Source organism: Lactuca virosa, chromosome 2, assembly GCF_052849685.1.
Source record: "Lactuca virosa cultivar CGN04683 chromosome 2, Lactuca_virosa_CGN04683_v6, whole genome shotgun sequence".
In the NCBI taxonomy this organism is placed as follows: domain Eukaryota; kingdom Viridiplantae; phylum Streptophyta; class Magnoliopsida; order Asterales; family Asteraceae; genus Lactuca; species Lactuca virosa.
The window spans coordinates 224,560,996-224,633,084 of record NC_136427.1 but is presented as its reverse complement, the minus strand read 5'-3'; the positions used below and the strand labels follow the sequence as shown (position 1 = coordinate 224,633,084).

At 35.6% G+C, this 72,089-nt stretch overlaps 6 protein-coding genes across 7 annotated transcripts; 2 read left to right on the top strand and 4 right to left on the bottom strand.

Moving 5' to 3' along the window:
* The first annotated feature begins 17,379 nt into the window (after positions 1-17,379).
* On the top strand, positions 17,380-18,033 carry LOC145158251 (uncharacterized). The gene has a single exon (XM_079077173.1). It carries the CDS (start codon positions 17,380-17,382, stop codon positions 18,031-18,033), a length of 654 nt encoding a protein of 217 aa, XP_078933299.1.
* Positions 18,034-18,329: 296 nt separating this feature from the next.
* LOC145160301 (protein DWD HYPERSENSITIVE TO UV-B 1-like) lies at positions 18,330-23,104 on the bottom strand. Its single transcript, XM_079079440.1, has 10 exons — positions 22,922-23,104; positions 21,746-21,812; positions 21,364-21,617; positions 20,854-21,199; positions 20,153-20,761; positions 19,633-20,073; positions 19,340-19,534; positions 19,196-19,252; positions 18,793-18,855; positions 18,330-18,693 (listed from the first exon to the last, which is right to left on the bottom strand). The coding sequence occupies exons 1-10, from the start codon at positions 22,981-22,983 to the stop codon at positions 18,625-18,627; spliced, it is 2,163 nt and encodes a 720-aa protein (XP_078935566.1). The 5' UTR covers positions 22,984-23,104; the 3' UTR covers positions 18,330-18,624.
* A 23,860-nt stretch (positions 23,105-46,964) lies between these two features.
* Positions 46,965-48,125, bottom strand: AGP18 (arabinogalactan protein 18). Its single transcript, XM_079079439.1, has 2 exons — positions 47,554-48,125; positions 46,965-47,175 (listed from the first exon to the last, which is right to left on the bottom strand). The coding sequence occupies exons 1-2, from the start codon at positions 48,055-48,057 to the stop codon at positions 47,095-47,097; spliced, it is 585 nt and encodes a 194-aa protein (XP_078935565.1). The 5' UTR covers positions 48,058-48,125; the 3' UTR covers positions 46,965-47,094.
* Positions 48,126-49,705: 1,580 nt separating this feature from the next.
* On the bottom strand, positions 49,706-50,375 carry LOC145158250 (uncharacterized). Its single transcript, XM_079077172.1, has 2 exons — positions 50,185-50,375; positions 49,706-50,072 (listed from the first exon to the last, which is right to left on the bottom strand). Exons 1-2 carry the CDS (start codon positions 50,373-50,375, stop codon positions 49,706-49,708), a joined length of 558 nt encoding a protein of 185 aa, XP_078933298.1.
* A 2,043-nt stretch (positions 50,376-52,418) lies between these two features.
* Positions 52,419-53,414, top strand: LOC145158249 (uncharacterized). The gene is made up of 3 exons (XM_079077171.1): positions 52,419-52,687; positions 52,798-52,892; positions 53,110-53,414. The coding sequence occupies exons 1-3, from the start codon at positions 52,419-52,421 to the stop codon at positions 53,412-53,414; spliced, it is 669 nt and encodes a 222-aa protein (XP_078933297.1).
* Positions 53,415-56,919: 3,505 nt separating this feature from the next.
* SRFR1 (Tetratricopeptide repeat (TPR)-like superfamily protein) lies at positions 56,920-62,941 on the bottom strand. 2 transcript variants are annotated; one of them, XM_079079438.1, is made up of 24 exons: positions 62,700-62,934; positions 62,467-62,576; positions 61,257-61,828; positions 61,120-61,164; positions 60,853-60,954; positions 60,687-60,767; positions 60,517-60,583; positions 60,332-60,432; positions 60,131-60,238; positions 59,977-60,047; positions 59,825-59,881; positions 59,643-59,751; positions 59,481-59,561; positions 59,314-59,400; positions 59,038-59,232; positions 58,643-58,950; positions 58,465-58,551; positions 58,297-58,396; positions 58,122-58,213; positions 58,004-58,042; positions 57,836-57,926; positions 57,652-57,749; positions 57,269-57,562; positions 56,920-57,172 (listed from the first exon to the last, which is right to left on the bottom strand). In XM_079079438.1, exons 1-23 carry the CDS (start codon positions 62,819-62,821, stop codon positions 57,274-57,276), a joined length of 3,012 nt encoding a protein of 1,003 aa, XP_078935564.1. In that variant the 5' UTR covers positions 62,822-62,934; the 3' UTR covers positions 56,920-57,172; positions 57,269-57,273. The 2 variants fall into 2 exon arrangements, 1 of the variants encoding a protein (XP_078935564.1); XR_013738091.1 differs by lacking the exons at positions 56,920-57,172; positions 57,269-57,562 and having other exon boundaries at positions 57,702-57,749; positions 58,115-58,213; positions 62,700-62,941.
* Positions 62,942-72,089: the final 9,148 nt, after the last annotated feature.

Here is a 72,089-nt window from a genome sequence, read left to right as displayed (position 1 = left end):
AGATATCTTGAGAACAGAGGAGTATATGATCCCTTATCTGAAGGACGCGTCACTGACTAGGTCAGAGTTCGACAGCGGCTTTTGAAAGCTTACGATTGTTAAGTCGGATCCTGAAGTCACATTGGCAGCTATAGTTATTAGACTTATCCAAGTGGGATACTGTTGGATTTGGTGTCTAAGCCCATAACTATAACTGGTATGTACTTGACCCGATTGTAGCATGGTCCTTTTGGGTTGCCTTCACCAGTGCAATTTGATAGGATGGACTTTTGAGAATAAGGTTATTTATGGTTTATTAATATATTACGAGTATAATATATTAATATGATATTATTTAATTAGTATTGATCAAGAATTAATTTGGAATTAATTTTGTGGTCAAAAGAGACTAATTAAATATATGGGGATTGATTATGTAAATCAGTGATTCTTGTAGTGTGGGCCAATGATCCATGATTATTTAGATGGGCTAATCCAATGAGATAATCCATGGATATTCCATGGAGGTTAAATCCATGGAGCATGAGAATGTATAAAGTCATGGGTCTTTAGGGTTTACAAAGTGTAACCCTAGCATGTGCAACACTATAAATAGAACCCTCATAACTAAAATCGGTTACACCTTCTCTTTGAGATAAGTAGCTTATCCTCTCAAGCCTCCTTTTGCATATTGGTGTTTGTGAACCATTAGAGGCATCACACTTGGGTGCTCAAGCTTTCAAAGGTCAAGAACTACTAGTCCTTCTAAAGGTATGTCATCTATCTAGATGTGTTATTCATTTGGCAATTTGTATGCTAGTTAGGACAATGCTTTGAAAAAATTGAAAATATGCATGTATAATAGAGAAAACATAGATCCAAATCATTTAGGGTTGCATGTGCACCATAGGAGTGTTATAGTGCTCAAAACCCAACATTAATAGACCCGAACATCTCTGGTATGGCCTCTCTAATAGCTGCGACCACCTCCTCATGAATGATCCTACGGATCTCCTCGTCACCGGTACCACTGCTCTCGGGGTTGTTGCGGGTAATCACCATAGTGTCTCTGAAACGTAAACACGAAAATCATCAGAGACTAGCTCAAGCACTCACGCCATTACCCACCCCTACATGTTCCTTAGTATCCTAAGGTTCTTACTTGGGTTGCATACAGATCTGATGCTTTCAGTAGTACGGGCCCAATACTACCTTCCACACCAACCTGTAGTCGCCCCAAGTCCTCCTCCTAGGATCCTAATTCACAAGTACCCTATCCCTCACGGATATCAAACTACTACCTCAGTAGGCTACTTAAATGCTCATCTAGGTATCTCTCCTAGATTACTTCTCGACTCAAGACTCTCTCTCTCTAAGAGGTTCCCGCCAGGTACTACTACTCAGCATATACACAGAGCAAATAGCAGATAATATCAATCAATAGCATCCCCTAGGCTAACGCATCATGAATCAGGCAACTCTAGCCCTAATTTATGAAATACCTAGCCTACCCTCTAACATGCAGCTCTAATATCTCATAAGTATCTCATAATATAAACAAATCATGGTATTTTGGGAAATCACCGTTCGGGCTCTGGCTGATTGTACACACTGCTCTGTCTCGCTTTTCTCTTAAAAGCTCTTACTCGTATTAGAAAATCATTTCTTTTTAGAAAAATTTCTCAAATCCTCAGTTTGAGTCCAGACATACCCGAGAGTAAATCTGAATCCCTCAAACCAAGGCTCTGATACCAACTTGTAACACTCTAAATTTTCAAATAAATTTTTCATTTTCAAATCACATAAAACCCAATATCACATTTCTCAAAACCACAAAATGTATAAGTTTTCAAACACAAATCAACATTTGTTTGATAATATCCCAGAATCCTCAAAACAACATAATCTCAAACTGGTGTGTACAATCAAGCCGGCGCCTTCCCGCGATCCTGAGAGGTACCTGAAACACATATCACACAACACGGTAAGCACAAAGCTTAGTGACTTCCCCAAAATACCACATACACAAATAATAAGCCACTCATGGCTATAGCTCGGTGTGGACCCTCCAGTCATGTGTCTCAGTGACGACCCTCCGGTCTCACAGTTCGGGTTGGACCCTCCAGTCATGTATCTCAGTGAAGACCCTCCGGTTTCACAACTCGGTTTGGACCCTCCGGTCCTAACTCAGTAAGGCACAAAATAATATAGCATAAATCACAAAGACAAAATGCACAATATCACATAACTCAGTATAAGAACATAGAACTCTCCGGTCGATAACTCAAATAAGACCCTCCGGTCACACAGTATTACCACTCAGGTAAGTATAGTGAGAAGACTCACCTCGTAAGTAAGCAAGTAGGTCTCGTACTCAAAGATCGGTCTAGGCTCCACCTACATATCATAATCATCTCTAATTAACACTTTGTAATATCAACTCTAAGGATATTAAGCTAACCCCTTTACTAACTATTGGAAAGGGTGAAAAGACCATTTTACCCCTCCACGGCCTCCATATCCATAACTTGACCAAACCCTAAAAGTCAACGGAAGTCAACACTCGAGTCAACAGTCCATGTTGACCCAACTCGTCGAGTGCATCTATGCGACTCGTCGAGTCCCTCCTGTTCTCAGAAAAATCAGGATAACTCCAACTCAACTCGCCGAGTTGTCTCTTCAACTCGTCGAGTTTGCACGTGTCCAGACTATAGGGGAAAACCCTAAGCGACTCATCGAGTTGGCTCATCAACTCGTCGAGTCCCTACAATCCATTTCTCATTCAGACGATTTTAAGCAGAACTAAAGTCGCATACTCTAGATCTAGCCCCCCAAGGCTGAAATACCACGTAAAGCTGCAAGCTTTACGTCCATGCATGGCACCTAGGGCTCAAAATGCCAAAACAAAGCTCTATAGATTGTTTAATGCATGAAACTTGGCCAATAGCTTGATAAAGCTTGAATCTTTAGGCCCAAGGGACCTCATACTGTCCAGATCTGAAGTTTCAACTTCATGTCATGCCCAAATGACTTAAAGACTCAAAGAGGATATGTAAATGGCCACAAACTCCCTAGAGAAGAGATCTAACCAAACAATGATCAAGGTGATAGCTTTTTACCTCCAAATAGCAGCTAGCACTGAAAGAACACTGGATCCAAGGGCTTCTTCTCGATCCAAGCCTTTTGTTCTTCTATCTCCTTCCAAGAATGCACCAAATCACACACTTTTAGCCTCTCTCTCTCTCTTTCTCTCTCTCTCTCTCTCTCTCTCTCTCTCTCTCTCTCTCTCTCCCTCTCTCTCTCTCTTTCTCTCTCTCTCTCTCTCTCCCTCTCTCTCTCTCTCTCTCTCACACACACACACAGATGATACCAGCTCGTTTAGGGTTTCTCTCAGAGTGCTCAAGTGACAAAGGAGGCGGAATGAAATGCTTAAGGTCCTTTAAATAGGGCACAAACCCTGAAAATTAGGGTTTTCACACTCAACTCCTACTCGTCGAGTTGGGGTCTCCAACTCGTCGAGTAGACTCTAAAAATCATGCGGGTATCTCCACCTTACTCGGCGAGTTAGGGCCTCCAACTCGTCGAGCCGCCCTGAAAAAATGAATTTAACTTAATTAAATATTATACCTGAGAGTCGGGATGTTACATAAACCATAAACTGATCCAAAATAACGAGACTTTATCGTGATTTTCCTTCTAAATAAAGTCAAATAATGCATAGATATCTAATGAATTGCAAGGTCTCCCATTATAAGTAAACTCATAATTACGACTAGAAACCATTTTCAAATTAACAAAGTTTATAAAGAAAGTAACAATGTTTCCAAAATAAGTTCCATGCCATGCACAAATAATAATATAGTAGAGACATTGCATACAAATGATTATCTACAAACCAGAGAAACAAAATCATGTATAAGGTGTACTTCATGTAAACATACCTTGAAATTCTTGTAACTTCTTATACATCTCTTCCCTTCTAGAATAGTTTAAGAGCTTAAGCGTCACCTATAAGTTGCAATGAATTTTTAAAAACCCTTAAATGCTTCATTTAATCACTTATTAACTTTTTAATTCCAAAAGTAAAATTTTATTGTTTTAATATCTTCCTTAAGTTCATAGTACAATATAGGTGAAAACGGGGTCTGGTTTAGATAATGTATGCATATGTATGAGCAAAACCAATTTGGTCAAGAATGTGACTAGATTGAGTCTGATTACCAAAGGAAAGTGACTCGACCAAGTCACCTACAACACAACTCTAAATCATGTAGAAACATGTTAGTTGTTGTATATACCAAGAGCCAAACGGTCGGTGTTGGTCCTAGTCACGGTCCGATCTTGATGTCAGTTTTCAGTTATTTTTTCAAAATGGAACAAGTTTCGTGATTTGCAACGAAAATATGTATTTTTACAGTCTAAAATAAACTAAAAATACGAAATTACATGTTGGAAAATAATCAAGTAATTCTAAATTCATACGACCGAGTTATTTGTATTCCAAAAAGCGGGACAAAATATAAAAATTGTTAAAACAGATAAAACTCAGCATTGATATGCTCTCTTCTGGGAACTGTAGTTAATTAATTATGTAACCAAAATAGGTGTTTTTATATTCTTAAATGAATTACAAACACCAAATTACATGCTGGAAAAAGATCAAGTAATTTCGACTTCATACGAATGAGTTATGCATATTTTAAAAAGCACAACATAATATATAAGTTGTTGAAATAGGAAAAAAGTGTTAGGAAAATATAACCCAAAAATGTACGAAAGAACAAAACCATAAAATCCTTGACCGATGCATGTGTTTAACACAGTTTCCTTAAAACAAATTCGCAAAATATGGGTGTTTGTTTCCGAGGATACAACAGTAGAAAGCAATTCTTCTAGATTGCCCGAACCGTCACTTGGCCCGGATTATACCTTGGTTGCAGCAAGAGAGAAGAGATGAATCAGAAGTGTAAGAGAGGAAGAGATTGATTTCGTTTCATCCGGTGTGTTGAATCAGTCACATATGCATTGTATATATACTACCCAATGTAACCGATGCAATTAAAACGAAATCGTAACTGTCACAATTAAATAAGAAAATTAATCAAGAAATCTATGATTAATTGCTCTTAATTCGGTTTTGTAACTGTTAACCAAAAGGAAAAAAGGTCCTTGAACTTTTCTGGTCGACCTGTGGTGCATTCGTGCCCGAAGCCAATTTGGCTCGCATTTGCACCCCCATGCGTGCACGCGCAAGAGAGAGCATTGGTTCTAATAAGTCTTACAAAGGTAGCTAGTCTTTGTAATTATAAACCAATTTCCTTTTCATTCTCCCACCAATGTGGGATGAGTTTTAAACCCACTTAACTCTTTTATTTTCTCTTCCAATTGCCCTACTTTGACAAGTAATTTCTCATTCATTTTTAATCCGTTTTGGACGTGTGATATATCGAAACGTAGATATCACGGAGGAGAACACAAATATATAATCAATAACTCGTTTTGATTATATTTATAGTCCAAAATTTGTGCTCAAAAATGGAGAAAATCCATTTTTGGAAATTAATTAAATTAATTTTCCAACAAAAAGTACCGGTCGGGTTTCGGTATTTTAATCGGGTTTTGTTGGAACGTACTGGTCTTAGAACTAGGACCGAATATTGACAATTTAAGGAACCGCTAACCGAACCGTTCGAGTTAATCTGGTCCGATTCTGGTCTGATTACGGTTATCTCGATGCTTCTGCTTACCCTATATTGAAGTAAATATGGTATTTCAAATTAAATGCAATGATTTTATTGTGTTGTCTTAAACTTATTGTTTCTCTACCCAAAAAAAAAAAAAAAAACTTATTAAGATCTAATCTTTAATAGATACTAGAAAAAATACTAGGCACCACTACATTCATATTTGTTTTTGGAGGGTAATGGACTTTGAACCATGTTATTTTTCGTAGACGTTTGACAAATAAACTTGTTTGACATGTTCATAATATGACAATATCACTAAAATATAACAAGACAACATTACTTTCATATTTTTCTTTGGGTTAATGACATAAAATGGTGACAAACTTTGGTTTTTGTTAACATTTAGGTTATGATGTTTTTCTGTATACGTTTGACCAATAAACTTGTTTCACATATTTATAATAGGGTAATATCACCAGTGTAATTATCAGTGATATTACCTTATCTAAACAAATCAAACAAGTTTACTGATCAAACGTATACAAAAAAACATGATCACCTAAATGAAGCCAAGCATTGTGAAAATAAATAGTTTCACTACAAAACTCACGACACCTAGTCAAACTTAATTATAAATACTATTCCAGACATCTTCTTCATATTCGAACACATTTTTGTGGTAATATTGGGTTCTTTATGCTAAGTGTACGCAGTCATAAGAACAACTGATATGACATGGAATCAGGTCATCGGGTCTTGATGTCGGATTTGGATCGTAGATCTGGAGTAGGCGTCTTAGCGAGTTCCCAAACATTTACAGCGTGTTTCTCTTATTGCATTCTAAAAAATAGCATATTTCATTTACCATTACATTAAAAACCTGCATTACCTTTACCTACTATAGCCTGTAATGCATATACTACAATGTGTAATGCCTCACTCTTTTTCACTACTACTACACTAGAATACAAATTTATGTGGAATGTGCAATGGCGGAGCTAAGCTTTGGTTAGTGGGGTGTATGGCCCCACTTGAAAGTGGACCCCACCTGTTAATTTTTTTAAAGAAATGGTCCCCCCCTCCTTGAGATTAGGTCGGCGTCGTCTTGACTTTGTTTAAAATTTTCAACAACCTTTTGTTTTATTCTCTACATGCTTTCTCTCTCTTCTAAAATCCCCCAATCCCCAACATATCAAGAACCTCCATTTTCCCTCTGATTTTAACCTAGCTAGTCGCCGGTTCCTTAAGAAGAAGTTGTTGGAAACTCGGAGGGTCAAAGACAACAGACAAGCCCCAACAACCGGGAGTTCGTGAGTCCATCGTCCTTGGTATGATTTGTTTTTTTATTTGTTTGGTTAAATATGTCGATTCTTTAAGATTGATTCTGTTAGATTGTTATTAAATATGTTGATTCTTTGTGATTTTGGGAAATGTTGAAGTTTGTTAGTTTTTTGTGGGTGTTCACACAGAAAGAAGAAAAAGTTATAAAAGGTTCTTTGGATTGTATTATATTGTAATAAAAGTTCTTTGGGATTGTTAAAAATATTGATTTTTTTTTATTATTTATGAGAATATTTTAGTTATACAAAAAATTAGGATACACGATTATAAATATCAAAATATATTAACTATAAGGAAAAATGGACTCATATTAGTATATATGGAAAGGAAACAGGTGAAGTAATATCAAATAGATTATATATATAAATGATTGTAATTGAGGTTATCTGTTTAAACATATTAACTCATATATGGCAAAAAAATTGTTATTTACATTCGGTTTAAATATTTTGAACTACAATTCTAATAATTTATGTTTTAAATTTGCTATATACAGATCAACGATTATTTAACAAAGAAAATGTTAAGATATTTGAAAAGAAAATCATCAACAAAAGAAGCATCTTCATCCGGAAATGTTTCTAATGAAATTCTCCAACCTAGCTCTATTCCATTAGTCCCAATTGAAAATGATATAATTGACATTCCTTGGGATCCAGCTGATAGAAAAAAGTTTTCACATTATCACCCTAATCAAAGAGATGAAATAAGGAGAAAATGTTTTATTAGAGGACCTTCTCAACCGTGTGTTCTTAAGTTTCCACCAAGGGTGATAGGAAAGAGGACAAGATATTTTAATCCGGCTTGGTTTGATGATTACGGAAATTGGTTGGAGTATAGTGTGAAAAAAGATGAAACATTTTGTTTGTGTTGTTATTAATTTAAAGATGGATCAAGTAAAAACGTTGGGGTGATGCTTTTGTGACGGAAGGCTTTACTAGTTGGAATAAACCATAAAGATTTAGAACTCACAAGGGAGATAATGTTAATGGTTCCCATTACATTGCCCTTAAAAATGTGAAGATTTAATGAGACAAAATCAATCAATTACTACTGCTCTTCACAAGCAAAATGAGGTTGCTAAGATTGAACATTGAATCCGATTAACTAATTCCTATGATGCTTGTAGACATTTTTTGAAATGTGCATTGCCTTTTTGTGATCACGATGAGTTTGAAATGTCTCTTTTTAGAGGAAATTTCTTGGAAACATTGAATTTAATTCAACAACAAAATGAGAGTGTATGTAAAGTGACATTACAAAATGCTCCGAGGAAAAATCAAATGGTGGCTCCATGTATTCAAAAAGATATTTCTCATTGTTTCGCACATAAAGTACTTAAATCAATTTTTGAAGAAATTGGTGATGATATTTTTGCTTTATTAGTTGACGAGTCCAATGATATATCCAAAAAAGAACAAATGGTGGTATTTTTGCGATATGTTACATGTGGGATTGTTAAAGAAATGTTTATTAGACTTGTTCATGTGAAAGAGGCATCGGCGTTGTCGTTAAAATCTGCTATTGACTCTTTATTTTCTGAATCTGGATTGAGTTTGACGAGGATCAGGGGTCAAGGGTATGATGGAGCAAGCAATATGAGTGGACAGTTTAAGGGGTTAAAATCTTTAATCATGAGAGAAATGCCTCTGCTTATTATGTTCATTGTTTTGCTCACCAACTTCAACTAGTTGTTGTGGCGGTTGCCAAAAAAACATCACGACGCTGGAGACTTTTTTGATATGGTATTTGTTCTAATGAATGTTGTGTCTGCTTCATGTAAACGAACAGATATGATCCACAAAAGTCAAAAAAATAAACTACAAGAATCGATCGGCCGTGGTGAAATTGAAACCGAAAGTGGATTAAACCAAGAGTTTTCTCTTACAAGAGCCGGCAGGGGCGGATCTTTTCAAGGGCTAGGGGGGCTGTGGCCCCCCCTGATTTTTTTGGCATAAATAGTCCATATGCTTTAACTTTATACATATTTAGTCCAAAAATATAAAATTTTGACTATGGCCCCCCTATTCACCAATTTTTATACAAATTATATTTTCGCCCCCCCCCCCCCCCCAAATGAAATATTGAAGCTCCGCCACTGAGAGCCGGAGATACGTGTTGGAATTCTCATTACAAAACTCTATCGCGTTTGGTTGGGTTGTCTTCATCTGTTATTGATGTGCTTGAATATGTTGAAGATGAAGGCCTTAATAGTTTTAGGGACCAAACGTGCAAATTACCCCAAACCATAGGGACCATTTGATGGGATTTAGGTAAAACAAATAAACTAGAAAACAATTCCTATGTTCACATGCAACCTACTTGGGATCTATGTTTTGATCTATTGAACATATAACTTTGAATTGCAAAACAAGAACCCTAGAGGAGAGGGGCTAATTTCGAAATTAACAAACTAGGGTTTAGGAGTTACATACCTTTCAATTGTTATAGCAAACAATTAATAATCCTCTTGATCTTGATCTTGATCTTCTTGGAAGCTTAGCACCACAAATGTAATGCCTCTAATGGAATCACACCCAAGAACTAGCAAGAAGGAAACTTGGAGGAGAGAGGATGGAGAGAGTATGCAATTTCGGCCTTAGGGTTTCTTCCAAAGAAATCAGTGACCTCAAATGTGAGCCAGGAGGCTCCTTAAATAGCTGAGGGATCTAGGGTTTAGGGAAAACCCTAGTTATCCTTTGCTTAAGGCCTAAGCAAGATCCAAAGGCCTTCTTTGGACCCCTTGGACGAAATCTCTAGGGTTTCCCCTAAGAATTTCGTCCACCTCCTTCCAAGGGGGTTCTGGAACCTTCCACTCAACTATTAGTTAATTGCAAACTAGTCCCTGCACTTTATAATTAATTCTTTTAACCCCAAAATTAATTCTGATTAATTTCTGGCTAACTATTAATTAAACATAATGATTTCTAATTAATATATTAATCTTTTAACATATTAATAAATCATTTATATTAATTCATTAATCTTATAAATTAATATCTCTCCTTTCATAATTTCCTTGTCCAGTTGCTAGGTTGAGGGCAACCCAAAAGGACTGTGCTGCTATCAATTCAAGTTCATACCAATTATACTTATGGGCTTAGACACCTAATCCAACAGTCTCCCACTTGGATAAGTCTGTAACTATAATTGCTAGTATGCCTTCTAAATTTGACCAGCAAATTGTAGCTTCCAAAAAGCTGTTGCCGAACTCTGACCCAGTCAGTTACGTGTCCTAAGATAAGTGATCATATAATCCTTCGTTCTGCTAGATATCCCTAGACATAAGACATGGAATGTAATCAATCTCTTTGTCCAGAATCTATGTTTCCCGATTCCTGATTTGTGATGATGTAGGACTTCTAATTGAACACATCAATTTAGTCCTGGCTGGGCCCAGCACATAAGTCAACACCAAATCATCGAGGGGCCCACAGATATCGCTTTTCCTATTAGGGCAAAAGGAACGAATAAACGTTGACTCATATGCTTGTATCTTTTACTCATCAAATTATACATGACAATACGTTTTATAACACCAAGTTACTGATGCGTTTTCGTATCACCAATGCATGACCGACTTGTAAATTGCAACTCATATATCTTCGTTTCAAGATTATAAGATATTATCGTCTCAGTATTACTCGTGATGAATTCCATGAAGTGATACTCTGAGCGAGGGTTTATCCAGTACTCAAATCTCAATTTCTGAGTACTCATGAACGTTGCAGCAATTCTATTGCCATGTCTATCCTTAGACAATCTACAATCCAGTTCATGACAGTCTTAATTCACTACTTACTTCCAAAAGTATGAGTGACTGTGGAGTTTGAATAATCTTATTATTCGGGAAGTAAAACATGCAAAAATGAAACACAATAATAAACAATTGACAAAAGGCAGAAACCAAACTTATAAATAATACTTTATTATTTAATCACCAAAAGTCAATTACATTTACTTTGTTACAAGTTTCAGAATAAAACTAATCTAACTACTAAAACTAATATCATCTTTCAGTCCTATGCTCCGAGCATGCTGAATATGCTTAGCCCTACCCAGACCCTTTGTGAGGGGATCTGCTGGGTTATCTTCAGATGACACCCTCTTTACTATAAGATGGCCTTCTTCAACTCTATGTCTGATGAAATGGTACTTTCTGTCGATATGTCTGGTCTTACCATGATCTCTCGGTTCCTTTGTCAAGGCAACCGCTCCTTCATTATCGCAGAACAGTTCCATAGGCTCCTGGATGGTTGGAACAACTCCGAGATCCCCGATGAAGTTCCTCAACCAAGCTGCTTCTTTCGACGCTTCACTTGCTGCTATGTACTCTGATTCACAAGTAGAATCAGCCACTGTATTTTGCTTGGAACTCTTCCAAGTAACTGCTCCTCCATTCAGTAAAAACACCCAGCCCAACTGAGAATGGAAGTTATCTATATCCGTCTGAAAGTTGGCATCACTGTAACCATCTACTCTCAAAGTATCACTGCCACCAAGCACAAGGACCCAGTCCTTTGTCCTTCGCAAATACTTGAGTATATTCTTAACTGCTATCCAATGAGCTCTACCTGGGTTTCCCTGATAGCGACTGACCACGCTCAAAGAAAATGCCACATCAGGGCGAGTACATGTCATAGCGTACATGATCGATCCGACAGCGGAAGCATAAGGTACACGACTCATGTCATCTATTTCAACATCTGTACTCGGGCATTGAGTCTTACTCAATTTGGTATTGCTCTGGATAGGTAGCTCTCCCTTCTTGGAATTTTCCATACTAAACCTCTTTAGTACCTTATCTAAGTATGTGCTCTGACTAAGTCCAATTAGTCTCTTCTTTCTATCTCTTAATATTCTAATCCCAAGAATATAGGCAGCTTCTCCAAGGTCTTTCATGGCAAAACACTTTCCAAGCCAAGACTTAACTTCTTTCAAGGTTGGAACGTCGTTACCAATGAGTAATATGTCATCGACATACAACACCAGAAAAGTTACTATACTCCCACTAGCCTTGATATACACACAGAACTCATCTTCACTTCTAGAGAAACCAAACTCTTTGACTTTCTCATGGAAGCAAAGATTCCAACTGCGAGATGCTTGTTTCAATCCATAAATGGATTTCTCAAGCTTGCACACTCTATTGGGGAACTTTGCATCAACAAAACCCTCTGGCTGACTCATGTAAACATCTTCAGCCAACTTCCCATTAAGGAAAGCAGTTTTGACATCCATCTGCCAGATTTCATAATCATGAAAGGCAGCTATGGCGAGCAATATCCTAATAGATTTAATCTTAGCCACTGGGGAGAAGGTCTCATCATAGTCAACCCCTGGGGTTTGAGTGAAACCTTTTGCACCCAGTCGAGCCTTGAATGTGTGCACATTTCCATCCATGTCTGTCTTCTTCTTGAAGATCCATTTGCACCCAACTGTCTTACGACCTGGTGCACTATCAACCAAATTCCAAACTTGGTTGTCATACATGGACTTAATCTCGCTGTCCATTGCCTCTTTCCACTTGGAAGCCTCTGGGCCTGCCATTGCTTCCTTATAAGTGACTGGTTCATCTAAGTTTACCAGTGTTCTGTCACTTATGAATGTGTCACCATCTGAAGTAATATGAAAACCATACAACTCAGGTGGCACACTCACCCTAGTGGATCTTCTAAGAGGTAATGAGTTATCGATTGGTTCAACAGGAACTGTTTCCTCTGGTTGAGTGCTAGTGTCATCTAAGGTTCCTTCATTGGCTGACTCTTGAATTTCTTCAAGGTCAATAGTGCTCCCACTGTCCTCTTTGAATATGAGCTCTCTTTCAAGAAAGACTCCTCTTCGTGCTACAAAGACCACGTTCTCACTAGGCCTGTAGAACAAATATCCAAAAGACTGTTTTGGGTAACCAATGAAAACACATTTCTCACTTCTAGCTGCTAGCTTGTCGTGAGTCTCTCGTCTTACGAAAGCTTCACAACCCCAGACTTTAATATGTGCTAACGAGGGAACTTTCCCTGTCCACATTTCGTGAGGTGTTTTGGCAACCTTCTTTGTAGGGACAAGATTGAGGATGTGGGCGGCTGTCTCTAAGGCATACCCCCAGAAGTGAATGGGAAGCGAAGCCCGGCTCATCATAGAACGAACCATGTCTAACAAGGTTCGATTACGCCTCTCAGCTACACCATTTAACTGTGGTGTCCTAGGAGGAGTCAATTGTGAGACTATCCCACATTCTTTCAGATGGTCGTTAAACTCGATACTAAGATACTCCCCGCCTCTATCGGATCTAAGTATCTTTATCTTTCTGCCCAATTGATTTTCGACTTCATGCTTAAACTCTTTGAATTTTTCAAAAGTTTCTGACTTATGCTTGATCAAGTAGATATATCCATATCTGCTATAATCGTCAGTGAAAGTCACATAGAATCGATTAGCATCTCTTGTAGTTGATCTGAAGGGCCCACACACATCTGTGTGTATGAGATCCAACAGACCTTCACCTCTTTCACAAGACCCTGTGAATGGTGATTTTGTCATCTTTCCCAAAAGACAAGATTCACACATATCATCTGATTTTAGGTCAAATGATTCCAACACTCCATCCTTTTGGAGTTGGGCTATGCGTTTCTTGTTAATGTGTCCAAGACGACAATGCCACAAGCATGCCTTGTCTACACTATTAGACAAGTCAATATTAAGTACACTATTTCCTAAGCTATCAACACAAGTCACTGTTTCATACACACCATCACAAGGTAAAGCTTCAAACATAAAAACACCATTCTTATAAACAGAAATTGAACCATTCAAATCATTAAAAGAATATTTGAAACCTTGTCTGAACAATGCATGAAATGAAATAATGTTTCTCGTCATCTCAGATGAATAGCAACAATTTATTAAATCTAATCTAACATCATTGCTAAGCAGAAGCTGATAAACTCCGATCTTGGTCACTGGTGAAGACTTTCTGTTTCCCATGATCAAGTTTATCCTTCCTCGCTCTATCTCCTCACTTTCCTTTAGTCCCTACAAATCAGAACAGATATGAAAACCACATCCTGTATCAAGGACCCATGAACGAGAAGATAATGAGTTATTAGCAGAAATAGTGTAAATACCTGCCGAAGATGGCTTCACTTTGCCATCCTTGATATCTTGCAGATATTGTGGGCAAGATCTCTTCCAATGCCCCTTTTGATTGCAGTAAAAGCAAACGGCCACTTTTGGATCAGAAACATGGGGAGTAGAACCATTGGGCTTAGCCTTTGGGCCATTACTAGACGACCCAGCTTGAGCCTTGCTCTTCCAGTTTTGCTTGGGAGGACCTTTCCTCTTTTTCCCCTTTCCCTGTCCAATAGCCAATACAGGGGCACTTGTAGGCGTGGAGGGTATACTTTTACCCTTCATTCCTGCCTCAGCTGTCTGCAACAAGTTGTGCAATTGGGCCAAGGTCTGCTCAGTATTGTTCAAATGGTAAGTTAGAATAAACTGACCATAACAATCAGGTAGTGAGTTCAAGACCATGTCAATGGCCAATTCCTCATCAAAGTGAATGTTGAGCTTGACCAAACGCTCTTTGTAGCGTTGCATTCTTTGCACATGTGACACAACCGATTCCCCTTCTTTCATCTTGCAAGCCATGAGTGACTTGACTACTTCAAACTTTTCTTGACGAGCTCGCTTATGGTACTTTTCCATAAGGTCCTTGTTCATCTCAAAAGGCCAGTAGTCCTCATAGTACCTCTGCAGTTCTGGGGACATGGTTGCCACCATGATGCACGCCACTTTGGTAGCATCATCGTAATGTTTCTTGTAGGCAGCAAGATCTTCAGGAGTAGCTTCAGACTCATCAAGCTCTTTGAGCTCCTTTTCAAGAACATATTATTTGTTCTTAAAACGAAGAGCCATCTTGATGTTGCGCATCCAATCGTTATAGTTTGAGCCATCCATAACGACTTTGGAGCAGATATTGAGCAAAGAGAAGTTCTGGTTGGAGGAGGATGAAGCAGGAGTGTTTCCAGGAGTAGACATCTGAAAAGAAAGAAAGTTTTAGTTAGATTTCAAGATACCTCAATATAATAACCCAAAGATAAAATATCAAGGTTAGGATCCAACTATGAAGATTCGCAACTTAGAAATGGGATGCCGAGATCCAAGTGTAAATTTCATAAAGGTAGGTGAATGACGATTCACCAATTCCACCATTAGACGAAACAAACGAAGTGAAATTCCTAATTCTTTTGAGATACATTGAAACTATTCAATGACATGTTTTAATCTCAGATTATGCTCTTCTATTTGTGACTGGGATGCCGAGGATCACAAACAAGATGTGAATAACCATGCAAATGTGTTTGGTAACCTCATTGTCTTTATCGTTAACTATTGATGTGCTGGTAAACCACACACGCTCCATCAAAATGACAATTATGAGATACCCATTACTACTCTTTATTAGTGCCCTTTAGTGTGCTGGTTAACCACACACGCTCCACTAACGACCAATAAAGCATAATGTGCAATTTCATGGATTAGCATACTTTTCACATTTTTCCTAAAGTAACTAGAGTTGGGATTTTAAAAATACTGTTCTAGTACTTTCTTTAATGTCATTATACTTTTAATGAGAAGTAGTTGTCCTATCAAATCCGTTCTGCTAACGACCCTCCACTAATCAAGGAAGCGGTGGGTGAGAGTGGACACCCATTCAACTACCATTTTATAGGCAGTTTCCTTATACCCCTCTTATAGATTAGCTCCGTGAATGAGGCATACTAGCGATTTGACTGACCATATTCTTATACATATATAATATTAAACTTTTAATCATAATACATATATAGGGTGTGTTTTAAAACATTTTAAAACTTCAAGGGTTTATATAAATTTCGAAATTCAAACTATTAAATTTAAATTTAAATAAACCAATTAACTAGATTTAATATTTATCTTTTAATCAACTATTAATCAAATTATTAAATCTTGTAATGATTATCTAATTAAACTAATCAATTAATTTAATCCTAATCCTTATCCCTCTAAATTTCGAAAAATAGGGTAAGGATAATTATCCAATTAATATAATTAAGTAACAATTATCCAAAACAAGAAACTCTAAAACTTCTAGCAATTTCGAAATTTACAAGGGAGGAGGCTAGGGTTTTCAAAACCCTAACCCTAATTTCGATTAGGGTTCTTTGGAGGCTAGGGTTTTCGAAAAACCCCTTTTATCCAAAACCCTAGAAATCGAAAATTTGGCCTTTAGGGTTTAATAGCTATAAACCCTAATTTGCAATTCAACAATTATAGCAATTCAATTTAAAACAAATAATGGCTCTGATACCACTGATGGGATTTAGGTAAAACAAACAAACTAGAAAACAATTCCTATGTTCACATGCAACCTACTTGGGATCTATGTTTTGATCTATTGAACATATAACTTTGAATTGCAAAACAAGAACCCTAGAGGAGAGGGGCTAATTTCGAAATTAACAAACTAGGGTTTAGGAGTTACATACCTTTCAATTGTTATAGCAAACAATTGATAATCCTCTTGATCTTGATCTTGATCTTCTTGGAAGCTTAGCACCACAAATGTAATGCCTCTAATGGAATCACACCCAAGAACTAGCAAGAAGGAAACTTTGAGGAGAGAGGATGGAGAGAGTATGCAACTTCGGCCTTAGGGTTTCTTCCAAAGAAATCAGTGACCTCAAATGTGAGCCAGGAGGCTCCTTAAATAGCTGAGGGATCTAGGGTTTAGGGAAAACCCTAGTTATCCTTTGCTTAGGGCCTAAGCAAGATCCAAAGGCCTTATTTGGACCCCTTGGACGAAATCTCTAGGGTTTCCCCTAAGAATTTCGTCCACCTCCTTCCAAGGGGGTTCTGGAACCTTCAACTCAACTATTAGTTAATTGCAAACTAGTCCCTGCACTTTATAATTAATTCTTTTAACCCCAAAATTAATTCTGATTAATTTTTGGCTAACTATTAATTAAACATAATGATTTCTAATTAATATATTAATCTTTTAACATATTAATAAATCATTTATATTAATTCATTAATCTTATAAATTAATATCTCTCCTTTCATAATTTCATTGTCCAGTTGCTAGGTTGAGGGCAACCCAAAAAGACTGTGCTGCTATCAATTCAAGTTCATACCAATTATAGTTATGGGCTTAGACACCTAATCCAACACCATTCTTGTAATTTACTCTAGTTTTAGTCAACATCATGTAAGTGGTCTTCGAATATATTTATGATCGTTTGATTTTGTGTTCCATTTACAGTTGATGTTGAAAATTTTGTGGATCACAAATATATTGTCACGATCTCTACAAAGAAAGGATCAAGATATCATGAATGCTATAAGTTTGGTGAAATCAATCGTTGCAACGTTAAAAAAGATAAGAAATGATGGATTTGATTCACTTATGTTGGACATCGCCTCTTTTTGTGAGAATAATGAAATTCAAATGTTGAACATGGAGGATATTTATGTTAACCTAAGAAATCGAAGACAACATACCAATATCTCCAATCGCCATTATTATGAGTTTTTTTGTTTTAACATGGTTTTGGATATGCAAATTCAAGAGTTCGGTGATCGTTTTAGTGAAGTAACTTCCGCGTTGCTTATTTGTATGACAGGTTTGAATCCACATGATTCATTTTGTGACTTTGACCCATCAAAGTTACGGAAGTTGATCGATTTTTATCCACATGATTTTAGCTATAAAGATAGGATGAATATTCTACATGAACTTTCGGTTTACCCTTCTCATATGCAACAAGATGGAAGATTTGCTATTTTGAAGAGTATATCCAACCTTGCTAAAGTGATGGTGGAAACCGATATGCATCTTTCCTTTCCATTGATTTATCGGTTAGTGAAGTTGCCATTGGTCTTGCCGGTTGCAACCGCAACGGTGGAGAGATGTTTTTCCGTGATGAAGCTTGTAAAGTCGGATTTGCGGAATCGAATTTGGTACGAATTTTTAAATGATTTGTAATTTGCACGGTTGAAAGAGAATGATTTTCCAAGGTTACAACTGAAAATATTATCAAACGTTTCTTAGCTATGTGTCCCCGTAGATTTCAATTGTAAAATGACATTTAGTTGTAAATTTTAATGTTATTTTACTTTTTATTACTTTGTTTTATTAATTTCCACGGTCAATGGTTGTGCATTCCACTTGACTTTCGGGCTGAAACCGCCACCGGGAATGTTGTAGTACATTATGAAAGATTTTTTTCACCAAAAACGCGTTAGTCATTGATATGCATTATAAGTTAATGACATATAGTAGACTGTAATTATTAAAGATCACATATGTTTTTAGAATGTAATTCTTTCCTTGCTTCATACATGCACTTTCATCTTTTCGAGAAATTCACAATACTTCTAATGTGCTTACAATTACAAAAGAAAAAAAAATAACGAAAATAATATTTACATAAAAAGTCCATATTTACATGTGTCCAAAGTCAACGAAACTTTATATTTTTTATAATAAAGAAAATTCATGTTCTCGAGACACCATCTTCTATAATATATTTGAGAAAAGAATGTTACCCTTTGTCAAAGGTACAACATTCGGTGCTTATGGTACAACATTCCTATATGAAGGACATAGATGCTGTCCTTTATGATATTCCGAAAGCAAATTAACCTACATTCATTCATTAAATATTATATCATGTAGTCTAGCTTCTTCTTTTTTCATTCAGTAAATACAAAAAATAATATGTATTATCCCTATATTAATTACCTTGATGATTTCCCACTTAGAGCTAGGACGCACATATGCCGCCAAAATCGCCATGTGAAAATGCTGTTATCAACATTCAATTCAACAACACAATATGCCACTTCCAAAATGTCAAAACTAGTTACATTTTTGGTCCCTGAGTATAGCTGATTTTTACAATTTTCATCCCAAAAAAGTTTGATTTGAGCAGATCTAACTAAAATGACCATATTTGGTCCCTGAGTAGAGCTGATTTTTGCAATTTCAGTCCTAAAAATATAGTCATTTTATATAAATAAAAAAGAATTGCAACAGAAAAGTTTTTGGGGCCAAATTTGGAAGAATGAATTATATATAATCAATTAATCAGGGACCAAAAATGTAATTTGATCTTAAATTAAAAAAAAAAAAAAAAAAAACTTACTCTAAATGGATCTCCTCTTAGAGACTGCACAAACATCAAACTCCTGGCGTTTTGACCCTGAATAATAAAAGACACCCAATACCAAAACAGTTAAAAACTTTAAATAATTGGGATTAATAATTTTGTTTTAATTAAAAATAGTACCTCTAAGTATATATCCCTGAGTCGTCTTCCAGTTTGAGCACAACACACACGAACAACAGGTTCATCACAACTCCCACTAATTATATAATCTCTCCCATTCATATAATAAGAACGCGTATAATTTTGACCACTTCCTGTTGGAGCTATATCAAAATTTGTATGAAGCCTCCCATCTACAGCCAATAGTTGTTTAACCTACCACCAACAAATACCAACCTACTTAATTTCCAACCTTTTTTTATTCATTATAAATAAATAAAGTGAATTTAAATTTAAATTTAAATTTAAAATACCTCATTGTCGACAGCTGATACGAGCAAATAGAGGTCATCAGGGGAGAAACAAACCATTACATTTCCACTTGAACTTGAAGCTGTGTAACACGGGTTTACAAGTTTTGTTCTCAAGTCCCACATTTTGATATTGTGGTCAAATGATGAAGTGACAAAGAGAGAGGGGGAATGATGTGCAAATTTGGCAACATTTATGGGTTCTTTATGCATGTCGCTGAAGAAATGAAGGCGTTTTCCTGTTGAAATATCGTAGATTGCAACTTTTTTTGAGTAGCCACTTGTGAGGATTTGATCGTCTGTTGCATTCACATGAACGGAAGTCAAATGATGAAAGTCAACAAAAGGGACACCAGTAGAATTGCGACAGGTGTCAAGGGCTTCTGGAAGTGTGTCATTTATGTCGTATAATCTCAATGATCCGTTATCATATCCCACAACAACCTATTAAAAAAATTCAATTGTTATTTCTTGATTTTAGCCTTTTTAAGAACCATGTTTAACATTAACATTTAACACATACCTTAGATGGGAATCTCTTGAGCCAACATAGGCCAAGAACACTCTTATTTGTATCAAAGGAAGGAACATAACTAACAAGATTCCCTGTTTCATGGTTGATGACAACTACTTCTCCTTCTAGAGTTCCAAACGCCATTAAACTTGGATCTGTTTGATGATACTCAAACTGCCTTGGTCTTAAAATCTTTCCCTCTTCTTTCCCTATTTGACTAATAATGGAAATTGGATGTAAAACAGGCCATGCGGATGAGCCAAGTTTAGCAGCACATAGCGACCTTGAATAAAAACTTTGACTTTTTCCATGTAGTGATGGATTTTTAGAAGTCAAAGATTTTTTGTTGACCATGCTACTTGTTCCTCCTGTTTCACGCATATGCAATACACTAATGATACTCTCTTTATGTTGTCGTTTATTTGGTAATAACTCGTAGTATCTTGAGAACACAATCTTGGCTCTTTCTCTATCCAGTTTTCCTATGCGACAGTTATCCAAAACTTGTAATTTTGGTAATGAAACAATCATATACTCCCTATAATGTTTCTGAAAGCAGATAGGTGAAGGATGATGCCAGTTGTACTTTTGTGAAACGTGTTTATCAAAAGAAATTACCTGGAAAGTACAGTGATGATTTATTAAGTTATTAACATAACAGAGTTCATGAAAGTAAGTAACAATGAGATGTGAAATGATGTTTTTCTGACTTCATGAATGAGTGAAGAAGCTTTGGTGGTGTGTTCATCTTTCAAATGGCATGGGGATGTGTCCTTGCAACATAAACAGTTTTGAAAGCGAAGTTGGAGCAATGAAGGAAGTTTTGATAGGGCTGCAGTTGTGGTCCAAAGATTGGAGATTCTTGTGGCACACATTGAGACACGTGTCAAATTAGGCATGTGAGTGAAGCAATCTTTCTCCATGGTAGAAAGTGAGGTGCAAAAATCCAGATTAAGGGTGTGCATATGAATGAATTTTCCAGCCATGTTGAGCTTTTGAATCTCTGTTGACTTTATGTTCAAAACTTGGCAGTGTAGACCAGTCTCAAAAAGATCCCTGGAAATGTTTAAATCCGGTATAAAAATACTACTTTAACTATGTATGTTTATGTTCATCCTGTAAAGGGTATTATTGGTATTTATGTATATTGTAACTTTGTAAGTGAAAGATGAGTATGGAGTTTTTTATGTGGTCAATCTGATGGAAGCCACAAAATACACCTTGCGACATCTTCCTTTAATGGCATATCCTTGATATCAACAATGCGAAGCTTTTTGTTGATAGCATGCATCAGTGACAACACAGCATATCCATTTAAGTCACCACTTGATTCATGAAGCAAGTCAATGTTGTCGAGGGCATTTGAGTCATTTGAGTGGAAAAGATCAGTGAGAAGAAACAAATCAGTGTTGCTAAGTTGGTTTAGTGAAATCACTGTTGTAGATTTTTGGCATGTCATGTTCTGAATCGAGGCCTAATGGAAAGGAGAGAAATATGTTAGGTGTCGGATATTACTTCAATGTGGAAATAATATTTTTATATACCATTAATAGAAAAGGGAATGAAAATAAGGAGAATGAAGATTTAAAGAGTATGTTTGACCTTCTTTAACAATGAAACAACAGCTGAAGTAGGTTGCACCTCATGCATCTCGCAGATTTCAAAGTACCTATAGCACACATACAAGATGTGTTTAATATCTTTCTTTTCAGTTGCCACTGAGGAAATTCAAAGGATCTGATATACAAGTTTGCAAATAGGAGTTTGTTTATCAATTTTCTACTTGGATTATCATAAAGTAGCTAATGATTCACTTACTTAACACGTGGATCAAAGAGACAAGGCTCGATTATAGTTCACAAAATTACCAAAATGTTGACTCGGAATTTGTGGAAGTATGTTTGAAAATTAAAACGTTTAATCTCTATGGTTAAATTGTACCTCTTCCATGTAATTATACTTTATCTTCTTCAAACAGCAATAAATCATAGCAAAAGTTTTGTGAAAAAGGAACTCGATATTCTTCCATTGACGTTAAAGGAGGTGTTTGATTTGCATTTTCAAAGTGATTATTGCGACTTGAAGAATCAAATAACCAGTTGCTTAAAGCAAGGATAATCTGATAAATTTTCAGTTAAGCAACTTCTTGCTCATTAGAAAATCGGTTTAGCCGAACACTCAAAAAGTCAAAAGTGTTTATTGAGACATGAAATTTCAATAAGCAGTTAATAGCGCATCCTAACTCCCCCATAATCGATGTATGATAGTTCACAAACTTGCACTTATTTTGAAGTATCAAGCTGCTGCACTTTAACACTTTTAGTCTTTGGTTTGCAGTGGAACAGGTCAGCTCAGATCATATACATCATTCATCTTCCAAACGTAAGAAATTAAAACTTAAACAACAACTTCAGTGATCAACAAAAGCTAAATCAGAGGATATTGTGCCGATTTCGCTAACAGAACCGCTAATAAGCAGGTAATTTTTAACACACGTATAATACATATATAAAATCCAAAGTTAATTTTTCTCGCTGTCAATTTGTAATTGGAGCCATAAGGATTCTTCACAAAATGATTTCCCGTAACAGTAAACAAACTCGAACACAAATCTCACAATCAGTAAACTGAAGTAAAAAATTTCCAAATATCATAGTACTTTGAAGAACAAAAGAATCACAATGCACAAAAACTTCGCCGTTGATACCAGAAATCAGCCGAAGATTCGAATCAAATGACAGAAGACGAAAAATGTGGAGTTGCAGAAATAAAACAAACCTGGTGAGTAAAACGGAGATATGTGGAGGGGAAGACATCGCTAGCTGTCGATTCGAGTGCATCCACTTGATCTGCACATGAAATTTGCAGAGAGAATAGAGTATGAAAATGAGTTGAGATCCTCTCTTGCTTATAAGCCAACTAACTTATTATATCTTATGGACAAAATGCGATGTCACAAGCAAACAAGGCTCCTCCCTCCTCTTCGTGTGATAAAATTTTCTACGTGTTGTCTTCCCCAACAGATAATTCCACGTGGGATGACCAAATTACTCGTATAATAATATAATATATGTAAGTTTTTTTGTTTCTTGAATCTTGATAGTTTAATTACCTAAGTCGAGCGTTCAACAAATAGAGAAAACTATAATACAAAAGATAAATAGAAAATAATAAAAATGCATATGACAAGAAAAGGTTTATAATTCTTTCGCTTTTTTTTTATGAAAAAACACATTTTAGCTTCAAACTTTTATTATCGAAAGTAGTTGTAAGACTTATATATTATATGAGTTAATTTAAAAAAAATTTAAATATAAAGGTTCAATTATTTGATAACTTTGAACTTATAAAAATAATGAATATTATAATGAAAATTCTTTTATCTTTTAAATTTTAATAAATAAACAAAATAAACTAATGAGCTTTAATTTTGAAAATTTTGAAATTAAAAGGTAAGTTGATTAATAAAATTGATATCCATTTATTACTACATTTATTGCAATTATTACATTAAAATATTATGTGAAATTTAATAAAATAAAAAAACTAATAAAATAACATGTAGAAAAAAATTAATTCAAAATAATAATAAAATGATATTTGACAATTTAAATGAAAGTATGACAATTTATAAAAAAAAAAAAAAAAAAAAAACTTTTATCTATTAAATAGATATTAAAGTAGATTTGATTGTCCGTAAATGATTTTGTAGAATATAATCCTGATAAATTGTGGATGTGACACGTGGATCCACATAATAATTAATCATACGATAAATATGATTTTGGTGGTCCCGTAAGTGGTTATCATATCAATTTCTCTTAAGTTTTTATTGGGTTTTTGATAAGGTTAGGCACTTAGGCTTAGAAAAGAAATGTATTTCATAAATATTAAATTGATTAAATTACAGAAATGGTCATCGGTGGTTTACTCAAATTCGTACTTTGAGTTTAGTTTAAAAAAATTTGACATGGACAAATATTTTAGTTTTGTTTTTTTCTTGCAGTTGTCACTAACTCCACCAATAATCGATCATTGAGTGCATCGAAAAAAAAATATGTTTTTATCCATTTTTTATTTAGTATTATATTTGATATTTCTGTTTGCTATCATTATAAAAATAAAATCATCATTATTATTATTATAAACATCAATGGAAACAAATTTGGAACAAGATGAACACAAACGTAGACAATGAAGACCTGGGTAATTCATTTTCCTCCGATCCAAATAGGAGCTTAAATCCAGAAAACCTATGAAGGAACACCTAGATGATCATCTGATGTATAATCTTCCACATTATTCGCCGAACACGAAAATGATTCATGGATTGATTAGAAACACATGGATGAGCACTAGAATGAACTACATATGGGTAACCAAAATTTTAGAAACCAAAAAGATGAATATGAATATGTTTGAAATATCAAAATCCTAAACCCAAAACCACTTCCACACTATGAAAACTTACAAAGGAAATCACATATTCAGATCCACGTTCTTGGAAAAAAAAAAATCGTCATATCCATATCCATATATCTAAAGGCTCGAGATCCATATGACCATATCCCTTAGCATCTATGGTGATGCATCTCAGTCCTTCCCTATAAACACCTTCCTGGAAACGTGAATGAGGATTGTTATACTAATGTTTTTGCTGGTATCTTCAAAACGCTATAAATACCCCTCGACTACCCTTCAGCAATTCCTAAAGGAGTATCTTCAATGAACATCCAATTAGGTGATATACTATGACACACCCACACACACATGTCCCATCAATAGGGATTTATATACCAACACTCTTCCTAAAAGGCAAACCCACACTAGACTTTAACATTTTAAGGTTCCACCCAAAATCAAGATATTACATCTCAATAAGAATTTTTTTCGTTTTATTGCCAAAAAAACCATCTATCCTTCCAATGATTTGTTGAGAAAGTCAAGAAATAATATTTATGCCCATAAAATTAAAAGCCTCTTACACAAAAAATCTCCCACTACCAACCAAAGAGTGTCGGTCTATTATCAATTCAATACACGTATTTAAGGCTGTAAACGAACCGAAAATTCAATGAACCGTTTGACGGAAAGTTTGTTTATGTAGTGAATGAACGTATATGAACAATATTTTCTATTTGTTTAGTTAAATGAATGAACATGAACAATGGTCTCATTCGTTTGTTTATGTTATTTCATTCGATTATCTTCATTTATTATATTACATTATGCATATAATATTAATGAAAGTAGAGTTTTTAAGAGCAACTTAAGTTTTACAATTTCTAGGTTTGGTAAAAATATAAAAGTGACACTACAATGTAGGATCAACATATTAGTAATGTTGACAATCAAATTTTATGGTTTTTTATCTGAATTTTTATATTCATTTATATTCGTTTATGATCATATATGTTTATTTATGTTTTTTATGTTTGTTTGTTTATGATCATTTATGTTTGTGTAGCATCTTAACCTACATAAACTAATGACCATGAACAAGGTAATTTGTCAAACAAATGAACATGAATAATGAAATTTCATTCATTTTATTGGTTCATGTTGGTGCCTTTGTTCAGTTAATTTAAACAAACAAACTTGAAGAAACCTTTACTCATGCATGTTCGATGCGTTTACAACCTTATACGCATATGTTATGTCGAGTGGGGAAGTGGGAAGACGAGGTCAATTGGAGGATGATATGGGCGTACTCACCAGAAATTGAGAGAAAGAGAGAATGATTAAAAGGATATATTGTTTGTATTTTAATACTAATAGTAATATTATACTCCCTCCGTCCTAAAATTATTGTCCACCTTACTATTTTAGTTTGTCCCAAAATTATTGTCCACTATCAAAAGTAGATATACACTTTTACCAAATTACCCCTAACATTTAATAAAGTAAACTTGAATAATTACAAACACACATTTCTCATTGGTTTTAGAAAATGGCAAGATGGTCATTTTATTCAAAAAGACAAAACTAATGATTGCTTTTCTTAATCTATGTGTTTTTTGTTTGTAGACAATACTTTTGGGACGGGGGGGGGGGGGGGGGGTAATAAAGGTAAAATTACAAATGAAAAAAAATCCTATTGAATTTAACAAAAATGATTAAAAGAGTTTGTAATAAATACCAACCATGAAAGAAATTGATCGTTAGGGTGCAAATTTTAGGGTAACGCATGGTCCATTTCTAGAATGTACTAAATTAGTATGTATTTATATAAAAAAAATCATTTCATATCAATATTTAGCTTGTAAGGCTGTCCGGTATACCAATTACTAACATAAATGTGGCGGGGAGTCATGTCACTATCCACACAAACACTGCATAAGAAGTTGACGGAAATGTCTCTTTCAACAAAAGGTTGAGGGTTCAAGTTTTGCTAGAGACAAAGGATGTAAATTTATGAGTAGAATAGTTGGTGCGTTTGTTAGTCTTTCTAAAAAAATGATTGTATACTTACCACTACACATCCTTTTTTATAATTAAAAATAAATGAAAAGATAATGTGACATCCCCCATTTTTCAGAACCAATTAAAATTTTTTCTTTACGTTTTAAAAATATCATTTGTTTTTGTTATGGAAAATCCTAGTTAAATAAAACATTTTGAGATTACAAATATTGTTTCAAAAATTACAAATCATTAAGGATGTCATAATTAAATATCCAACATAGGTTACAGCATAAAGACATAAGTTCCGCTACATATGATGCATATAAATTGAATGGGTCGGGTTTGGGAAACCTGGTGTAACGTCCCAAAATTCGTAGTAAAATTTTCATTTTTAAAACAATAAACCATACAAACGAGTTGTTCCAAAACCAATCAAAGTGAATATATTATTTAAACATCAGAGTAAATATCATAAATTGCCAATGCGGAAAACTCTGGAGGATGTTGTGCAGTCACGACGGGCCCTTCCATTTGGAACTGGAAGTACCTGAAACCATAAATATGAAACTGTAAGCACAAAGCTTAGTGAGTTCCCCCAAAATACTGTGTACCATACATACAATAGAGATTGATATGTGTCATCCATAGTCTTATAATTGTCATTATGCCTTGAGCTGTATCATGGTCTTCCGTTGCCAGGCCGAGGCCAAAACCCTGGGTCTTACAGATAAGTGCCAAGAGCCGTCTCCTGGTCTTCCATGTAAGTATCACAAAGACAACTAGCATACTACATATAACTGTCAGGGTCCGGTCCCTAGTCTTGCATACAATTTGCTGGGAGCCACCTCCTGATCTTTCATACAAATGTCAGGAGCAACCCTCTGGTCTTCCTATATAACATAAACCAGTGGGCTGGCATTGGTGCCTTTCACCCCTAAGTACAGTGAGGAGACTCGCCTGAATCACAATGCTTACTAAAACCTTGCGCAATGCCGCAACGACCACAACCAACAACTCTCACCGCCAAAAGATGGGTGCAAAACACCTCCTAACAATCCACACAAGACAAACCTTAAGTCTACCTTCAAAAAAATAGAGATTGACCAAAAGTCAACCCATGCCAAAAGTCAACGGCCAAAGTTGACTTTAGCCAACTGCCACGTCGTGGCCTTCACCCAACCAAACATACATGAAATTCCCATTTGTCACGCCGTGGGGACCTATTCCATGTCGTTGTCACTGGGTTTCCAGCTGCTTAATGCATTAAGTTGCTTTCATCGATTCCAAAAGCTCCAAAGCTTAGATCTGGTCCATATTATGGTCTAAATGGATAAAGTTTCCAACTTTATCCATTAAGACCGTGACATCCCCATTTTCTCGGCCAGAAAAGACCGATTTTGTTTATGCTTTATAAAAATCAGAGTACCTCTTTTAATAAAAATGTTGCGGAATTTGTTCCCAGAAAAAAAAAACATGATAAATACGTTATCAAAGCATTTCCGAAGAAATGTGTTTTTATCCATTTTAAAACATTTGGGATGTCATCGTCAATACAGAAACATAAGCATAAACAGAACTTACATTCATTTACACTAGTGATTTACATCTCTTTTAAATCTCTCAGTGTAAAGTAGCTTCATATCGACACCTGTGATACAAATAAGCTTGAGTGGGTCAGGTTGGCAAACCTGGTGAGTACATAGGGTTTTCAACCCACAATAATATAATTATTATGTTCAACATCAAACAATCAACCCAATTACCCATCCCCATTATCTTCCTTACTCTTAAGGATCTACCCTAAGAATCATTTATCCTGCATTCGTTCATTTCAAAGCCCATTGCTTCCAGGGTTTATATGATAGGCACTAAGTCCATAGCTGCCAATGCTTGTTCGTAAAGCACTAATTTCATAGCTGCTAAAGTTCATTAATCGGGTATTAAATCCATAGCTACTAGTGTTCAGCTAATAGGTGCTAAATCCATATCTACCAACGTTTATTTAACATGTACTAAGTCCATAGCTACCAACGTTTATCTAACAGGTACTAAGTCCATAGCTACCAACATTTATTCGATAGGCATTAAGTCCATAGCTGCCGATGTTATTTGTTAGGCACTAAGTCTATAGCTGCTAATGTTCACTCATATCATCTTTCATCTCTCATCATTCATCTACCCATGTTTTACCCAACATATTCGTAGATATAAAATACATATACAGTTTAAATTATTTAAAACATGTATAAAATTGTTCATCCAGCATAGAAAGCAAGTATTCAAATAATATGCACACATAGCACGTAATTTATATAAAATACTTCATATCTATGTGTAAGATGAAAATAACTATGCAATCACTTGTTAAAGTGATGATTCCAAACTCGGACAGCGTTTCGCTTCTTAACAATATAATTTCCTTCAACGAAACCTACTATTATTACCACTAGATTTTAGTCTAATATTTACCGTGACTAATTATTAGTCTTAGCGTTATTATTATTATTATATAAGCATTTAAACAATATTTTTCAACCACTATGTACAGACAGGGGCCAGACATAAAACACCAGAGGGCAGGACCATTTTGGTATATAGCACTTCTGAAATCCAACAACCCTATGCGGCCCTTTAAACCAGATTCTCCGTACTGCGAGTAGTTAAAAAGATATTATAACGACACTTATATAAGTCATAATAATAGCCCAAATATTTATTACTAGTTCATAATAACAATACTAATTTTAAATATAAGCTATATTAAAATAGGGTAAGCATAACTTACTTACAAGGGGGTTTTAGCTAGGAGTCGGGCTCTGCAGGGGCAGAACTTCGTCGCTGAATCTTTCTAGGAAAGAATCGTGCAGCGCTTTAGCGCTCACCTTACTATACTAAACTACAGAAAGAGAAGTCGAATCACGAGGGACCGAAATGCTCGGGGGATAAGAAGAGAAAGACTCTTGAATCAAGAGAATGGTGCAAGAAATATGAGAACCCAAAGCTCTTATTTATAGTAATTAAATTTACAAAAACTACCCTCCATAATTACTTAATGACCTTATAGTTATATAAACGACTAAACACATTTTCATAATACTATTTTAAATAGATTTAACGATATTTGTACTAAACTAATGTCGAAAGTACTCAACACTAGTCTTATAATGACCGCATCGTCGATACCTTTCTAATTATATATACATTTGTATATATATATATATATATATATATATATATATATATATATATATATATATGTATACGTATATATGATTTATACTTTATTTTAATACGTAAATATGCTATTATAATTTATAACTCGTTCATACGAACTCCGTTTTTGACGTTATTTATATCCACTCGTAGGCGGGACCGTACCCTACAACTTTCGTTTAGACTCCGTCGGCTAATTTTGACTTTATTTTGAAAGTTATATTTTTAACAGGCGCGGACAGGAAAAGTCTGTTAAAAATTCATAACTTCTTCATCCGACGTCCGTTTTCGTCTGTCTTTTTACCGTTGCGCTACTATTAATGAGATCTTCAATTCTCATTTAGGTTGCGTTGGCCAAAAATCGATCGATCTAAAATTCGAATTTCGGGTTGTGCACTGCTATGCCAAATCTTAGAAAAATCATAACTTCCTCATATGAAGTCATATTTTGACGTTCTTTTTTTTTTATGTTCTCGGTTTAACGTATACTACAACTTTTGTTTAGATCACTAAGGCTAAAAATTCTTCTATCGTAAATTCACTACTTGCGTCTCCCGGTGCCGTGCCGGTTTTGCCGTAAAACTTCGACGGGCCATAACTTCTTCGTTATAACTCGGATTTCGGCGTTCTTTATATGTACGGAACCCTTGTAACATATACTATGACTTGGTTAAGATTATTAATTCTAAATAATCTTCTATTAAAAAGTCATTTTTGACGCTTATCGTCTCTAAATTGACTAGCCCGAATCTACGGGCGTTACAATTATCTCCCCCTTAGGATGATTACGTCCCGGAATCATCAACGAAACAGGGTTGTACTAAATCCATAGCTACCAGTGTTCAGCTAATAGGTACTAAATCCATAGCTACCAACGTTTATTCAACAGGTACTAAGTCCATAGCTACCAACGTTTATTCGATCGGCACTAAGTCCATAGTTTCCGATGTTATTTGTTAGGCACTAAGTCTATAGCTGCTAATGTTCATTCATATCATCTTTCATCTCTCATCATTCATCTACCCATGTTTTACTCAACATATTCGTAGATATAAAATACATATACAGTTTAAATTATTTAAAACATGTATAAAATCGTTCATCCAGCATAGAAAGCAAGTATTCAAATAATATGCACACATAGCACGTAATTTATATAAAATACTTCATATCTATGTGTAAGATGAAAATAACTATGCACTCACTTCTTAAAGTGATGATTCCAAACTCGGACAGCGTTTCGCTTCTTAACAATATAATTACCTTCTACGAAACCTACTATTATTACCACTAGATTTTAGTCTAATATTTACCGTGACTAATTATTAGTCTTAGCGTTATTATTATAATTATTATATAAGCGTTTAAACAATATTTTCCAACCACTATGTACAGACAGGGGCCAAACATAAAACACCGGAGGGCAGGACCATTTTGGTATATAGCACTTCTGAAATCCAACAACCCTATGCGGCCCTTTAAACCAGATTCTCCGTACTACGAGTAGTTAAAAAGATATTATAACAACACTTATATAAGTCATAATAATAGCCCAAATATTTATTATAAGTTCATAATAACAATACTAATTTTAAATATAAGCTATATTAAAATAGGGTAAGCATAACTTACTTACAAGGGGGTTTTATCTAGGAGTCGGGCTCGGAAGGGGCAGAACTTCGTCGCTGGATCATTCTAGGAAAGATTCGTGCAGCGCTTCAGCGCTCACCTTACTATACTAAAACTATACAAAGAGAAGTCGAATCACGAGGGACCGAAATGCTCGGGGATAAGAAGAGAAAGACTCTTGAATCAAGAGAATGGTGCAAGAAATATGAGAGCCCAAGGCTCTTATTTATAGTAATTAAATTTACAAAAACTACCCTCAATAATTAATTAATGACCTTATAGTTATATAAACGACTAAACACCCCTTCATAATACTATTTTAAATAGATTTAACGATATTTGTACTAAACTAATGTCGAAAGTACTCAACACTAGTCTTATAATGACCGCATCGTCGATACCTTTCTAATGATATATACATTTGTATATATATATATATATATATATATATATATATATATATATATATGTATACGTCTATATGATTTATACTTTATTTTAATACGTAAATATGCTATTATAATTTATAACTCATTCATACGAACTCCGTTTTTGACGTTCTTTATATCCACGCGTAGGCGGGACCGTACCCTACAACTTTCGTTTAGACTCTGTCGGCTAATTTTGACTTTATTTTTAAAGTTATATTTTTAACAGGCCGGGACAGGAAAAGTCTGTTAAAAATTCATAACTTCTTCATCCGATGTCCGTTTTCGTCTGTTTTTTTACCGTTGCGCTATTATTAATGAGATCTTTAATTCTCATTTAGGTTGCGTTGGCCAAAAATCAATCGATCTAAAATTCGAATTTCGGGTTGTGCACTGTTATGCCAAATCTTAGAAAAATCATAACTTCCTCATACGAAGTCATATTTTGACGTTCTTTTTTTATGTTCTCGGTTTAACGTATACTACAACTTCTGTTTAGATCACTAAGGCTAAAAATTCTTCTATCGTAAATTCATTATTTACGTCTCCCGGTGCCGTGCCGGTTTTGCTGTAAAAGTTCGACGGGCCATAACTTCTTCGTTATAACTCGGATTACGGCGTTCTTTATATGTACGGAACCCTTGTAACTTATACTATGACTTGGTTAAGATTATTCATTCTAAATAATATTCTATTAAAAAGTCGTTTTTGACGCTTATCGTCTCTAAATTGACTAGCCCGAATCTATGGGCGTTACAAAGACACCAACCGAGATCAAGATCTCAAACCCTACGTCCAAATAAAGCCAAACCCCATAATGTCATAACCATTAAGCCCTTAATCCAAAAAAAGCCTTAGCCCAACCACTCCAGAAAGGGTTTCTAATACTAGATCTATCATAAAGGTGGAAGCTTTATAGACATGTATGTCCAATACATGTCTAAGATCCATCTTACGTCAAAAATATGAACTATGAAGGAAAAAACTTAGGCAAATAATAAGAACTTCCATCAAATACTAGATCTATAACATATAATACTCTTGAGACTCAGGAGATTCATAAAGTTGCCAACGTTATGAGTTCCTTTCCTCCAAATTTGCTCAAACATGAGGAACATGGGATAATATTCAAGATTTAACCAACAAATGACATAGAGCAAGGAACTTGGACACTTACAAAGGTCCATAGACAAAATGAGGTGATGATAATGTCGATTTCTTGCAAGCTCCACTAAAATATCACCTTTTTCTTCTTCTTCTTCCAGCCAAGGAAGCTCCTAAAAACACCAAGAATCAAGCAATGGATGAAGGCTAGGGTTTTCTGAGGTGAAAGGGGCTTAGAGGCTGATAATGAACCTTAAAATGGGTTTAGAGGGGTTTAAATACGAAGGGAACCCTAAAAGAGTCATGGGCTTGGGCCTGATCCGCTGCCACGCCGTGGCCTTCTTTGCCACGTCGTGGTGGTCTAAAAATACATGATCCACTAAATCATTGCCACGCCATGGCATCCTAGTTCCACGTCGTGGCACAGAGTTTCTTCTAAAATTTCATCTTCGACCCTTGATTATCGCGAGCTTAGCCGATCTGGAACACGAGTGTTACGACTCTCCCTCACTTAAATTAGATTTCGTCCTCGAAATCACTTCTCACTACATTCCAGGTGTGACAACCCGAAAATTTTTGCCTTGTAAATTCAAGCCAATCAATCAAAAGTCAAACTTAAGTTCATTGCCTTCTAGCCTTGTTAAGGGTCATTCTAATGAATTTTAAGCCTAGTACATTCAAGGAATGAGTGTTAGGAAGTACCTGCTGGAGTCACTGTGCAACATTCAAACCTTAATCACCACCAAAAGGAGTTTACGGCCGTAAACTCAAGGCTGGCCGTAAATTCCCCCCTTAAGTCTCATATCCTTCACTTTTATTTCATTCTTACACTTTCAACTCAAGAAACTTCCATTCTCTCTCAAGTATCATCAAGCCTTTCATCCTAGATCTTCAAAAACGTAAGTGTTCTTCCATCTTTGAGTTGCTATTCTTCTTAATCTAGTACACCCCTATAATTTCATCCATGAAATCATCTCTTTTGGTTAGATCTTCAAGATCATCAACTTTCACCAAGAACACACACTTGTTCTTGGTGGCCGCAAACTCATCTAAGGGCCTCAAAAGTGTGAGTATTCCATCTATCTTCTAGTTAGCCATGTTAAGCACTAGATCCTAGACTTGAAACATCACCAAACTCTACATCAATGAGAGTTTACGGCCAGGAGTATCTCCCTTGGCCGTAAACCCTTGTATTTGTCATGTTTTGAGCCTTAAACACTTATAGACACTTGCTAACCATTGGAACACTTGAACCGTTGAAACCCCTTGCCTTTAAGACCCAAAATGAGACCATTTGGAGAGTTTACGGCCATACACTTTTTAGTGTGGCCGTAAACACCTCAACGCCTCCTAAAAGGTTAGTTTTGCTCATCCTCTTGTAGATCAATAGTCCTTCAAGCTTCCCTATCATTCAAACACCCTCTTATGCACCTTTTACCATGAGTTACGGCCGCAAACTCCATGGCTGTAAACCCATGGCCGTAAAAACCAAATGATGGACTTATGCATCCCTTAGATGAATCACATGTGATTCTAACACTTGATCCAAGTGTTTCCTAGTTCCTAGAGGTGTTTACTTGCATGTGGTTGCTTCTAAACACTATATTCATGCCAAAATATGTCAATATATGTCATTTAGGACTCGTTTGTGTCTCGGGACTTCATTCGTGGAACTTCTCATCCTTACGAGAAGCTGAAATTGAATCACCCGCATAAGGTAAGTTCATACCCCTATAATCAATCTTTCAACTGTTTTAAATACTTTTAAGGGGGGGGGGAGGGGAATACAAATTGAACACAATAATAATTGTGTAAATGTTTCTTTATAAACATCATTTTAAAGGATTGTTTATGTTTCAGGAGTAATCAAAACATTTCAAAAACTCTTTAAAAGTTATGTTACCTTATAGTTTATAAAACTCCGTTATTAAAGTAAAATCATAACTTAGTAGATAAATGAGACTTTTATTCAAGTCAGTAACAGTTCAAGTAAACATACTAGTAAACTATTATAGGTATGGTTTAGAGGTTCAGTTCATACTAGATACTAGAACATACTACATTGAGAACATACTCAGAAAGGAAGATACAATACACGATAACATATAGAACATACTCAGGAAGGAAGATACAATACACGATAACATATATAACATACTCAGGAAAGAATATACAATACACGATAACAGAAAAAACATACTATAACAGGAGAATAAATCATGAAATTACACAGGAATACCGTATTTGCATAAACCAAAGTACGAATACCACGTACCAGGGTTAGAAAACACGAGGTACAACGTCATACCGAGTTTCAATAACAAAGGTGCGAATACCACGTACCAGGGTTAGCAAACTTGAAGAATGGCACTTACGTCATACCGCGTTTCAATAACAAAGGTATAAATACAACGTACCAGGGTTAGCAAACACGGAGTATGATACAAGAAACACATAAACATATGTAAAACTCAGGTTAACAAACACGAAGTAATAACATATCATGCCGGGTTTGCACAAACAACGGTACAAATACAATGTACCAGGGTTAGCAAACACGAGGTACAACGTCATACCGGGTTTCAATAAGAAAGATACAAATACAACGTACCAAGGTTAGCAAATACGATGTATGATACAGGAAAAACATTCAACATAAGTAAAATGTGTAACATAAACATTCAGTTAGAAGGTGACTTATAATGCTAACTTTATGATTTCTCGGTAGATACATCAAGGATATATATTAATTGAGTCCAACAGATAGTAGAATGTGTACTTTCCGCTTCATTCCCTTTTCATTGTTTGGTTGTTGGTTTAGAGTAGATGTACCCAGTCTACTATCTATTCGATCTTGACTATATATATATTTCGTATACACCAAGTAATCATAAGGAGTACCAGGTATAGGTCAGGTCATAGTATACAAATTCATTACACCGTTTTCTAGTACAAAAACATACTTTCAGATAGAACAATGAGTATACTAAACTAGAAACTTATCAGTGAAAGGTTTAATCCATTTTATTAGACCAGTACAACTTAAAGGACCTTAAGTGGTTAATTATATAATATTTTAGTTTATACATCAGGTATATATATATATATATATATATATATATGTAATATCCAACAGATAGTTAGATGTGTGCTTTCCGCCTTACTTTTGTTCCTTGTTTGGTTGTGGGCTTAGGGCAGATTCACACAGTTAACTATCTGTTCGATATTAGATCATATATAACTAATGTAAACTAAGTGATTATAGAAGGAACTATTGTGGTTACTATTTTACTAACGTATCCTTTGGACGAATTCCTTATGGGCTTCCCATAGAATTCGTCCAACCTATATTATTTAGGTAATCCATAGCCCAATTGCAATTATCTTATAATTACAAATCCAGTCCCCTAAGTTTAATTAATCTCTTTTAGCCACTAAATTAATTCTTAATTAATTATTGACTAATATTAATTAAACAATATGATTTCTCCTTTAATATATTATTCTTATAATATATTAATAAATCATAATTAAACCTTTCTCTCCTTAATTCATCCTATATATTGCTATGGTGAAGGCAACCCAAAAGGATCATGCTCATAATCAGGTCAAGTACATACCAAAATAGTTATGGACTTAGACACTAATCCAACAGTCTCCCACTTGGATAAGTCTAATAACTATTTTGCATAACTTCAGAACCTGATCAGCAATCGTAGCTTTCAAAAATCGTTGTCAACTCTGATCTTATCAGATACGCGTGTCCTTTAGATAAGGGATTATATATTCCTCCATTCTCAAGATATCGTATAGACACAAGACACGAATTTGATCATTCTCTCTATACTGTTTCCCGACTTCCGATTTATGACGACTGACAACAGACTACAATTGAACACATCAACTTAGTCCCGGCTTGGCCAAGCGCTTAGGGTGTCATCACTAAATCATCGAGAGGCCCACAGATATCGCTTTTATCCCACTTTGGGTAAAAGGAATGGATAAACTTCGACTCAAATGCTCGCTTGCATTTACTGATCGAATCACACACAACAATAAGTTTTATAACACCAAGTTACTGGTGCATTTTCTTATTATCAATGCGCAACCGACCAACAAATAACAACTCACACGTCTCGGTTTCAAGAATATACAATGTTATCGTCTCACAATTACTCATGACAAAAACCATGAAGTGATTCAAGTGAGCGTGGGTTTGATCCAATACTCTAATCTTATTAAAGCACTCATGAACTCTGCAGCAAACTTGTGCTATGTCTAAACACTTAGACAATCTACAGACAGATTCATGACAGTCTTCCTTCATACCTACTTCCAACGTATGACCGACTGTGGAGGTTCGAATAACCCAGTTATTCTGGAAGTCAAAACATGCAAAGTGAAACGCAATAATAATATTAATCCTATATGGCCCCAAAACTTTTGAGCGTAAATAAAAACACTTTAATTTAAACACCATATTGATTACTCATTATTCATTGCTTACTGTTTCAGAAAATCAACTTATTTCTCGAATTATAACCACAATTGTCCCATGCTCCAAGCATGTACACTTTGGTTTCCTATGGTCCATACTTTGTGAAATACATCAATTGAAAAACTTTTCCAATGAAACTCATTTCACAATCCCCAATCCTTATTATTAGTATAAGAATACCAAATTCTTGCCACTTTTAGAATATGTCAGATTCTAACATTTTATGCAATGATTCTTTCGTAATGTCATAGCACAAAAGTCACCAAGACCCAGCTAATGAAATTACAAGGTATTTTATCGGAAATTGTTACAAGACAATTCCATAGACGTGAAGTCTCACATTCAAAGTACATTCCTTTGAACATCCTTATCGCATAAAAGTTTCTAATCTAGACATATTTCTTAATATCCAACTCCCATTAATGGAAACATTTCCATTTTTGCCATATGACAACTCATTCTTAATAGAATCTTATCTATTCATAATAATGTCAATATAGTCCATCCAGTACTATACTTCCAACTACTCACAAGCGACAAATCCTCAGTGAACCTCAGATCGTCCTTTGATAGTTGTTTAATTATTTTAGTCAAAACCGATTCTAGTCCTTTTTCCCTCTTAATGCCCTAGACATTTGGAAAATTTTAGAATGGTCAAATATTATAGCATATGCAATCGATCCTATACCCGAAGCGTATTGGACATGATGCATAATGTCTCACATAAAGACATGATACTTTATCAGCCTTCTGCCATAATATTTTATGTGCCCTGTTCCCATAATTCGAACTATGAAGAGGGATGCCGTAATCATAATCGAATTTTGAGAATGCACTATGTATCCTTGACTAAATTTATTAACGTTTCTCGATCTAAGCTTTAGAATTTTGAAACGAAGTATAATATTCTCTCCCTTAATTATAGCAAAACAACTTTTCAACCCTTGCAACTTTGCAAAGTGAATATTTGTTTTCTATAATTAATATTGCTAACTTGCAATACTTACCATAATAATCATGCTCCCACTAACATGATGATTATTTTCTTATCAGCATAACACTTATGCTCCCACTAGCTTTGACATGTATTCAGAAAACAATTGAACTTCCAGAAAACAATGCTTATTAAATTCCTTAAGTTCATATTTATAATATCTAATGCTTTGATAAGCCTTTATCTAAGCTTTTTAAGCTCATACACCTTTGCCTTAGATAGCTCACATGTGTGTCTAAACAATTAAGAATTTATGTTACTAAGTCCCAAATGTGCAGACCAATTGCCAAATCTCACAATTCGAGCTATGAAAAGGGATGTCGTAATCATAATCGAATTTGAGAATACAATTTTCACAATTGCTATCTTCTTAAAATCTCTCTTAGTGAAAGCATTTCCTCACAATCATTTTCATGAAGGAGGGAAATCTTATGTCACTTAGACTTTATAGTGTATGTGTTCCTATCCATGTGAATTTGCCAAAACGAAGGTTTGCGACAAATCCAAAAACATATGGACTGAACTTTCTCAATCTTGATTTCTTGCCTCATGGTAACACGAGTGCCCACCATGTCTTCCAAGTATTTTATCAACTCACCCTTACATATCAATGTACCTTCCATTGATCAAGGTGCTTGCCTTTATGCATACAAATGAGAACTCATAGAACTCAGATGCATAATTAACTTAACTGGAATGGCGCAGAAAACAAAATTATGTCAACACGATAGGTTATAAACCTCAAGTCGTGTGCTAGTGATGATCAACTAGGTTTAACTCTTGATTTGTTCTTGAAACCTTTCAAGACCATTAAGACTCCCACTGACTCCTTGACATATAAGATTCTCTTGTCAAGAAACACTCCTTGACAAAACAAATATTCAAGAGTTAGTGTAGTTTTTATCAAGACTATCACTTCACATAATTGGTTCTAGTTGGTCTTTGTCTTATCCAAGACATCACAACTTACCAATCTCAAATGTGCAGGAATAAGAAGACTTTTTCCAATTCCAGATTTGTTGAGTGTTATAAACCTACTAAAGACTTGTCACTCAATTCACAATCTTGGAATATAACTCTAAGACTTGATATTGGAACGAAGTATGATTGACTTCTTGATTTTAACCATTTATACAATTCTCGATTCCTCTTTTTAGACATACAAATGCACTAAGATTCACTTGGAGGATCAATTGAGATATGGTTCTTAATCATTAAGACTTATCATAAAACACAATAAAAGGTACTCTCCCTTCCTTTTAGAATAGAGAAACTTTTATTTTTCTGCCTACTTGATTCTTCTTATTCGTTCTGCTATTGATTGAAACTCTTTCGATCAACTCAGAATTATACTTAATCTTATAAGTATAACCATATTTACTAAACTTTAGAAAATCATGACGAATATCTATATCACTCTTGTGATGGACTTGATCAACGCACAACCTAGTGTACTCGATCTCCTGGTCCTTCTCTTGACACTTTGCCAAAGAATTAGTCTAATTTCCAAATATGAAGTTTCTCATTCATCACGCAACCAAGTTGTATGATTCCAAGTTTATGTCCAATTGAAACTTGGGCGATGAGAATCTTCCCTTATTTGGTAAATTCTCGACATTTCCACAAATAACATAATTAAGAATCAAATCCATTATTGCTAATAATAGAAACAATTAAACATCAATTTTTCATACACACCATTGCAAGGATAAATAAATAAGACAAAATCAAAATTTATTTTATTGCGGAAAAATTTGTCCTTACAATGCAATTCAACTGAAAAACTATTCTATTTCATATTTCTTATCATTCTATCCTAACTCTAGAGTAGCAGCTCAAAAATCTGATCTTCGAATCCATGCGATCGAAATCCATTTCTTCATGATCAGATTCAGCACGCTTCTTCCTTAAGCTTCCTCTCTTTTCTTCGATCCTGCAAAACATCAAAATGTAATCTTATCACATCATGTATCAAGAATCAAAAAATAGGAACTTACAGAGTTAGTTAACAGATTTTACCTGAAGTAGAGCCATACGTCTTGACTCTCCCATCTCTTAGATCTCTCAGGTAAACAGGGCAGCTTCGTCTCCAATGCCCCTTCTCTTGGCAGTAGAAGCAGATGGACTCTTTTGGAATGGCACAAGGAACTATCTCAGAATTTACCTTTTCTGGATTTCCAATGTCACCATTTTCAATGTCCATTGAAGTTTGGGAGTTTGATTTGCCAGACAAATTTGCTCGATCAGCACGCCAAATCATTTCTGATTCAGCAGCTATAAGCAAATAGGTCAAATCAATGAGGGTCACGTCATGGTCCATCATATAGTACTCTCTAACGAACTCACTATATGATTCAGGAAGTGACTGAAGAACCCAGTCAACAGCCAACATTTCTGAGATATCGACACCCATCATCCTTAACCTATCAATGTGTGACTTCATCTCTAAGATGTGTGCACACACAGGTTTCCTATCTTCATGTTTACTTGCCAAAAGGGCTTGAGTGAGCTTGAACTTTTCAAGCCTATGAACTTGTGGGTTAGGGAGATTAATTGGAGGAGGTGGAGGAAGTGAAGCATGAATCTCATTTCCTTGATCGTATCGTGGAACGTCATCTTCATTTGGAAAGCTTGTTCCAAGGGACTTGGGAAGACCATGGTAAGATTTAGACATCTACAAAACGGGAGAAAAATCAAGTTAGTTGATAAGAGTCCTTGATGTAACACCCAAATGAAACATCAAGGCTAGGATCCAACACAATACTCTACAACCTACAAGAGGGATGTCGTAATCTAGTTGCAGAATATTTGAAGGTAGGTAAATGACGATTTACCAATTTCCACCATGAAAAACGAAAAAGAAATTTAAGTTTTAAATGAATTGAAACTCCTAGATCTTTTGAGATTCATTGAACTTTTCAATGGCATGTTTAATCTCGATTATGCCCTTCAAGTTTGCGACTGGGATGCCGAGGATCACAAACAAGGTGTGAATAACCATACGAATCACGTGGTGACCCAATTGCTACTATCACCCAATCAATGTGCCGGTTAGCCACACACGCTCCATTGATATATGATAAACATCGAGCCACCCTTCGCCACCAATGCCAAACCCAAATTAGTGTGCCGGTTAACCACACACGCTCCACTAACGTTTCGACAAGGGTACAAAGTGTAATTCCATGGATTAGCATACAATTCCACATTTTTCCTAAAGTAACTATGATTTGGGAATTTGTAAAAGCATGTAGTTACTTTGTACTTCATTATACTTATAATGGAAGGTTTCGTCCTATCCTACCCATTCGGCTAACGACCCTCCACTAGTCAAGAGTGCGGTGGGTAAGAGTGGATACCCATTCAATCGCCATTTTATAGGCAATTTCCTTAAACACCCCTTATAGACCAGCTTCGTGAATGAGGCCTACTAACGGTAAGACTGACTCTTTACTCATATATATAATATTAGACTTTTAATGTTACATATATATAGTATAGGGTGTATTTTACACTTTTAAAATACTAGGTGGTTCAATTTAATAAATTTTACTTTTAATTTAATCAAATGTAAACCAAAACTTTATGGAATTATTAAATCTCTTTTAATTATACACTTTAATTAATTAATAAAACCATAAGGGTGTAATTTGAACTTTTTCAAAAATACGAGGGTTTTAGATTTTTAACATTTCAAAATTAAACTTTTAATTAACTTTTAAATTCCAAAACTTGAGGGCAAGTTTTGAAACATTTCAAAACATTAGAGTTTAGAATTTAAATATTTGAAAATTAAACTTTTAATCAAAAATTTAAATTCCAAAACTTGAGGGCAAGTTTTGAAACTTTTCAAAACATTAGGGTTTAACTATTTAAATTTCAAAAAACAAAATATTTAAGTTCAAATTTAAACTATAAAACCTAAAGGAGAAAATTGAAACTTTTTCACAAGATAATTCAAATCTAAATTACAAATAATCAATCTTTATCTAATAAAACAAAAGATTATCTAAATTTTGACAATTATCTTCTATTTTGGCAAGGATAATCACCCAATATCAATAAAAATCGGATCTTATGAATTAAAAACGTTTATGGTAAGTATCCCAAGCCAAAACAGCAAGAAAATCGCCAAAAAACGCTGCCAGACTCGCTGACTCGTCGAGTCAGCACTGGACTCGTCGAGTACCCAGTGGACTCGGCGGGTTCAGTCATGGACTCGGCGAGTCCAACCCCAAAATTCAAAAAAAAATCATCTTTCAGTCAATTTTCGATCAAGCAAGCATCAAATTCACTAACAAACAACCCTAGGCTCTGATACCACTGATTGGTTTCGAGCAATACATCAATCCTATGGTGTACATGCAAACCCTAATAGCTTTGGATCTAGTTTGTCTAATGAACATGCAATTGATAATCCAAAGCCATAAACCCTAGATCTATCATATAAGAACTGAAATAAGGGTTTAGTAATTACCTTTGATTGTTATATAGCAATAACAATCAATTCCTTGCTTTGATTGGCTTCAGAAAGTTTAGTGCCTCAAGTGTTGCACCTCTAATGGAGTCACAAACACCACTAAGCAACTTGGATGAAGAGGGAGGAGAGAGGAGGCACCAAAAACGGCTGGAAAACCTAAAGGAATACTTGTCCACGTTTTTGGGGCTTAAGGGTCATTTATATACATGTAGGCTATTAGGGTTTACAACTACGAAACCCTAATCTGGCTGCTTAAGCCCTAAGCAGCCCATGGACTCCTTTAACGTATCCCTTGGACGAATTCCTTATGGGCTTCCCATAGAATTCGTCCAACCTATATTATTTAGGTAATCCATAGCCCAATTGCAATTATCTTATAATTACAAATCCAGTCCCCTAAGTTTAATTAATCTCTTTTAGCCACTAAATTAATTCTTAATTAATTCTTGACTAATATTAATTAAACAATATGATTGCTCCTTTAATATATTATTCTTATAATATATTAATAAATCATAATTAAACCTTTCTCTCCTTAATTCATCCTACATATTGCTATGGTGAAGGCAACCCAAAAGGACCATGCTCATAATCAGGTCAAGTACATACTAAAATAGTTATGGACTTAGACACTAATCCAACAGGGATTGGGTTGCTTGGTCACCAAGCAAGGAATATAGGGTTTATCTCTTAAACCCTTGCTTTTCCCCCTAAGATTCCTCAGCTATATAAAGGCCTCCCTAGTCCCATATTCCGTCGAACCCTTCCCTCTAGAAGCCTTGGACAAAATCTTGCCTCCCCTCTCCCCTCTCTATAGTTTTCATCTTGCTAGCTTGGGTGTGATTCCATTAGAGGCACGACACTTGTGGTGCTTGCTTCCAAGAGATCAACAAGGGAGAATTCTGGTTGTTTACTATAACAACTAAAAGGTATGTAACCCTAAACATTTTCTTTAGTAATTTCGAAAATTACCTAGGGTTTCTAGGGTTTCCTTGTGATGTTCATAGTTATAGGTTTAATAGTGAAAACATAGATCTTGTTTTAGGTTGCATACACACTTAAGAGTTTTAAGTTTGTTTTTGTTATGCCTAAAACCCATCACCAATAATAATAATCAAACCCATAATTCATACTATTACATCATTACAGGATCACTAAATCCTTGGGGTTCGTGACTTCCTTGATACATGTACGGGTCCTACGCTTCCAATAGTATGTGCCCATACTACCTTCCACACCAACATGTATTCATCTCATAGGATTGCCACGGACTACCCAGCCACAAAACCCAACAACTAGGATACGCATACATCATATACTCACTCTCTCAAGAGTGGCTAATCATTCCTCATGTTGGCCTTCTACAAACCATACTCACTCATGTAACTTCCACTAACCCTGTAGCCGCCTTGTGTATGCTAATCATATATAACACTAGATTCGATAGACAGTCGAATAATTGATTATACCCTAAGCCCATAACCAGACAAGGAACATGAAATAGAGCTAAATCAAACATTCTCAGGCTATAAATTTGTAGTTATGTACAACTATGATGCACTTACTAAGCAACCACGGTAATAATGTCAGTTCCATATAGCATATCAAAAAATTCTCCTAGGCTATCAGGCAATTCTATAATGTAATTCCTGAAGATCCCTCGCCTACAAACTGGCATGAAATTCTATTATATCATCAACACAGAACAAGTGTGGGTATCTTGGGGAATACTTTCCTTGGCTCCGGCTGATTGTACACATCGCATCCTTTCTATCGGTTATTTTAGAGTTAACTTTGAAAAATATTTTACAGATCCTTAGTTTGAGTCTGGAATCACACAAGTGTTCATCTAATTCTCTCTAACCAGGGCTCTGATACCAACTTGTAACATCCCAAAAATCATGATAAAATTTTCATTATTTTAAAAACCATTTTTCGTAAACCATGAGTCATACAAAACAATGTTTCCAAAACATAGCCATAAATCAGAGTATTCAATAAGATCTCTCAACATAATATCCAAGGATAATGTGTACGATTACGCCGTCTCCTTGCCCCGATCATTTGATGTACCTGAAACCATGAAAACAAACTGTAAGCCAAAGCTTAGTGAGTTCCCCCATGATACCCCACACAACAAAACATATACAAGCATGCACATTGGATCCATAATCATTGGACTGGATTACCCTCGGGTCCATAATCACCGGACTAGATTACCCCCGACCCACAGTCATCAGACTAAATTTCCCCGACCCACAGTCATCAGACTGGATTGCCCTGGGTTGGTTGGCTTACAGCACAGAGCAGTAAAACCTCAACCCAACCAACCCAACTGTACTATGTCGACATATGCAACAGATAAACAATAACCAACAAGTACATGTAATCATACAGATCTACCAATCTAACAGATCACTACAACATAGCAACATCCTATACACATGGATACATAACACAATCTAGTGGGATGACATTGGCGCCTTCGACCCACAAGTACAGTGAGGAAAACTCACCTCAAAGTCCATAATATAGCAGTAACGAACACTGATCTGATAATCGGCTCTACAAGTCACCTATCCAATAAACATGGACCAAGCCTTAATCCACCGCCCAAAATACTCCACTTGGTCTAAGGTCAAACTTGGTTAAGGTCAATGGTCAAAGTCAATACTCTACGGTCACTCAGCCAGTCGTCACGTCGTGACCATCTATTGGTCACGTCGTGGCCTAATAAAACAAAATAATTGTGGATCTATCATTGTCACATCGTGACAACCCAATTTGTCACGCCATGACAACGTTCTGGACAGTCTTGAGCTTTAAGCTCTTAATCCTTTAAGCCTTGCAATCCAGACCTTCCAAAAGGCTTTCTCTATCCTAGAACACCATAAAAATCATAGGTTTTTGGACATGCATGTCCAATACATGTCCCAAACACAAGCTAAGGCAAAACAAGGAAAGAATGAGGTTAGGACCTCATGCAATAGTCCCAAAACTTTACCATACTTCAGATCCAACACTTATCTCAGCAAAGGGACACTGGAGATCCATAAAGTTGGCAACTTTATGGACCCTCAACACTCTAGCAAGCCTAAACATGAAAGATGGCACATAAAAACCTAGATCTAAGCTTATGGACTCATAAAGCATTGATTTTGGAAACTCACAAGGGTCCAGAAAGTGTGAAAATTGGATGATAGTGAAGCTTGAACGTTGAGTTGATGCACCAAACTCTATATCTCCTTCTTCTTGGCTAGAAAACACCTAAATGGAGCTCAAAGTCAACTATGGAGGATTAGGGTTTCAAGGGGAAGTGTAGGGAGGTGATAGAGGTTGAGGGTGGGCTAACCCCAACCCTCATTTCCCTTAAATAGGGGAGAAATCCCCAAAATTAGGGTTTGGTTTCGCAACAGTGGTCACGTCGTGACCCTCATGTGGTCACGTCGTCTCATCCAAAGGATATGTGCATTTCAAGGGGCATGGTCATGTCGTGACCAAGGCTAAAACCCAAATAAAATTTTGTTTAATAATTCAAGAAAATGTTTACCTAAACTGAGTGTTACACGAACACGAAAAAACAATTAATTCGTGTAACAAGACACAACAAGAACAGTAGAACACAACATGTTTATAGCATATTACACGAAAACACAAATTTACATGAGTTTATATTAAACTATTATAAATGAAACAAAAAAAGTAACATGTCAAAAGATATTAATTTGTTTATTGTGCTATTTTTATACAAGTATTTACGGGTTGCATGACACGTATTTTATCTATTTTATATGTGTTTAAACAAAAAGGTTTGTGTTTGACACGTGTAAAACACGAATTTGAAATACATGTCGACACGAATAAACACAACATACGAATTTTTAAAACTCATATACGAAAAAATATGATGTATCGAAATTGTCCGACTCAAAACAAGTCATAGAAAAGATGTATAAACAAAGACAAAGAAAGAAAGTCCAAATTTAAAGAAAGTCCTTTAGAGAACCAAACAAATTAGTACTGTAACAGTTAATGGATTTTAAAACAAAGAAATAATTGGCAACCAGATCTAACAGTGAATTATTTATTTATAAATAAATGGTATTAAACAACATATAAATTAATAAAAATAAAAAAGGAGATCAGATCATACAATAAAATAAAATAAATAAAATGAGGAAAAAATCAATATATTAGGGCCTAGAGCCAGCTGAAAACAGTCCACCCCAACACCAAGCTCCCGACCACCATCTGCACACCCTTTAATCTCTCTGCTCCACTCTGCAATTAATAGGTTCTCAACTATATCAGTATTATAATCATCAACAACAATTACCAAATTAAATAAATAATCATGTAATGTAATTATCTGTTCTCACTAGATCCAAATACTACTACTAGATCCGATCTTGATCTTTTGGGGAAAAGATAAAATTATTAAATTAAATCAAGTCAATCTGAATATATAAAACATGGTGATGCTTATTGCATGGATCTCAATGTATATGAAATCATGTTTAATTAGACAAACATATAATCGGACATGGAAAATGATCAGATCTAGATGGATGTTTGCATTAAAGGAATAAGTAGAGTAGGTAATAACCGTTGATGGATTAAAGGAATGACGGAATGAGTAGTAGTAAGGTAGAAACTTACGTCGTCGGCAATGGCGGAAGAAGGACCGGGGGACAGAGCGTCGCTAGGTCCAGGAGCTTCACTAGGAGGAGCAGGTGGTCCCATCATATCCGGTGAAGGCGCCGGAGACGATGCAGTATGCTTTTTGGTCTTCTTCTTGGTAGGTGCAGGAGCAGGAACTTCGGCAACCGGAGCCTCAACTGGAGCAGCCGTTGGTTCCGGAACCGGAGGAGATTCAACTACTGGAGGTGGAGATTCAACCACTGGAGGCGGAGCACTAACTGGCACTGCAGCAGGTGGAGAGCTCACCGGTGGAGGAATAGCGACCGTCGGTGGAGCTGCAACTGGAGTGGCAACTGGTGTTGTGGCAGGAGCAGGAGTAGTAGGCTTTGAAGGTGAAGCCGCTGGAGTAGTGATCACAGATGACGGCGGAGCTAGCGTCGGGGAAGCGGCGGGAGATTGACCACCGACGGCGGCTACAATGACGCATATAAGCGCGAGAAGAAGAGCGTTTTTCCGGTCCATTTTTTATTTTTTATTTTATTTTGAAGAGAGATCGATCGGGAGAAAGGGGTGGAATGATAAGCGGAGATGGCAGGTATAAGTAGCCGTTAGTGTTGAACTTGTGTGGGACCCACGCCACGTATACATACAAATTATCATTAGCTAATTGAAGACTGTAATACACTTATTGGTGGGACCAGTTCTTGTTTCCCATGTGAAATTGGGGGGTTAGGTTTTTCTTTCGTAATTCGCACAAACTTGATGTTTAAAAAAAAAAATTATATACCAGTAAAAAATTTATGTTGTTTTTAAGATAAATTTATTATATTTTATAAAGTGAATAACATAATAATCGACATTTACCCCGTTTGGTAATTAAATCGAAAAGAAGTTATCTGATAAATGATAAATCCAAGTTGTTTTGAGCGTCTGTAAGCTGGCACCGACAATTTGAGTACCCGTTGGGGGAGTGTGGCTGTGATTGTGGGATAATTCCAAGGGATAATAAAGTAATTTGCACAAAGAACCTTTAAGTTGGGATTAATTTGCAACTTAGACCTTTTAACAAGTTTTCATATAATTTTTATGTATCTTTTATTTTCCTACATACATACATATAAAATCATCAGTTTGACATCCATAAAAACAAATTTTTATCAAACTATATTATAAAACTATAAGGCTGATGAGCGTGAACAATATCTTATTACATGTTATCATACCTAAAAGATATCACATCATCATCCTAGTCATATATGAGTGTTATAATATTCAAATGTGGAAATTGGCAATACTAAATAACATCTGATAACACCCCTTATTTTTTTTATTTTTTTATGTTTTTAATTTCTATATTTTCAATTTGTTTTTTTATTTATGTCATAATATTTATAATTATCATATAAATCAAATCATAAATTAAAAATAACATTTAAAAAGTAAATATAAAATTTTAATAAATCCTAAATTAAAAACAACATTAAAAAAAATACAACAAAGGACAAAAACATTTAGAAACCTAAAAACCAAAAAAAAAAGTGAGAAAAATTACATTTTTTGACCTAAATTATTCATCCTCGGTACCATCATATATATGATCTGCAAAGTCTTCTCGAAGTTGTTTGTGTTTTAGTTGGTCTTGAATGTCAACGACTCTATATAAGTATTTTGTTGTCCCTGGTTGAAATTGAATGTGTCTAGGTTTCGTAGGCGAATATTCCATAATGTTTCGTCATTTATCTTCAATTATCATGTTATGTATTATGATACATGCATACATAATATCTCGTAAAGTGTCCAACTGATATGGTCGTACTGCATGTTCAACTATGTGTCATTTTGTTTTCAGAACTCCGAAAGCACATTCCACGTCCTTACGTGCTCCTTCTTGTCTTCTCTTGAAATATTTGTCTCTTGGTTCTATCGGGTGTCGAAACGCCTTCACAAACGTAGAATATGGTGGATATATTCCATCTGTGAGGTAATATCCAAACTTATACTCATGGTCATTTACTGTGAAAGGAGCATTCGGTGTCTTTCCTGTCAAAAGGTCCTGAAATATTGGTGACTAATCAAGAACGTTTACGTCGTTGTTAAAACTCGCAACTCTGAAAAAAGCATGTCAAATCCGTAAGTCTTGTGAAGCAACAACCTCTAATACCAACGAAGGCTATCCAAGATGACCACTTGTGTATTGACCTTTCCACGTCACAACACAATTTCTCCATATCCACTTTGTGCAATCAATGCTTCCAAGCATACCCAAAAAACCATGTCGTTCTTCATGTGCCACATATAGTCGTTGCATATCATTCATTGAATGTTTGCGCAAGTATTTGTCACCGAAGGTTTCGATAACACCTCTTGCCAAATTATACAAACTTTCTCGTGCAGTTCGTTCTAACATTCTCATATAGTCATCAATAGAATCGGGCGACTCCCCCATAGCCATAAGCTTGATTGCAGCTGCGCATTTTTGCAACCCTGTAAAACCTCGTTTACCTCTCGCATCATACCTCATTTGGAAATATTCATACCTAAACATATATTTAATTTGTAAAAAAAGTGTACTTGTGTTATCTAAAAAATAATTATTTAAAAATCTAAAGAACATATATTTAGTTTGTAAAACAAGTGTATTTACGGTACCTGCTTTCTATCGCATTGGCTATCCGTTGAAATACATTTTTCCGCAAAAGAAACCTTATTTTAAAATCACTAGGTTGGTAGACACAATTATCCGCAAAATAATCGTGTACCAGACGTTCATGTCGTTCTTCGCGATTTCTGTTCAACGCCGCACATATGGTCAGTAGTGGAGTTGGCTCTGGCGGTAGCATGTTCGTAGCATATCGGTACATCATACGCACAAACATATCATCCTCGTCGATATCATGATTGTATGGATGGAACGGATCAAAATGATCTATTTTTTTATGTAAATAGAATACTAGAAAAGAAAATTAAATTGAAAGAAATATGAATTTTCGAAAGAAATTGTTGAGTTTTGTAGGTAAAATTGAGATAAATATTTTGTATACATGTATTAGATATGAATAGGGAAAACTATTATTATTATTATTATTATTATTATTATTATTATTATTTTAGTTTGTGATCGTTCCCCTCAAACAGTAAAAAATGTGACAATTCCCCTCAAAATACAAGCCAATTTTAATCGTTTCCTCTCGTTACCACTATAACGCGCGTTACCCTAACGCCAAAAAACGCAACCTCGGGGCGGTGTAGGCGGTGTAGCAGGCGTTATAATGTCATTTTTGTCGTGTCACGTCTGAGTAACGAGGATGCACGTTGTCCATTCCCACCCGTCTAAACATAACAGTTTAAAGTATCAGTTTTCAAGATGAAAAGATCGACGTCGGACCGATTTTTGGTTTGAGTCGAAGTCTTGTCCGGTAGTGGTGTGCGTTATCAGTCTTCGAGTTGGAATAGAGGCGCACAATCCAGATCCAAAATTTTAGATATTCGAATAAATCTGAACTGAATTATTACTCTAGTTATAGGATATTCGTACCCGTACATGATAAATTCTTTCACCGGATACGAATTAGTTACCTAAAAAATTGAAGCCAATTTTTTTTCAGGTTTTGTTTTATTCCAAATATTTATCCAAAAAAAATCTATAATTTCAATCTAAAATCTGCAACAATGCAGATTGAGAAATTAGATCCATCAGATTATTCGAAATGACAAAATTCAATTATATCCGAACCAACTAAGAGAATTGATTCGAATTAAATCCTGATTTTGTGCACTTCTTGATCCAAGATGCCCCCATTTTATTCGTTTTACAAGCAAAAATGTTTGAAAAACATATAATAATAATTTTAACAATAGCTGTGTATTAGGTGTTATATCTTGATCCATGGCGGCGTGGCGCCTCTACCACCGTTTAGCGGGTCCCGGCGGTGGAAATACTTGTCTTGTAATACACTCTCCACCCTTCCTCATGGATGATATATGCACAATGGTGACAAACAAAGATGAAACCATGCCTTTTAGTACAACAGATGTTTTTTTTCTTTCTTTTTTTTACATATATATTTTGTTACTAAAGCAATATTTGATAAATATGGTAAAAATCAGATTTACTTTAGAATGTTGCTTGAACAAAAGTATGAATTATAAACATAATTTAATGGTCTAATCTTTTATGAAAACAAACATATATCAATTGACAATTCAATGCTAAACGTTGTTAAGGGAATAAACAAATGTGACTGGAAATACAATCGGTTTAAAATAATGTTATGAATTATATTTACAAGTTATAATAGTTTTGTTATAAGCGAATCCGCTGTCTTTTTCTTTTAGTTTTCCATCCAACTTTTTTAAAACGAAAAAAATCACGTCAAACACATGTTAATTTTGTTCCCAAACAAAATCACTCTACTGTTCACATAAACATGTAAAAAAGAAATAAAAGATTTAATGTTTCTTATCAAATGGGATCAAATCTCTAGAAGGCTGTTCAAATGTCTCTGACCAACATTTTTTTGTCACATCGTTATTAATAGACGCCGAATAATTTATTTGGTAAGAACAATTTGTATGGGACATATTGCGTCTGGTTGTTGCTGAGGTGGAGCATCCACAACGCTGTCTTAACGCATGAACACCACCCCCTTGCTCGTTAAGGGGGTGTTAAGGCAAATGTTGTGGTAACGAAGACGGGATAAAAAGTTTAATTTGAATGGGTAAAAAATTTGGACCGTTCGCATGATGATCGTTGTAATATTATTTAAAAAATTAATTAATTTTTTTTACCTATAAATAAACCATATCTACCCTTAATTCAATTAACACAACTCTTTTCTTTCTCTATATTCTCTACAATTTCATAACTTTTCAAAAAAAAAAATATGGATCATTTCCACTCGTCCGACGATGACGGTGACGATATATTCATCACTATGATGTATCAGTTATACAACAACGAGCTACTACAAGCAGACCCAACCCCTCTACTAACAAGACGTGCGATGTTAAATAGAAATCGCGAGGAAGGACACGAACGTCTATATCGCGATTATTTTGCGGATAATTGTGTATACGGGTCGAAAGAGTTCAAAAGAAGATTTCGTTTGAGTAGGAATGTGTTCCTACAGATCGTCAACGCCTTGGAAAACAGGTATTGTTTCTTTAATTTTAATACATATTTACTATATTTTTATACAAATTTACTACATTTTTAATACTAATGTACTATATATTTTTAAAACATAATTAATATATGTTTAGGTATACATTTTTCCAATTGAGATATGATGCTACAGGTAGACGAGGATTCACAACGTTACAGAAATGTGCTAGGGCCATTCGTTTGATGGCTATGGGTGAGTCACCCGACACCTGGACGATTATATGAGAATGTCCGAAAGAACTGCACGGGAAAGTTTGTATAGATTGTCAAAAGGTGTTGTCGAAACATTCAGAGACGTATATTTTCGGAAACCTTCGTTGCATGATACGCAAGAACTTTATGCAGCACATGAAGAAAGACATGGGTTTCCCAGAATGATTGGAAGCATTGATGGCACGCACTGGAAATAGAAAATTGTCCAGTAGCATGGAAATGGCGGTATGCAAGTGGTCATCATGGTTCACATTCGTTGGTTTTAAAGGTTGTTGCTTCCCAAGATTTATGGATTTGGCATGTATTTTTCGGGGTTGTGGGTTCCAACAACGATGTCAACGTTCTTTATCAGTCGCAAATATTCGACAATCTTTTGAATGGAAAGGCCCCGGATGTTCCTTTCACAGTGAATGGAAACGAATACAAGTTTGGGTATTACCTTACGGATGGAATATATCCTCTGTATTCCACATTCGTGAAGGCATTCCAACACCCCAGTTGAATAAAGATATAAATTATTCAAGAGAAGACAAGAAGGAGCACGCAAGGATGTGGAACGTGCTTTTGGAGTGCTAAAAGCGAAGTATCACATAGTTTAACATGCGGCACGACCATTGGGCTTAGATACTCTATGATATATCATGTATGCATGTATCCTAATGCATAACATAGTAGTAGAAGATAAATGACGAAATATTGCACACTATATCCCAACGGAGCTCAGACATGTTTAATTTCAACTAGGAACAACAAAATATTGAGTAAATTACACGAGTGATCTTTATGGTTTGGGGTAATTTGCACGTTTGGTCCCTAACTTATTTTTTTAACTCGGAAGGTCCATACAGTTTGTTTTTGTTGCGCGCTTGGTCCCTATCTTACCTAAAAATATTATTTTGCCCTTGATTTTTTAATCTATTTAAATAAACTACGGTAGGTAATGTAAGGTAAGGTGAGGTGTAAGTGGGGTTGGGGGTGCGTTTATTTAAATAAATTAAAAAATCAAGGGCAAAATAGTCATTTTAGGTAAGACAGGGACCAAGCGCGCAACAAAAACAAACAGTAGGGACCTTCCGAGTTAAAAAAAAAGTTAGGGACCAAACGTGCAAATTACCCCAAACCATAGGGACCATTCGCGTAATTTACTCTAGAATATTTGCATAGAGTCGACATTCAGGACGCAAATAAACAAAGACAACTTCGAGAGGACTTGACGGATTATATCTTCGACGGTAACGATAACGAATAGTGTTGTTTAGGAAAAATAAAATATATATTTTTTTGTATTGTAATGTTTTTTTAAATTTGAATGTTATGTGTAATTTAAATGCTATGTTACTTTTATTTTGTAAACATTATGTTTTATTTAGATATAATGTTTTATTTAAAATATATTTGTTTTAATAAAAAAATAAACTCAGAAAAAAAAATTATGAAATGGAAAATAGTTGGTGTTATAACGTGCTCTTAACATAGTGATTATTTATCCATTTTGTGTTATAACACCATTGATGATGTGGCATGTGAGGTGGCACCAAAATGATGGTATAACTAGTTGTCCATACCCAATGCTCTAAGACATATCATTGGTGACATAACTTTGACACGAGTAGTTTTGGGGAAATGTTAAAACATATACGTTCCATTAGGATATTTATCTTTTTCAACTCACTTGTGTCTACATTAGTTTTTCTTCTCTTCACTTTTTTATATTTTTCACATCCACAACATATACACATAAAAAATCATCATTCTCATTCCTTCAATTTCTTATATTTTTCTCATCCATAACACATCAAAAAACTCATCTTTCTCATTTCCCCTGATTCACACAATCTCACTCAATTTTTTTTAATAAATACAAACTAATTAAAAACATAAACTTACAAAATATTAAAAACATACAAAATTAATTCACAGACTAATTAAAAACATAATAACATATTTACAAACAAATTTTTATGCATAACGTACAATCAACCAATGGTTGGGCTAAAAATGTTTGAACGGTTTAGTGAACACGCATGTCCACCTTTTTTAACCTACTAATTGGCGAAATTGATACCTTGGAGGTACCTCTGGTACCCTACCCAATTTTTAAGCCCTTACCATCCACTCTTACGGCTTGTTCTCGAGTTTTTTTGCAAATTCATTAAAGGAAATGGAAGGAAATTTTGATAGAAAGAAAGGGAGGTGAAGGAAAATATTCATTATTCCGTGTTCCCGAGTTCGAAGGAAATGAAAGGAAAATTTTAAGTTTTGTGTTCCCGAATTAGGAGGAAAAAGAAAATAAAACTTAAAATTTTCCTTCCCTTCACTTTCTTCCCAAATCCGCCCAATTTAGGAGGAAATTTTGGAAGGAAAATATGGCTCCAAAATCTTTCCCCTCCCCTCACTTTCCTTCCATTAATGAAACTCGGGAACACGGTTTTCCTTCGACACCCCTCACTTTCCCTCCGTATCCTCCCATTTCTCTCCTTAAGTAGAACTCGGGAACAAGGCGTTATTGTGTGCTTCAATATCTAAAGATATAATTGAGCATCTATACGACAAGGGCTTTTTTTGCGGAACGGGGAAATTATTAAAAACTACTAAGATGTTAGTAAAAAAAAATTACAAAATCATACAAACTAGAGTTGGATTTTCGACCAATAAAAAATAGTTCAAAGACCCACGTTTATGCCTATCGGAAATCCAAAAAGATGAATACTCAATTAGCTCATCAAACAACCAATATTTCCTCGGCTTCACCTTTCTGAAAATGAAAGAATTTTGGGACTTCCACAACGCTCAACAACAAGTAATCACCACTTCATCAAAATCTTTCTTTGCAACACATACAAGTGCAAATTATCAGTCAAACAAACCAAGGACTCAGATATGGGCCTAAAACCCCGAAAAGGAAGAACAACCACAAAAAAGAAGTAGAATCAAATAACTAATATAGAAGTATAATAATGTTTAACAATTATATTAGAATAATGTATATGTACAATTGAAATTGAGCTTATAGGATCCCATTTCAATCTTCCAAAAATCTCTTCAATGTTTTTACTCCTCTCATTTCGAATGTTTTTACTCCTCTTATTTCCAAGAACATGTATCACCACATTAGATGAGTTTTAGAATCTTGATCACACAAACTTACTAGATTTTGTTCCCATGTAGCTAGCATCAAATCTAGCTTCCGGACAACTTGAGCAACCTAATCCGGCCATATCATATTCACGGTATATTTCCCATAATGCATCTGCCTTTTCAATATCTTTGTTCTTTCTCAAAACCAAATACAACTTGAAGCAACTTAAAACTTAAGAGATGAAAGAATAAAAAATAAGTGATTGAAATATTTCACTTACCATCATATTCAGACTCGGATACGAGATAATAGAGTCATAGACATCGAGAAATCAGTATTAAAAAAATTATATTTCCCTTCCATTCATGATTCTACTACTATGTGTCGTCAATGGTTGGGACATGCCAACTTAAGATCTATAGATACTAGGGCTGTCCAATAACGCCCACAAAATTGAGATGAGATAGTTTTGTACCTTACGAGAATTATTAAACCTTTTAATTTAATTATTAAACGGTTATTAATGTCGGTAGGGTATCCCCGATGTACAATTATTGTAAAATGGACAACATACATCGAACCTCACCCAAGTCCTGTCATATAAGGGTAAACTATAAAATACTAGTAATATTTTGAGCATAAAGAAAGTCTAGCAGCTTCTAGATGTCAAATTCGGAAGGCCAAATTCAATTTACACACCCTCTAGGTATACTACAGAAGCTAAGTTCTAATATTGTCTTAACACTTGAAACAATGATAATAGTTATCATTACCCACATCCACAATTTTCACTTTCAATCCATTATCCATGTGAGATGGTTAAGTTTTCCCACTTTTTAAGTGCTCTTTTTGTCACGTGGGTTATCACTATTACAATTTTACAATATATCAGGTCAACGTGAACGAGTCTGGAGTAAACAAAAAAAGCTGCAACAAAAAGAAAAAACTATATAATTTATTTCTAGATAAAAAGAACACAAGCACCATAAAATTTTCACACATGTTGATCCTAAAAACTAATTTGTATACACCCAAAAAAAAACAACGAAGCCTACGAATGGAGTAAACCGAAGAGAAAATTTTCATTCCTAAAATACATGGATACATCATACAACAACTACAAACAAAGTAATACAAACTTAACCACCAACACTTGCGCATATCTTGGATCAATTAATCACCTAAAAACGTTATGAAAACTTCAATTAAACATGTACATGATATAGCACAGGGAGCAAAGTTGTAAATTATTAGGAGATGAAGAAAAGTAGTTTTACCTTTTTCAGGTGGAATATGAGCTAAGTGCTGCAACAACTGAACCAGTGGTCTCGAGAGTTGAGGATACATCAGGAATGTCTTTCCATGTGGGAGTGACCTTCAAAGATGGATACAACCAGATCTTGACAGATTCCATGAAAGAATTAGGGCTCAAACTCATAATGGCATCCCAATCCACTTGAACACCTTCCGGAATGTTCCCTGTGAACTCCATGTTAGCAGCCAGAAGCAACCCAAGCATCACTGTAAAACCCACAACAGCAGACCCTCTTGAAAGTGGCATGAAGTTGTACCTACAATTACAAATCACGTATATCATATACTACTATAACATTTTTTTAATCACGAAATTAAAAAAAAAAAAATTGGTAATTGGTATTACCAGTAATAAGTCATCCTTAGGATTGCTTCTCTCACATTTTCGAGGGTACCAAAGTCATTTGACCCGTATGTCTCACCACAATACACGTTACACAATACCTGTCCATTAAATGTTTTCTTTTAATCTCGATTTTTATGTACATTGCGATTTATATTATATTATATTTTAATTTTTGCGTACTTACTTCCCAAGCTGCTGTCATTTCTGCATCAAAATCTTCCCATCTAGCAGGTGTACATGGTGTTCGTATTGCAAAGTCAAATCCGCATTCCCCCCTGTGCCACATAAGCAACAATCCTGCTGACTCAGCTCATAATTCATAAACTGGTTTATAGGTAACAAAATTACTTACATTTTAACTAGAGTGATCCTCGTTCCTTCAAGTCGTTTCCTGAAAAGAGTAAAAGATGCAAGAGAATGAGAAACAAAATTAATAGAAATAAAAGTTTAATATGGTTCTTACTTCATACCCCTCAAAAGCTGTACTGTTACACCAAGTAGCCAACCAGAAATCCTCACCAACAGCTTCATACAGATCAGAGCATGACTCAGCTTTCAAAATCTGAAATTTTGTTTTAATCAAAAACCAGATAACAATAAATTAAATATCGTATGTTTGGTGATTTTTGTAACGTTAAAACTCACTTCTTTTAACTTCCCATTTTTTGTTAAATCAATCGCGACATCTGCCTTGCTAAACACATGCCCGTTTTCCTTCATGATTGCCTTTGCAACATCTAATGTTCTGAAAAGAAAATTAAAAAAAACAGTTAGAAAAAATGATTATGAAGAAAAGTTAAGATTACAGATTACCTTTGAAAATGTGGATAGTAGCGAGTCACTTTAGCTTGCCCGAGAATAAGAGGCGTGTGGGACCCAAATCCAGAATTAAACTCCTCACTTTTTAAAAAAAAAAATGAAATCAGTATAAGTACTAAAAATGTTTAAAGTGATAATTAGATAAACATGAATATAGGAAATATTCAAATACCTTAATTTATTAACCCACACAACGGGGTCACAGGGTTCAGATATTTGTCTCCATTTAACAGCTATTGAATAAAGATGAAGCCATGAGAAAACAGATTGACCTGTTGACTTTTCTTCCAAAGCAGTTGAAGTTGATGCTTCTGAATTATTATTAGTGCTACAAGGAATAATGATTTTCTCTTTTCTTCTTGGTCGTTTTCCATTTTTGGATTTATTATTAGTAGAAAACCTCCATTCAGATTGCAATGAACGCCAAACCTTAGACACCTTTTGTGCAATCTCAATTGCAGCTAAGCCAGCCATGCGATGCTGATTAATATATGTCAAATAATTAATATCATAAAAATGAATATAAATCCTTTTATTTATATTTATAAATTATAAATTATAAATCACCTGGCGTTTATTAGGCAAGAAGCCTGGGCAATTATACTGGATTGTTTTGCCAATTCGATCAGCAGCAAGGAGAAGTGCGATTTTTGGTTTATTAAAATTAAAGTCTTGTTTTTTCAACTTTGCTTTTCTTAAAGGGGGTTGTCTGTAAACTTTTTCACATACGTTTTTCGGGTGTAATCTTTTGCACCAGTATTCCTGTAAAAATTAAAACTTTAGTACATCTGTTTGATTAAATTGAAATATATTAAGCAAAAAAAACAAAAAGAAAATGTTCACCTTAAATAAAGGGTCAATGTCGCCATCTATATCAAACCAGCAAAATTCGCTATTGATTTTCGCAGAAGTATATAAAGCAATTTCTTTCTGGTTGAGAATTTCATAGAATTCATTATTATTTAAGTCTTAATGATTATTGATTAATCAGTGAATACAAGATGTGGAACCTGATAGAAGGCTAGGCATTGAAGGACAAATTTGTCCATTGAATCTAGCTCTAGATCCAGAGCAGCATCATAATCTTTTACCTGTTAGATCACTCATATTGTCACAAACTCAAAAACTACATATGAAAAAAATAAAATAAAACTATAAGGAGTATATCATACAGCTTCTTTGTATTCTCCAATAGCATGGTGACAAGAAGCCCGTAGATAGAGACACTCTATGTTTGAGCTCTCAATGGTAAGCCCAATTGATAAGTCTTTGATAGCATTTCTACAATAGTAGTTATAAATGATTAGCAAATTAATATGTAGTTTTTGTTTTTGTTTTTGTTTACTAAACACACCTGTGATCTCCCATAGCATGAAGTAGAAGCCCACGCAAGTGATATCCTTTAGCAAACCTATAATTCATGAAGATTATTAATTATTAGTGATGATAGTTTCTATAAAAAAGCAGGGATAATAATTTTAATTTTATTACAGAATGAATGTTTACCTTGCATCAATTTGCAAGACATGTTGAAGGCAATCCAAAGCTTTTTTTGAATTTGCCAAGTCTTGATAAAGCTAATAAAAAATCACATGCCATTAAGCACATTTTTAAGCTACTTGAGCATTTTATTCGAATTGCTAAGTGACACCCAACTAACCTGGGCTAAATGACCCCATGCCTCAAGAAACTTTTGATCAATTTGAATTGCTTTCATGTGTGCTTCCTCAGCCTTTTTGTGTTCACCAACTGATGACAATGCCATACCCTGTATGTATAACCAATCACGTGTTCTCAGTCTGCTTTTTTTACTACAAAAAGCAAAATGTAAAAAGTAATGATTTTGAAATGGCTAACTAACCAAGTATGTGTAAGCAGATTTGTTATCTTTATCAAGCTTTACACATGCAGACAGGTCCTCAGTGGCTGCATAGTAATCCTTCAGCTTAAAGTTGACAATTCCTGCATCAGTTTCAATGTTAAAAACTTTAAACAGATGGAAACTCTATTAAAAAATAAACTATTGCAAGTCAAGCATTATCATACCCCTTTCATGCAATATATCAGCTGAGTCAGGCTCAAATTCTAAGGACTTGGTCAAATCTGCAATCGCCTGTACATAAACCATATAAGGGGAAAAAAAAAAAAGGTGTTTGTTTTTTGTTATAAAAAAAGATGTAGAATTGGAAACTGAATGAGTGAAAAGAAGCCCTGACCTCAGCAGATTCCCCTAAAGCAGCTCGAGCCTGCCCTCTCCTTTTCCATGCCTCACCAGCTGATGGATTTGATTGTATTGCCTAAAAAAAATGTAAGGGAAGGGGATAATTAAAACAGCTCTAACCCCCATTACTTTTCAATACTAATGTTTAGGGTTTAGGGTACCTTTGTAAAATCAGCAATAGCTGAATCAAGTTCTCTTTTAAATGCATAGGCTGTTCCCCTTCCTATTAGTGCTTCAGGGTACGTAGGATCTTCTCTCAATATCTGCAATCAGATAAAAGAAAAGAAAAAAGAAAGAGATAAAGAGAAAAAGACAAAATGTTATTAGATATAAGAAGAAGAAAATCATCGATGCATGTATGATGGATTTCCATGTTCACATAGGTATGAAAACTAACTTATAGAAATTAAGTTCAAAAGAAGTTTAACCTGATCAAAGATGGATATGGCACGAGCATACTGCCCTTCATTCACCTACAAAAACAGAATGCTCACTTCATACTAGATCTTTTAAGAAGAATAATATAGAAAACAAATAAATAAATAAACATGGATATTTAAGAAACCTGAGCAATTCCACGTGACAGGCGGAAATCGACATTTATTGACTTGGCCTTTGAGATTCTAGTAACAGAGAACTTTTTATTCCCCTTAGCATCATTACTTTGTTCACTGTTCATGTCAGATTTATCATTATCACTCGATTTACTAGGAACTAATGAAATTTTAGTGCTCAGATCAGATTTTTTGCGAGTGTCACTTGAACTAGATCTTGCACCAAAGTCAACAGATATGGTGTAGGTCCCATTTTGTTGCTTTTCATGATTTCCATTGGAGCTGACATGATTTTGCTTGCTTTCTATCTCCCTTGAATCACCAATAGGTTCATAACCAATACTTGACATGGTATGATTATTAGAAGTTTCACTTGTTCTGACTGAATTGTTAGGCTCAGGTTTTGATACAGACCATTCAGATAACTGTTTAGCATCAGCCATACTCTGTTTTGCAGCTGTCAAAAGCTCTTCCAGCTCAAGCAGTTGCTTTAAATCTGCAGACTGATGAATAGCATGTTCATAACCTTGTTCCCACACCATTACAGCATCATCTTTTCTTCCCAATGCAGAATATGCATGGCCTGTACAGGTTTTAGTTAGTGGTGATAAAATGATGTCCTCCTTTATTATGTCCAGCCATGGAAAACAACATGAATGGGCCTAAAAGAATGAATGTAGAAAATCCTATTGATTATATAAAGCTGCAACTCTAAAGTCTTGAATGGTATGCTAACCATGAAAGGCCAACACTTACCTAGAACTTATAGTACAACAGCATAGTATTATGATATGAAATATATTGATTCATTAGCATGCTTTTTAACTTTCTGAATTTAATCGTATGTGTTGAATTAAACATTTGTTTGATCATCTCACTAGAAAACAGAAACCATATATACCAAAGAATTCAAATTTGGTCACTAAAATAGTTATGTACAGGCGCAACAAGTCATGGAGTCTAGAATAATCAACTAATCCTGGCCATTGGCCACTGAAGTTCAACCTTTATGACTTTATCTACAAGTGACAACCAGATAAACTTAGGGCAGATAAAATTTTAATAGAATTGATTGATAACAAGCTAAAAATATTAGATTTAAAAAACTAGGTTTCCAGAAATCGTTTGATTAGAAACACTGTGTAGGTTTGGTTGATTAACAGGGGCAATCAATCCCAATGTCCATAACTGAAAAATGAAGTAGAGGGGAAAAAGAAAAACCTTTGAGGATATAAGCGTGAAGAAGAGTGGGATCAAGCTTAAGTGCCTTATCACAGTCCTTAATCACATGTTTGTGAAGCTCCAATTGACTATAACAGTACGCACGGTTACTGGAAAAAAAAAATCCAATCAATCAATCGACAACAACACATCATCAATTACAAAACAATCGAATCGTAAATTAATAGTTAATTAAAACAATAATAGAGTGTAATGGTATAGGAGGTACACACCAAATATCCTGAATAACGCATGATTGAGAAAGGAGAGAATCGAGAACGCGAATAGCCTTGGACCAGTCACGAGAAGTACAAAACTTAGCGAGTTCAGCTCTTTGAGCCAACGTTGAAGCCATCGGCGGCGGAGATTAACAGATCGGAGTGTTGGAATTTGGTGATTTGCGTTCGGTGGTGTTGAGTGGGGGTTGGGGTGGGGTTAACAGGATAGAGTTGAAAACTCTGGGAACGGGGGGCGTTGAAGGAATCGAACGGTGAAGTGGAGAGAGAGTACACGTGGCGGAAGGAGGCGATGGGGTGAAATTGATTACTTTTTTTGTAGTGTTTGTTTGGTTCACATTTCACACTTCACTTCCGCCGTCACGTTTCATCGACGTTAGTTTGGGTTCTGTCAAGATGCACGTTTTGCTGTCAAACGTCAAATGGATGCTATCAAAACCTACCTTCAAATCAAAGCAAAGCTAGTATATGCCAATACAAAAATCTCGGTAAATCTTCTTTGTTTATGTAAAATAATACAAAGTATAGGATATATTTTCAAGATTAAAATAAAGAGGAAATGAATCAAAAGGGTAATTATGTTTCAAAATCGTTCAAAAAACACCATTCAATTTTGGTATGTTCAAAAAACATCATCCAAAAAAAAATTGTACAAAAAACACCAACAAACAATATGTTTTGTTCAAATATGACCCACCGGTAACTGGTTAAATGATGACTTGGCTTAACTATTATGACATGGCATATTAATTATTGACAAAACAATAAATGATATATTCCTCCTTTAAAAATCGATTTAGGGTTTCTTCATGAACGAATGACTTCTTCTTCTCCTATGATTGCTCTTCTTCTTTTAAAGTGATGATCTCGAACTCAAGTCCACCATAATTCTTAACTTAAGGCAAAAAGGGCTCCTTTACCCTTGCATCAATGGGCCTCCCTCCCCCTAAGGCCTAAATCCATAAAAAGCTCAAAAGGCATCCAAGCCCAACTACAAGGCCTCTAAGGTCCAATATGGGCCAAGAACCCCCAACATGGCCTTAAGTCCAATAAATGGCATGCTACAATCAGGTGGGCCCGAGGCCTAACTTAAACAAGTCCATGCATACGCCCAGCATATGTTGAAGCCTCTGCGATCCGGATTTCGAGCCAGTACGCTCGGCGTACTCGGCTAGGGTCAAGAACCGTCAATCTTCCGAAGGCGATAACTTCTTCATTCTAAGTTTGATTTCATCATTCTTTATATCCACGGGAAGGAAACGAGAAGCTCTACACTTCTATCAACTCTCCCTTGCCTTAAAACTTTTCTAACATAAACCCAAACTTCATAAAGGCTCGAACTGATACTTACTGATCTGCCCTTGGGCTCCAACACAAACCGAACACTCGGTCCCCACAACCCACATTATCCATCACCAAATGGGCGTTATAGACACCATGACTTGTTACGAACGAATATAAATTCGAATACAACACACACAAGTATCGGAACCATATCCCAGGAAACATGCAAAAGAAATGGTACGAAACAATAAAATAACAAGGAAAGGACAAGAGACGTGCATGTATGTAGACCGGATAATAAAATGAAGGACCGGTCAAGACTATAAACTCTTCTAACAACGAGCCGCCTATAAATACCCCAAAGACATGATATCTGAGACAGAGTAAGGTAAGGCAAAAAAGAGATAACATACATAGCATTAAGGTAACACTAAGAATCGCAATCTAATTTAGGCATCAGAGAGCTATGCCAGGGTATAAATTAGATTGCGATTTCGTTTCCGAAGGCCATAACCCTCGGTTGGACCCCGGAATGACGAAATCTAATTTAGCATTAAGGTAACACTAAGAATCGCAATTCGAATGCCATAACCCTCGGTATGGCTGTCTGATTGTAGCAGATCATTTTTTGGGCTTAAGGCCATGTTGGGGGTTCTTGGTCCATATTGGGCCTTAGAGGCCTTATAGTTGGGCTTGGATGCCTTTTTGGGCTTTTTATGGATATGGGCCTTAGGGGGGGGGGATGCCCATTGAGCCAAGGGTAAAGGAGCCCTTTTTGCCTTAAGTCAAGAATTAGGGTTTTGGACTTAAGTGCGAGATCATCACTTTAGAAGAAGAAGAAGAAGAGCAATCATAGGAGAAGAAGAAGTCATTCGTTCATGAAGAAACCCTAAATCGATTTTTAAATGAGGAATATATCATTTATTGTTTTGTCAATAATTATTATGTCATGTCATAATAGTTAAGCCAAGTCATCATTTAACCAGTTACCGGTGGGTAATATTTGAACAAAACATATAATTTGTTGGTGTTTTTTGTACAAAAAGTTTACTCAGATGATGTTTTTTAAACATACCAAGCTTGGATGGTGTTTTTTGAACGATTTTGAAACATAGTTACCCCTTTGAGTCATTTCCTCTAAAATAAACTAAGGGGTGGAAAATGAATATATAAAACAAATCTACATATAAATTTTTCTTTTAAAAAAAATGTTACCTACAATAGGCGAAAACTAAAAACTAAGAAATCCATGGTTTCCAAGTTGTTTAAAAAACATAATAAAGAAACTGTTTCTCGCAAAGCATGTGTATAGTGCAAGTCTCACCTGTATGTCATATTTGGCCTAAGGAGCATAGACATGGTGTAGTTCTTACCTTCTTGGATTCCATCAACCAAGACAAGCTTTTATTATAGTGGCAATAATGTCTACTTCAGTACATTATGTGGATGTACAAAAAGCTTTCCCTTTTGATGAATTGAAAACATCTATTTTTACCAAATCCATGTCTTTGTTTTGGTGTTCCCTCGGATGAAGTTGTAAGAATGATGTAAAAAGTTATGCAAAAAAAAATGTAAAATATATTAAGTTTCAAAAGAAATATAAAAAATCAAAGTAGTAAAAAAATCAGGAAAAATTGTAAAAAGAAAAAAAAGGTTTGGCCGAATTCGTAAAAAATATTGTGAAAATGATAAATACAAACTTGTATAAAAAAAAGTTAAAAAGGTAAGTTTTGAAAACAATACAAAATAAATTTGTAAAAAATTAGGAAAAAATTGTATATATATATATATATATATATATATATATATATATATATATTACTAAATTGATAAAAATAATTAAATGTTGGGATAGAATTGTAAAAAATAAAACAATTGAGCTAAAATGTAAAAAGAAAAAGTTGAGGGGCTATAATTAGCTCTGGAACTTGGGTTGTCATGTTCGGCCGGTTCGACATGGTTGATGAGTTCAAATATACTTAGGTTATTTTTTTACTCGGCATCTAAAAAAATGTATTATTATAAGGAATCAAACTCTTATTTCCTTATTGAAGAGCAGGGCGTGTCCATGGGTCTGGGCAAGCTGGGCGACCGTCCCGAGCCCCCAAATGTCTAAGGGCCCACATTTTAGAGCTGTTATATTAGGTTAAGAGTTGAAAGCTCATATTTTCTAGCATCGATCTGTTGAAAAAGGGCCAAAAATCCAATCACCAAATGCCAAAGGATGGAGTGGGACTTCAAAACCTAATCAAACGTTGATTAAGATTTCCAAGAATTGACTAGGAATTCAAGACTCGTCGGTCTCTTAAACGCCATCGATTGTTGATTGTCTCAAGACTTAAGATTTATAATTTTTCGATTAAAAGAAATGATAATGTGATTTCTTTCTCTCTTTATCGATTAAACTCATATGCTCAAGATTTTTAATTTCTCTTAAACGTCTATGATAATCTGACTTATTTCTTATACTCATTTCCTAAAGCTTGATTGTTGATTATCAAGCCTTACTAATCGATTTCTAATTTTTCGATTTTCCATGGTCAAGACTCTAATCTGGTGGAATTCTGATGAATGTTGTTGATAATGCTAAAGTTCATTGATCATTGTTTGAGTAAGTTTTACTGATTTCTCGATATTGGTCTTAAGTTTGATTTTGGATTTCACTGATTTCTCGATTTTGGCACCTCGTGCTCAGGATATTCTGCTAACTATCCCTATTGATGGCCTCGGCCAGCATATGTCTCATGTGGAGTACCGAACTATCCTTCACTACCGCCTCATGATTCCTCTATTCCCAATTGACGAGATATGCCCAGTTTGCCGCAAGGCATGTTTGGAGACTTTTGGGGAACATGTGTTTTATTGTAGAGAGCTCCCTGGTTCCAAGGCCTTGTTTCTGGAAGGTTCCTTTGGACTGTTTAAGGCCTAAGCAATCCAATTAGGGTTTTGACTGAAACCCTAGCAGCTCACCTATATAAAGGACCCTAGGCTTTGAATTTTCGGCTACCAAAAGAACCCTAGAGATAAAGAGCCGATTTTGAGCCTCATTCCCCTCTCTCCAAGATCATCCAACTTGCTTTGGTGTTTGTGACTCATTAGAGGCATCGCATTTGAGGTGTTAGGTTCTCAAAGCTCAAGATCTTCAAGCTACAATTGAAAGGTAATTTCCTAACCTTAGTTTAGTTATGATTTTCGATTTTTGTATGATAGAATTAGGGTTTACAAGCTTTGGATGATTTGCATGTACAATTAGAGAAACCTAGATCCAAAGCCTTAGGGTTTGCATGTGTACCATAGGATTGATGTAATGCTCATAACCCATTAGTGGTATCAGAGCCTAGGCTGTTTTATATTGTATTTGATGTCTTGTTTGATCATCTATTGCTTGCAAAATCGAAATTTCTGCCCTCTGACAGTTGAACTCGTCAAGTCACCAGATGAACTCGACGAGTCGGATGAACTCGACGAGTCCAGTCAGTGACTCGGCGAGTCGGAGACTCAGGGAGCAGATCTTTTGGGATTTTGGTCTATTTTTAATTGGGATAATTACCAAAAACGTTTTTTATTAATAAATTTTCTATTAAATTGATATGATTATCCTTATCAAAATAGAAAATAATTGTCAATTAATTAGATAATTATTGCCTTATATGATAATCTTAATTATTTGAATTATTTGATTGAATTATCTTGCCATGAAATTGAATTAGGTCAAATTTAGATAATCACTAATTAATTGTTTAATTAAATTATTTGTAATTTGATCTAGAAAGTTTTGAAAATGTTCAAAACTTGCCCTCAAGTTTTGAAATTTAAATATTTTGATTAAAAGTTTAATTTTGAAACATTTAAATTCTAAACCCTAGAATTTTACAAGTTTAAAATTCAACCCTTATACTATTATAATATGATAAGAATAATGATTATATATATATATATATATATATATATATATCATTAAGGTAGTCTTACCATTAGTAGGCCTCATTCACGAAGCCGATCTATAAGAGGCAGGGGTATAAGGTAGCTGCCTATAAAATGGCAGTTTAATGGGTGTCCACTCTCACCTACCACTTCCTTGATTGGTGGAGGGTCGTTAGCCGAACGGGTAGGATAGGGCAACTAATTCCTCATTAAAAGTATAATGATTAATAAAGTAACTAAATGTCTTTATAAAATTCCCAATCTTAGTTACTTTAGGAAAAATGTGAAATGATGTTATTCCATGAAATTACACTTTGCACCCTGCCAAGTCGTTAGTTGAGCGTGCGTGGATAACCGACACACTAATATGGACTAGCAACGGTGGCAAAGGGTGGCTCGATGTTTATCATAGATCAATGGAGCGTGTGTGGTTAACCCGCACATTGATTAGGTGGTAAATGGCATCGAGAGCACCAAGTACATATGCATGGTTATTCACACCTTGTTTGTGATCCTCGGTATCCCAGTCACAAACTTGAAGGGCATGTCGAGATTTAAACATGTCATTGAAAAGTTCAACGAATCTCAAAAGATCTAGGAGTTTCAATACATTTAAAACTTAATTGCTTTTTCATTTTTCATGGTGGAAATTAGTGAATCGTCATACACTTACCTTCAAATTATTTGCAGTTTGGATTACGGCATCCCTCTTCTTAATTGTAAATAATGTTATTGGATCCTAGCCCTAATTTCTCATTTGGGTGTTTAATTGGGGATTCTTATCTAATCTAAACTTTGTCTCTTTTCTATTTCAGATGTCTACTTCAAACAACAACAACGCTTCTGGCTCGACCCCTTCCGACTCATTCTCACTCAAGAATTTGTGTGGGATGGTGATATTCGATTGGTCCAACTTCAATGATTGGATCCGCAACATTCGAATGGTCACCCGTTACGAGGACAAGGAGTATGTTCTCGACAAGGAGCTGAAAGAAGTCAATGTCAACACTGCTACTCCTGAAGAGATCGCTGCCTACGAGGCTCATGAGCGAGATGCTACGAAAGTTCATTGCATTATGCTCGCGACAATGACCGCAGAACTCCAAAAGTCCTACGAGGACTACTACCCCTACGAGATGCATCAAGATTTGATGGATAGGTACCATCAAAGCGCGAGGCAGGAAAGGTACGAGATCATCGCTGCGATGATCACTACCAAGATGAAGGATGGAGAGTCCATCACGACCCACCTGCAGAAAATGCAGAGGTATGTGGACCGCTTGCTGAAGTTAAATGTTAACTTCGATGAGGAGCTGGCCATAGATATCATTCTACACTCCTTACCTCCTTGTTACAACCAGTTTCATATGACCTACCACATGAACAAGGAGGAGGTCACTCTAAGCAAGCTTCAGGTCCTGCTAAGGACTGCTGAGAGTAGTCTGAAAGACAAATCCGTTGCATCAACTCCTACTACCGCCCTCGTCTTGGCAATTGGGCAAGGAAAGGGTAAGAAGAGGAAGGATCCTTCTAAGAGCCACAAAACCTCTTCTAGTGGAACCAATGCTGGTCTCGCTGCACCCTCCTCCAACCCGAAGGATGCAGATTGCTACTACCGCCACGAGAAAGGGCATTGGAAACGAAGCTGTCTGAAGTACTTGCAAGATATCAAGGATGGGAAGATAAAGCCATCATTCGCAGGTATTTATACTATTCATTCTAACAACTCATCACATGCTATGTCTTGGGTCATCGATACAGGATGTAGTTTTCATATTTGTTCTGATTTGTGGGGTCTAAGAAGAAGTAGGGATGTGGAGCATGGGAAGATAAACTTGATCATGGGGAATAGGAAAGTGTCGCCTGTCACCAAGATTGGAGTTTACTATTTAGTGCTTAGTAGTGGGTTAGGTTTAGATTTGAATAATTGCTGTTACTCGTCAGAAATGACACGAAACATTATTTCCTTTCATGGTTTGTATAAACAAGGTTTTAGATTTTCGTTTGATAATGAAAAAGGCTCTATTAATGCTTTCTTTAATGGCTCTTTCTATTTTGAATCATTGCCTTGTAATGGTATATATGAAACTGTGATGGTTGTAGACATCTTAGGAAATGATGTATTGCATATCGATTCTTCCAACAGTTTGGAAAAAGCATATTTGTGGCATTGTCGTCTTGGACATGTCAACAAGAAGCGCATAGCCCAACTCCAAAAGGATGGAGTGTTGGAGTCATTCGACCTTAGGGACGATGACGTGTGCGAGTCTTGTTTGCTTGGAAAGATGACCAAGTCACCCTTCATTGGCACTTGTGAAAGGGGTGAGGGTTTATTGGATCTCATACATACCGATGTATGTGGGCCCTTTAGATCCACCACAAGGGATGCAAGCCGCTTCTATGTGACTTTCGTCGACGATTATAGCAGATATAGGTATATATACTTAATCAAGCACAAGTCAGAAACCTTTGAAAAGTTCAAAGAGTTTAATCAAGAAGTGGAGAATCAGCTGGGCAGGAAAATTAAGATGTTCCGATTCGATCGATGTGGTGAGTACCTTAGTCTTGAATTCCACGACTACCTCAAGGAATGCGGAATTGTTTCGCAATTGACGCCACCTAGGACACCGTAATTGAATGGTGTGGCTGAGAGGCGTAATCGAACTTTGTTGGACATGGTTCGTTCCATGATGATTCGTGCTTCGTTACCTATCTCATTTTGGGGGTATGCCTTAGAGACTGCCGCCCATATCCTTAATCTAGTCCCTACTAAGAAGGTTGCCAAAACACCTCACAAAATGTGGACAGGGAAAGCTCCCTCATTGGCACATATCAAGGTTTGGGGTTGCGAGGCTTTCGTAAGACGAGAGACTCACGACAAGCTCGAACCTCGTAGTGAGCGGTGTATTTTCATCGGCTATCCGCAGAAGTCCTTTGGATATCTCTTCTATAGACCGAGTGACAATGTTGTCTTCGTTGCGAGGAGAGGGGTTTTCCAAGAGCGAGAACTCATAAGCCAAGAGGACAGTGGGAGGCAAATTGATCTTGAAGAGCGTCAAGAGTCAAGTGATGAAGGAACCTCTAACGCTGGCGTTCAACCCGAGGAGGAAACTCCTGTTGAACCGATTGACAAATCCTTACCTCTTAGATGTTCCAGTAGAGTTAGTTTTCCACCCGTGTTATATGGTTTTCATATAACAAGTGAGGGTGATACATTTATTAGTGATAGTACACTAGTAAATTTGGATGAACCTAAGAGCTACAAGGAAGCCATGGCAGGCCCGGAGTCTGCAAAGTGGAAAGAGGCTATGTACAGCGAGATTTAGTCCATGTATGACAATCAAGTCTGGAACTTGGTTGACAATGTACCAGGTCGTAAGACGGTCGGGTGCAAATGGATCTTCAAGAAGAAGACCAGCATGGATGGGAATGTACACACTTATAAGGCGCGATTGGTTGCGAAGGGCTTTACTCAAACTACCGGAGTTGACTATGATGAGACCTTCTCACCAGTAGAAAAGATAAAATCTATAAGGGTTATGCTAGCCATAGCTGCGTTTCATGATTATGAAATATGGCAAATGGATGTCAAAACCGCTTTCCTTAATGGAAAGTTCGCTGAAGATGTTTACATGAGTTAGCCAGAGGGTTTTGTCGATGCAAAACACCCTAATAGAGTGTGTAAGCTTGAGAAATCCATCTATGGATCTAAACAAGCGTCTCACATATGGAATCTTTGTTTCGATGAGAAAGTTAAAGAATTTGGTTTCTTGCGAAGCGAGGATGAGTCTTGTGTATATGTCAAAGCCAGTGGGAGTATAGTTAGTTTTCTCGTTTTGTATGTCGATGACATATTGCTCATAGGAAACGACATCCCAACCCTGTAGGAGGTTAAGTCCTGGCTTAGGAAGTGCTTCGCTATGAAGAACCTTGGAGAAGCTGCTTATATTCTTGGGATAAGGATAATGAGAAACATGAGTAAAAGACTAATAAGACTTAGTCAAAGTACTTACTTCGATCAAGTACTAAAGCGTTTTAGTATGGAAAATTGCAAAAAAGGGGAATTACCAATCCAAAACAATACCAAGTTGAGTAAGACTCAAAGCCCGAGTACCGAAGCTGAGATAGCAGAGATGAGTCGAGTACCTTACGCTTCCACAGTTGGCTCGATCATGTATG

Coding starts and splice junctions, on each gene's coding strand:
- LOC145158249 (XM_079077171.1), top strand. CDS start 52,419: ATGGATCATTTCCACTCGTCCGACGATGACGGTGACGATATATTCATC. Junction 52,688..52,797: donor GTCAACGCCTTGGAAAACAG/GTATTGTTTCTT, acceptor ATATATGTTTAG/GTATACATTTTTCCAATTGA. Junction 52,893..53,109: donor CATTCGTTTGATGGCTATGG/GTGAGTCACCCG, acceptor CACTGGAAATAG/AAAATTGTCCAGTAGCATGG.
- LOC145158250 (XM_079077172.1), bottom strand. CDS start 50,375: ATGCTACCGCCAGAGCCAACTCCACTACTGACCATATGTGCGGCGTTG. Junction 50,073..50,184: donor GCCAATGCGATAGAAAGCAG/GTACCGTAAATA, acceptor ATATATGTTTAG/GTATGAATATTTCCAAATGA.
- SRFR1 (XM_079079438.1), bottom strand. CDS start 62,821: ATGGCTTCAACGTTGGCTCAAAGAGCTGAACTCGCTAAGTTTTGTACT. Junction 60,955..61,119: donor CCATATCCATCTTTGATCAG/GTTAAACTTCTT, acceptor ATCTGATTGCAG/ATATTGAGAGAAGATCCTAC. Junction 60,048..60,130: donor CATGGGGTCATTTAGCCCAG/GTTAGTTGGGTG, acceptor ATTTTTTATTAG/CTTTATCAAGACTTGGCAAA.
- LOC145160301 (XM_079079440.1), bottom strand. CDS start 22,983: ATGCACTCGAATCGACAGCTAGCGATGTCTTCCCCTCCACATATCTCC. Junction 20,074..20,152: donor TCAAGAGATTCCCATCTAAG/GTATGTGTTAAA, acceptor TTTTTTTAATAG/GTTGTTGTGGGATATGATAA. Junction 19,535..19,632: donor TATCAGCTGTCGACAATGAG/GTATTTTAAATT, acceptor TGTTGGTGGTAG/GTTAAACAACTATTGGCTGT.
- LOC145158251 (XM_079077173.1), top strand. CDS start 17,380: ATGAATGCTATAAGTTTGGTGAAATCAATCGTTGCAACGTTAAAAAAG.
- AGP18 (XM_079079439.1), bottom strand. CDS start 48,057: ATGGACCGGAAAAACGCTCTTCTTCTCGCGCTTATATGCGTCATTGTA. Junction 47,176..47,553: donor CTTCCGCCATTGCCGACGAC/GTAAGTTTCTAC, acceptor TATTAATTGCAG/AGTGGAGCAGAGAGATTAAA.